General features: G+C 38.7%; 1 pseudogene; it reads left to right on the plus strand.

Annotated features, from left to right (window-relative positions):
• Positions 1–19,509: 19,509 nt before the first annotated feature.
• Positions 19,510–58,451, plus strand: LOC149184135 (putative apyrase 7; annotated as a pseudogene).
• The last annotated feature ends 13,638 nt before the right edge of the window (positions 58,452–72,089 follow it).

Genomic DNA, 72,089 nt, shown 5'->3' on the forward strand with positions numbered 1-72,089 from the left:
ACTCCCTTTAGCTAATAAAAGAAATCAAGGGTAACTGTTCTTGATCGTTACCTTGTTTAGCTACCTGTAATCAATGCACAATCTGAGAGCACCATCTTTCTTCTTTATTAACAACAATGGTGCACCCCAAGGTGATACACTAGGTCTGATGTATCCTTTGTCCAACATCTGCTTTAACTACAACTTCAACCCTACCAACTCAGGTGTGCTCATCCTATAAGGTGCTTTTGATTCTGGCACTGCACCTGACGTTAACTCAATAGAAAATTCTATCTCCCTATGAGGCGACAACTTTGTAATTTCCTTAGGAAATACATCCTGAAACTACTGCAATACTGGGTACCTTCTAAACACATCGACATCCTCAACCTCCTTTCCCTTGTCACTAGAAATTTGTATTGCAAACATCACACAACCTTTTCTGCAACTACTCTTAGCTTGCATGTAGTAACCATCCTCACTTATGTAGGCTTCTTCTTTCCTTGCAAAGTCCTCTTTTCCCACTATCATCCACACACTCAATATCCTTGTTGAAGCAATCCACTTTGGTTTTGTGAATGTATAGCCAATCCATACCCAAAAGCATACTATACAATCCCAATGGAAATACATTCAAATGTGTTGTTCTATGCATACCATTTAACTAAAATGCACAAACTCTTACCCAATGGTGAACTCGTTTCTTTGTACCTGTAGCCAATTATACCAACCAAGATACATCATGCACTTATTTTCTCAAAATACACTTATCCACGAGGTCAAGATTAATATAACTATAGTTAGATCCATGATCAATCAAAATAGAAACAACTTGACCACAAAGCTTAGCGTCCATCTCAATGATCGATGCCTGATGACTCGCCTGCCTGTTGTCCACAACTACATATATCTTAGGAATGTTATGACCAACATCACCAATTGTATGCGCTTCCTGAGCACTGTAGAAGTGGGGTCTATCATCACTCTGATATTGCAGAAAATCCCTGTTACGATGATCCTTACCATATATCCAAAACTGCCATGGTTATCTACCATCGCCTCTAGCCTGCTGCTCTCCATGTCCTTTCTCAACTATACTGAATCTCTTGTAAGGAACTGCATTTTCTTTCTCACTTGCTGGTGGGCTCTAGTATTGTAGCAATAATGCTGCAACTCCTGGGACTCCCTTCTTTACTTTTATCAACCCGGTAGTTCGTAACAAACTTGGAAGTGACAGTGCTGTATGCACAAGTACTAGCTCTTGCCCGCATCTAATTTTGTATGCCCAAAGTCTGGTTCTACAATGGGGAACACTCGGTGATAAAAGGAGTCTTCGCCTCCTTGCTGTGAAAGAGTTGACAAGCATCCCACCCAGCACGTAGATGATAATAATAACAACAATAACCATACATGGTGATGCCCAAATGTCACTCTGCTTCTTCTGCTATTGTCTCATCTGTCTACAATCCAAACTCAATTTCAAACCCACAAATGCACTCGGGTCTATCTGAGATCTGGCCTGCTAACTAGCTCCAGAGTAACGTTATCCACACAAATTCTCTTTATTCTTCCTCACAAGCATAAAATATTTTAAAATGCGTAAAGAACATGGTCTTCCTTTCCCAACAACGATACTTGCAAAATCTTGAAGGTGATTTTCTACATCTTCAAGGATAATAAGAAAGCGATGTGATCATAAGTGTAAGTAATCGATCCTTTGTTAGATGGGTACGCCATCCAGATAGTGGAATTCGAAACTTTCATCAAAATTTGTTGTGATATGTCTCACATGTGTCATATATAAAATAATACAACTGTTTATATGTCTTGAGTTTCACAGCTCATATCGACATATTGACCAATATGTGAGCCCTTGTGGGCTTCTTCCTTAGTGCCTTGCATGAGCGCTAGCCATATGGACTTTGATTATCTTCGGTGAAGAACTCGTGCTTGGCTTGTAATATGGAAATATCAACTTGGGGATTGGGATAAGAGCCCAATAGTTTAGAACTTGTGTTTGGCATGTAATTTGAAAATATCAATTTGGGGAATTTGGGGATTGGGATAAGCGCCCAATAGTTTTATAATTAATATATATATATATAACTCTATGCTCATTATTCTTATGTGTATATAACTCTATGCTCATTATTCTTATGTGTATATAACTCTATGCTCATTCTTCTTATGTGTATATATATATATATAATGAGTAAAGAATCGTCTACAAAAAGTTAAAACACAAAATTTTCTCCAAATTCAATTTTTTTAAAACAAACTTAAGTTTATTATAAGACCTATTGAAGTTGTTGTCTTTCCTAAAAAAATCAGCTATAACAGAAGGCATCACTTAGTGACTGGAATTATGCAATGCATAGTTGGAGAGAGAGTGGCCTTAGTGGGTGTGCATGCCAGGTTCACAAAATTTGCTCCAAATTCAATTTTTTTAAAACAAACTTCTATGAGCTCTTAGAAGAAGCTTTTTAACTGATGGATGAAAGCTAACTCAAAGGAAGCTAATCTACTTGCAGAAAGAAACTGAAAGCCAAAAAGAAACACAAACCCTAATTCTACCAGCTAGTCCTACTGACGCAAAGGAGAGCATGCAAACTACTGAAAGAGATACCATTACTTCTATGAAGGTAAAATACATGTGTCTAGACTACCTCTATCTGAGGAAAACATCTTTTTTTATTTTTGAATAAGTTGTTATAACTATCATGCATGTGCTTTTAACTATTTTTTATTGTGCAGAGGTGGATTGGCGAGAGGAAATGATTGGAGGAGGTCGGGAAGGTTCAGAGAGGTCCTAAGGGGTCCCTAACACCCTTCCAGAGAGTTTCACCACGTTTGGCTATCAATAAACCTCATTCGTGAGCTTCTACAGGAATTCTGCAGGGATTCTACAGGATGTTTCAGGAATTTCTACAGGATGTTCAGAAATTTCTACAGGATGTTTAAAAATTGGATTTTGTAGGATGAGTGAGTGAGGGAAGATGCATGAATGGATATGGAGGTAGGATAGGGGTATGAAGTGGCCCAGGGACTGGTGGATGGAGTGGTGAGAAGGTGTAGATAGCTAATTTGGCTCAAAGAAGGCTTAAACAATGATGTACCAAAACTAGGGTTATGTGAGCAAATGTGGCAGCCGTGAGGTAAGGATTCTAAGTAGAGGGTGGAGTGGATGGTGCTGAAGGAGAATAAGCAGATGAAGGGGTGGTACAGGTGCTCTACAAGTCGTTTTTCCAATCTGATCCAACAAAGACTTGTAAATTCAAAGACCTAGTTACGTTGACCTAATTTTCTAGCTGTCAGTAAAGAGAATGAACAGAAGTGTGACCTGCAATGAAACCATGTATTGTAACTCATGTAACTAAGCAAATGAAAGTCTGAACTTGTAACCAACTTCTACACATGAAGATCAAACACTAGAGATTGCATGGCAAAGCAAAATCAGTGTTTTTGTGGGCAGCAAAATCATCCTAGTCACAGCTCCTGATCCCACTGAGGGAGAGGTGAAACCACAGATTTTTGTTGGCCCTTTTCTTGAAGCTTTCTCTGTTAACAACCTATCAACTAAATCTGAGCATGAAAAGTTATTTTACTCATCAAAAACAACCTAAATAACAAAACAATATTTAAATCGAAATAGCAGATTTTATTCTAAGAATGCAGCAAAGACACATGAAAGTAAACAAAGGAGGTATTGGGCGCTTGAGATGGGCCCAACCCCAAGAGCTACAACCTCCTAAGAGAGATTTAGAGCTGGTGCAAAGCTGGATCCATCTTTATTGATCAAAATAAATGTTACATTCCAAAAACTGTCCATAAGGAGAACTTGAAAATGTGCTGAAAGCAAAGCTAATCTACTGCCTAAAAATCGAACTACAAAATGACTACAAAATGAATACAAAATGACTAACTACTGGCTACAAAAATGACTAACTGAAATGAGGCCCTAAGCCCTCTTATTTATACAAATTGAGGACCCCAACAGTCCTCCTAAACTTTAGGGACTCGGCTGCCCAAAACTTGCAGTTAACAACAGTCCTACTTGACTTGCTTGGCTGCCCTTGTGTTAATTGATTTGGTCGCCCTTGAAATCCGAGCTGATGGTGGCGAATTCAAGGTAAGGGCCCATAAATGAAGGGGACACCTTCTTACAAACCCTCTCCCTTGTTCTCCCACGAATTTGGCTGCCAAGTGCTCATTTAAACCTTTGATTTTGTCTCCAAATTGACAAAAAAGGCTACACAAAGCACACATTAGACTTGTTGGCATAATGACTAACCCAATTCACTCTATTATCATAAATATAATAAAAAACATGCAATAAACTAATGAGAATGGTGGATTAAGTCGAATTAGGAGGTTGAATGAACCCAAATAATTATCCATTTTTGGGGCTCATCATCACCCCCCTACTGAAAGGGTTGCTCATCCTCTGAGCAACCAATCTATCTCCTCGTCTTTGATGGCCCTGGTGGCCTCCCTGTCATGCCAAGATTTTGAAGTTATGTCCTCTTCTTATTCATGAAACCATGCTTTTCTCTCTGCTCCTTCCCACTGCCTGTGCTTCTTTTCCTAGAGAATTCTCAACTTCCTGTAGAACTGTCTCAACATCCTGTAGAACTGTCTTTGAGTCCATTATCTGAATTCTCTCTCTCCAAGTGAAGGTTTTTGGCTTCCTCATTCATAGGTGATGGACATACTTGAAGGAGGTTCCTCCTTTTGCTTATCTTTTGTGTCCTTAATGACAATTTTCTCCTTTGTCTGTGGTTTGGGTCTGCCCACTTTGATCTATGTGCTCCTTCTCGCCTTAAAATACATGGAAGGCTCCCTCTTTCAATTCTCCTTATACTTGGGGGATGTGCTTAGGGTGGCCAGCACAACTGATGCCTCCCTATCTAAAATCTCGGCAAATTTCTCCTTCTGCTGCCCTTTCCCCAGACTTCCTGTAGAAAGTCCTGTAGAAGCAGTTTTCTGTCTTCCTGTAGAAACAGTTTTCCCTGATTTGGCTTGCATGGCTGGGGGTGCCTTCTCTTTGACTTGTGTTGTGGTTGCCTTGGGTGTGACAACTCCCATTTGGGCTTTCTTGGCCTTGTTTCCAGCCTTTTTTCCTTTTTCGCCCTCTCTGTTTTTGTTGTTGTCTCCTTTTCTGTCTCATGCTTAGCGGTCATGTCAAATTCCTCTTTTTCCTTCTGTTCTTCCTTTGTTTTTCCCTCTGTTTGCATGTCTTGTGCTCCCTCATCAATGTTCTTCTCAATTTCTTCAGTTGGCATGGTGTTGAGTTTGTGTTTTAACCAAAAAAAGAGAAAATGCTCAAGTGGAAAAAACACAGTCAATCACTGAAATAGAGGACAACTGAATTCGGTCTTTTTTTTTAACCCAAGAAGGAATTTTTCACGTGCTCTTTACAACATCAAATGGCAGTAATTCCCTTGTGTTAAAACTGCTGTCACCTCGAATTGGTCTGTCTGTTTATGAAAGAAAGTTTTCACAGATCAGAGCATAAGGACACTGGTTTTCTCACACATTGATAGATATGTAAATTCGGGTTTTTCCACACACAGGTTGGTCTGCTGCATGTCTTCCTTGCAAGGGAATTTTTTTATTTTCTTCTTTTTCTTTTTAAAACTGATGAGGAGATTTCGGAAGCAGAAGAAAAGAATGGGTAAACTCACTGAATCATGCAGGCAGGCTTCCACTGTTCTCAATGCACAGGCAGACTTTTTACTCTCATTTTTCAATTTAATGTCGTGTTCAATTCACCATTTTGCACCAACAAATCATGCACAAAGAAGTTTCCCCGATCCTACCTTGTGTGGAGCTTGAAATTCGCCGAAAATCCCAGGTTTTCTTTCTGCATGGTTGTTTTCTGTGTTTCCTGTAGAAGACTTCCTGTAGAAACGCCTGTAGAGTGCCCCTGCGCCTCTGAGCGAGCCTGATACGCAGCAGAATCTTGAAGACAGGTAGAGAAACTGGTGGAGGATGACTAGTTAATCGTTTTGTGCATACTTCAGTTGAGGATGTGGCAAGTGCAGATGAACAACAGTTTGTGAGTTTCAGCCGAGCCTTCTTTAATTGCTGCGTGATTTGTGGTGAAGGAGTGAGGTGGCCAGGTGTACGTGGCCACATGCAGACGACAGTGCTGTGATGAGCTGCATGTCCTCTTCTTGTTAATCAGTTGCACTGGAGTTAAAGCCTCTACCACTGTCTGTTTTTTTTTAATTTTTTTTAAATTTTCACGTGAGTTGTCTAACACGTACGCTGCATGATTCCTGGCTGATTGCTAGAGAATTGGACAAGGAACTATCGGCTTAATCCCACCACTCCATTCGTTCATGCAGTTCTTCAATTAGATTCATGCAATAGAGGAACAAGTTTTAGTCACGTACCTGAAGTCAAATGGTTGCTGTGAGGTGCTTTTTGCTGCTGCATGCATCTATTTCGGTGGTTGCATGATGGATCCTTTGTGCTATAAGCTCTTTGTTGTCTGATGTGTGGTTATTTTGCTTGTGCAGGTATCCTCTAGCCGAATCTAAGCTGCAGGAGTTCGTTTCCACGTTCAAATCTGCACCCTCAAGCTGCTGCTACTGAATTTTCACAGGACCGAAACTTGTTTTCGCCATTGCTCCCGAACGATAGATCGGATCGATCTGAAACTTGCTGAGCATGTTCCTATCATCATGATGCACATCCCATAGCAAAATTGCAATCAATGGATGCACATATTTTGAGAAAAATGGAAAATGGATGAAGATTTTAGAGATCAATTTCTCGGAAACTGTGCATCAGAATTGGCTAAAACTGCTTGGGTAGGTTACTATCACCCACATGCATCTCCCCATGAAACAGGTTTTGAAACGGATCCACGGATATGGAGAAAATGTAAAAATGGCTGAAGGTGATGGAGGCTGATTTCTTGGAAACTGTGCACCGAAATTAGCTGAAACTGCTCAGGCATGTTTCCATCACCCTTGTACAATTCCCCATAAAACGGTTTTGCAAATGGATGCGCGGTTTTCATGTTATGGAAAAAACAAATTCTGTTATATGTATTTTTTCTTCAAAGCATTATGCAAGTTTTTGCCTGGTGAAAAAGAATGAGCTTGGGCTGTGATGCAGGCATGGAGATGATGGAGGAGGAGTTTGAAAATTGTAATAGGACTTCTGAACCCTTGAGGAAGCTACCATGTTAGCCAAACTACTTTTTTTCAATCCATTTTTAACTTCTTGTAATTTCTACAGGAACTTCCTGTAGAAAACATAGTTTTCATAAAAAAAGCATAATGAGGTGGAAAAAATGATGGAAAAGGGTGAGGGATGGAAACATGGATGTGTGCAGGCCTCATGGACATATTCCCAGCCTTCAGGTCCTCTTCAAAGATCAATTTGGCTTTTTTGTAAGCTTCCTGTAGAAGACATTGAACTTCCTGTAGAAAACACAGTTTTCATAAAAGAAGCACAATGAGGTGGAAAAAATGATGGAAAAGGGTGAGGAATGGAAACATGGATGCTTGTAGGCATAACCAATAGATTCCAAGCTTTAGATTCCCTTCCAAACCCTAGCAAACCCTAATTCTACTAGCTAGTCCTACTGACGCAAAGGAGAGAATGCAAACTACTGAAAGAGATGCCATTACTTCTATGAAGGTAAAATACATGTGTCTAGACTACCTCTATCTGAAGAAAACATCTTTTTGTATTTTTGAATAAGTTGTTAGAATTATCATGCATGTGCTTTTAACTATTTTTGACTGTGCAGAGGTGGATTGGCGAGAGGAAATGCTTGGAGGAGGTCGGGAAGGTTCCGAGAGGGCCTAAGGGGTCCCTAACACCCTTCCAGAGAGTTTCACCGAGTTTTCTATCAAGAAACCTCATTCATGAGCTTCTACAGGAAGTCTGCAGGGGTTCTATAGGATGTTTCAGGAATTTCTACATGATGTTCAGAAATTTCTACAGGATGTTTAAAAATTGGATTTTGGAGGATGGGTGAGTGAGGAAAGATGCATGAATGGATATGGAGGTAGGATAGGGGTCTGAAGTGGCCCAGGGACTAGTGGATGGAGTGGTGAGAAGGTGTAGATAGCTAAGTTGGCTCAAAGACGGCTTAAACAATGATGTACCAAAACTAGGGTTATGTGAGCAAATGTGGCAACCGTGAAGTAAGGATTCTAAGTAGAGGGTGGATTGGATGGTGCTGAAGGAGAATAAGCAGATGAAGGGGTGGTACAGGTGCTCTGCAAGTCGTTTTTCCAATCTGATCCAACAAAGACTTGTAAATTCAATGACCTAGTTACGTTGATCTAATTTGCTAGCTGTCAGTAAAGAGAATGAACAGAAGTGTGACCTGCAATGAAACCATGTATTTTAACTCATGCAACTAAGCAAACGAAAGTCTGAACTTGTAACCAACTTCTACACATGAAGATCAAACACTAGTGATTGCATGGCAAAGCAAAATCATTGTTTTTGTGGGCAGCAAAATCATCCTAGTCACAGCTCCTGATCCCACTGAGGGAGAGGTGAAACCACAGATTTTTGTTGGCCCTTTTCTTGAAGCTCTCTCTGTTAACAACCTATCAACTAAATCTGAGCATGAAAAGCTATTTTACTCATAAAAAACAACCTAAATAACAAAACAAGATTTAAATCGAAATAGCAGATTTTATTCTAAGAATGCAGCAAAGACACATGAAAGTAAACAAAGGAGGTATTGGGCGCTTGAGATGGGCCCAACCCCAAGAGCTACAGCCTCCTAAGAGAGATTTAGAGCTGGTACAAAGTTGGATCCATCTTTATTGATCAAAAGAAATGTTACATTCCAAAAATTGTCCATAAGGAGAACTTGAAAATGTGCTGAAAGCAAAGCTAATCTACTGCCTAAAAATCGAACTACAAAATGACTAACTACTGGCTACAAAAATGACTAACTGAAATGAGGCCCTAAGCCCTCTTATTTATAGAAATTGAGGACCCCAATAGTCCTCCTAAACTTTAGGGACTCGGCTGCCCAAAACTTGTAGTTAACAACAGTCCTACTTGACTTGCTTGGCTGCCCTTGTGTTAATTGATTTCGTGGCCCTTGAACTCCGAGCTGATGGTGGAGAATTCGAGGTAAGGGCCCATAAATGAAGGAGACACCTTCCTACAAACCCTCTCCCTTGTTCTCCCACGAATTTGGCTGCCAAGTGCTCATTTGAACCTTTGATTTTGTCTCCAAATTGACTAAAAAGGCTACCCAAAGCACACATTAGACTTGTTGGCATAATGACTAACCCAATTCACTCTATTAGCATAAATATAATAAAAAACATGCAATAAACTAATGAGAATGGTGGATTAAGTCGAATTAGGAGGTTGAATGAGCCCAAATAATTATCCATTTTTGGGGCTCATCACTTGCATCTTGAGGTCTTCCTTGCTTTGGTGGACATTTATTTTAGCTTTCTCATTTTATTTCAAGTCAAACTTTGGCTCAAATTTGTGCTTTGACAGCTCATAATAATGCTTCAACTTTCAAATGGCATCCTCCAATGATATAGGCTCATCGAACTCAATCATATCTCTATATGATACTAGAAATCCACTAATTAATCTCTGAACCTTGGCCTTCTCCTCTCTGAGGTAAGGCACATATCTCAATAGCTCTAGAAATCTGATAGTATACTCCTCATCTCTCATAGAACCCATCCCTAACTCATAAAAATCCTTAGCTCTGTCACCATAGTACCTCTCTAAAAAGTACTTCTTCTTGAAGAGTCTTTCAAACGCATGCCAAGTCAAATCATCTTCATCAATACCTTTAACATTCTTCACATCTTCCCACCAAATATCTACTTTACCTTTGAGACTAAAAAGGGCTATCCTTGCTTTCATGTTTTCTTAATAATCATGAAATCTAAAGAATTTCCTCATACCAAGAAACCATACCTCTGCATCCTATTATTTCTTCATCTCTCCATCAAAGGTAGGTGGCTTTGCCTTCTTGAACTCATCTAGAAAGTATCCCTTATCACTCCTCCAGTAAGGATGAGAATGATGATGATCATGATGTCTATCCGATCCATGACTAGAGTAATACCTGTGTCCAACACCTCTCTTATCCAGAGTGTCCAGCAATCTGCCATCCTTGATCATGTCAGATCTATCCGACTTGTGACCACCATAAGACCTTTGTCTACTAGGAGATCTACTACCATATGCCCCATTAGTTCTGTCCTCTTGTCCATGGCTAATCCGAAGTGGTCCCTGTCATTGCAAATCTAACGAACTCCAAAGTAATATCACATTCATCTTTGCTTGTTTCTCTTGCGCTTGAATGATTTTGTCATTGTCTTCTTTTCAACTCCTTATTTCTTCCCTCAATCTTCTCAATGTGTCTTCCAAATCAGAATAATTCCCCACACCATGCTGCTCATCTGATGCATAGGTAGATTCTATGTAGTCTACCACCTTGCTAGCCATTTGATCTCTTTCCTGCAAGGCAAACTATGTCAGCTAAACCAAATCACCATAACTGAATGTACCTTACCATAACTTGGGGAGGATATCTTGTCTCTAATATCATCAAATCAGTGTGATGAATGTATAACATAACCATAATAACATATAGAAATACATCAAATAAGTGCATCAATGCATAAACACCATTCTAGCTAGGGTCCAGTCATCAATGTAAGGACATATCAACAATGCATGCATGACCTCCTGCGTGACAACAACCATTACTCCATTGTACACATTGCCTCATGCAACTATCAACCTACATAAGCGATGCCTGATCAACTACACATATGCATAACCGCATGTAGTCAAGTATACACGATCAATTCTTGTAATCAACCTACAAGGCTAATTCATATAATCAAATAACCAAGAATACAACCCAAAATACAAGGATGTAATCAAGTTGCATATAATCATATAACTAGTCATATACTCCTAATGGTGCATTCCATAAACCGACATCAAGTTCCTCATGATAACCTTACTAAAATCATGATCGATATGATGCAGTGCAACAAGCACATGGAATGCAAGTGTAAGAGACACACACAAAACTAACATGCCTGCATGACCAACACATTCATCCATATCTGTAGCATCATATATGATCCAAATAGAGCACAAACCTCTCCGATACCACCATGTAAAACCCCCTCCCAGGTCTACCCAAAGTAACCATGCCAACTAGGGTAAACATGAGATGAGAAGCTACTATGATCATATTCGACCTCCTATGTGACCTTAAGGAAGTGGAATCAATGGAATAACACACACAGTCATCCAACATCATCAACATAACCCTCAAGAGACAAGTCAGCCACTGAGACAACCTATCCATGGGTCCCACTATTATTATGAATCCCTTAAGCCATAATCTCTCTCATGTTATGGGTAATGGAGCGACCAACAACCTAAAGTCACTCTCACAGGCCTTCCTTCCAGCGACTGTGGACCAAAATTACCCGTTTTGTGCCAGCGACCCCAGGATTTAAGCCACTTTTCTAGCCCAAAATCCTAGCCTCTGCCCAGAACTTGCTACAACCTTTAGAATTCATTAAAGACATGATAACAATGCTAATAAATTAAAATCAACCTTAGGACTAGGCCTAAGCATCCCCAATCGAGACTGGAATTCTGTTAAATACTTGGCATCAATGAAACTTACATGTCTAGGATACAAGACAAAGCATAAATGACTGAAACAACTTATGAAACATAACCAGAAAGATCACTTCCTTCTCCATTGAAGTAATACATCATCAATTAGATCTTTCATCCATCCATTTAACAGTTACAAGTAAATACATGAAATAACCATGACATGAACAATCATTTAAACATGCTTATAACCAACATAAAACCATATAAATATAAAATATATGAAATCCATTAAATCCACGTATAAATCAATGAAAAAGTAATATAACTTAGCTTTTATTATTCATAGGAAAATCTGACCAGGTTCTAGACTTCCACGTACCACCTGACCATAGACATGGTTGAACCAAATCTCTCTTTCAGCTAATCACCCCCATGCCATATTCCAAGCATGAATGTGGGATCTCATAGAACAACCAATCCAAGAACAACCAAGGGAATCCAGAGGTTAAACCACCTCCACCCATCAAACCATGATCAAACCAAAACTGGTACTCCGATGACAATCGAACCGAACTTGGAATGTCATCTAGAATCCATCACTATCCTTGAGGAATTTTTTGTCTCCTCATCTCTCAAGCTTTACCACAATCCAAAATCATATCACTAGGCCCAAAACCAAGACTTCTCCCTCAGGCGTTACCATGTATCCCGACAAAATCGGTCAAGGGAGTCCTACGCCTTTGGGAATGGAAATTGAGACCACCTTTGCCCCAGATTCTGAAATCCATTCGGAAAACCAAAGCTCAAAAACTAAAATAAACATCCCAACACTATGACATATATAAAAAGGCAAGGCTAGCCTGAAAACCACTGTCATAACCCAGAAAAACCATGTAACCGACATCAAGAGAACCATACACCAACATACAAATCCATGCATGTCCAAACCAACTAGGAAATCAAACATGCAAAAGGTTACCTGGAAGTATTCCTGCTGAAGCTACTGATCCTACTTTCCTTTCCTTGATCCTTGCTTGCTTTTCCATCGCTTGCTCCAAACTAGAGTGCTCCAAGAAAAATCTAAGTTTCCAAAAGTATGAGAGAGAGAGAGAATAATAAGAGAGCTCCCAAATTGAACTGACAAAAGGTTAGCAAAAAGCTTGCCAACTAATCCTCAGAAGCCTTTTTATGAATGAGGCCTCTATTTTCTTCATTTTCCATTATTTTCATTCAATTTCCTCCTCATATGCAACTTGTGACCTTTTACCTTATGTTTCTCCTAATTTCCTTTATTTTCATAAATAAATGTGTCAAAAATGCCTTTTTTTCCTTTTGATGCCTTTTCCTTAGCCTTTGCCAATTTTCTTTGGTCAAAACGCACATCCAGTGATGCCCACTAGGATATCTTTGCCCAACATTCAACTTGGAATATGTGTCCCTTAACTGTGGTCTTATTTTTCCTTTATTAATTTTTATTACATAAACTTTTCACCAGGGTTGTTACGAAGTTCAAGGATAGTGTACTATCAGTTGTATAATTTTCCAAGTTGTACAGATTGTGCATGCAATCAGTTGAGGACCTATGTTTGGATTGCATAGTTATGGAGAGTGGATTTCCCAATTAAATATGGGTTAATTCCTCTAAGGATTATGTTGTAGAGGCTACAAACACCCTCCAAAATTTTGCCTTAACCTTGTTTTGGAGCCTCCCTACCAACCTTTCACAGCACCTTGTCTTGCTTCATCAAGTACAAAAGCTTCAGTGTTTTTCTTGCAGAAAGAAAGCATGTCAATCAAATCTTGATGCATTCCCCTCACAGGCTGTTTCCCCAGACTTGGTCTAGCTATAGGATGAGAAGCTCCCTCAAGAAATTGTACAATTCTGGAGAGCAACCAACCTTCCCTCCAGAAATTGTGCAATTCTATCTGGCAGCCAGTCAAGCCTCACAGTAAAAATTGTGCAATTTTCCCGAGCAGGGTTTCTCAGCCTAGAATTTGCACAATCTTGGACAGTAGTCAGTTGCTATGCCCAGAAATTGTGCAAATCCTCTGGGCAACCAGCCCAGCTCCCATCCAGAAATGCGCATTTTCTCCCAATAGTTGAGCAGCCTCTTGTATCTGCAGTTGGGTTGACCAATTCCGCCCGGGACGACCAATTCCGCCCGGGACCAAGGAAAATTGACTTGCATGCATGAATTTCTTTTTCCCAGAATAGCAAAAGGCAATATGCAAAAGGAATCCCATGATTTAGGGAGCTATTTTTAGTAGCTGGAGGTTACATGCAAAATCGTTTTAGAATCTTTCCCCCAAGTGTCACTTTTTCCTAGATTTGTGGCATGTGCATCATGAGCTTCAAATTTATTTATTCAAAACTTCAGATCTCATTCATTCACGTCGATATTGGAGCTCTGACATCCCATAATACATCTAGGATTCTTTGACACATCCGGTTCAGCTAATCATGGGTAAGTGGTCTCAACTTCTCTTTTTAAGGATTTCTGTCGCTTTTCGTGTTTTCACTTGTGTGAGTGTTGTTTGCTTGATTTGTTTGAATGCTTGCTGTCGTTTACATGCATACTAGCTTATACTATCATTGTTTCAGTTTTCATTGCTATCTCACTATTGCCGTATACATGAAATTGTTTTGCACGAACGATCGTTGATTCAGTGACTCGCTTCACCCACATGCATGCTGTTCTGTTTTCTAGATATTTCATCCAATGTTTCCCTGCATGATCAATCACTTATGATTTCACTCATTATCTCCATGCATTCACTTTTATATTTTCTTTCAGTTGCCCATGGTGGGTCTGGGCAGCCTTGGCCTGAACTTTGCCTCACCGAGATAACATTGTGCAATCTAGAGGAGGAAGGCTCTGTCTTCCTCTCCAGAAATGTGCATTTCTTCCCAGGAATGTCCTCTAGGACCGCTTTTCGCATTTCTAAGGGACAATGATTGTTGGCCCAGAGAATTGCGCAATGCAGTCACTGAGCCTACAGTCATTACTAGTTGGAATTGCGCATTGCGCAATCCCATCAGCTAGCAGTCAGCTTGGATTGCGCATTGTGCAAATCCAGCAGCCAGTATTTCCTCCCAGAAAACCGAGACTGGGTTTTGCACAGTTCTAGCAGCCAATCACCCAACCTCCCAGAAGAAATTGCACAATTGTTTCCTATCATTCCCCAGGTATTTGTTATGTCATTCCCTGAATTTTCTTTAGTTTTCGCTGACAAATATCTTGCCATGCATGTCGCTTTGTCTCCAGATCTTTCAGGTGTTCATCTACCTCTTAATAGTACAGGATCAATGGCCTCCAAGAGGAGGATCGAAGGATAGTGACCGAAGTGCAACTGGGGAAACAACTAAACAGGTGTCCACATGTCTACCGATCTATGAAGATACCAAGCTATTTCTAGACAAGGACATCAAGCTGAAATAGCAAGAGTTCAATGAAGCATTGGTAGGAACTTTTAGGGAAGACCTTGAACACCGCCAAGTGCATGTGAACATTCACAAGTCCGACTTGTACTAGAATTCATGAAGATACCTCGTGTTCCATGCGCAGACATGATACACTGGATTGCCTCACACATTGATCCCAAGACGATGACTTTGAGCAGTGTCAGTGGGATGAAGATTACAACCTTTTGGGCACAGGAATAATTATGATGAGATGTATCAGATGTCGAAGCCCGTGACTATCATGGAGACTCCCTTCACCATACCCAGCAGCAATGCCAACTCCAAAAAAATATTAAAGAACTGGGTAAAGGAGCCAGCTAGATTCACGTTGACACCCAACCAAATTTACAAGACGAAGATACTGTGGAAGGCGTATCAATAATTGGTCATATTTGCATGTTGACTATGTGGCCAAGAAAGCACAGAAACCTTCCCACAAAGTTGGGTGATCGTGCTGGACCAACTGGCCAGAGAAGGAAAACCATGTAACTGGTCCAGCATGTTGGCTCATCAGCTGAAATAACAGGTAACGAGGGCTCGACAGTCACCCGAAGGTATGCAAGCTTATATCTACATGTTTTCCTATATCTCATATGCAATCTGTGCCCGACAGGAATTCCGGGCTTGGAGTGGGCATGGTCACCGGCAAAGACTTCTGTGAACATGTATTATAAGTTGTTGTCCAAATGCAGGTTCAAAGGAGTTATCACATGGTTTTCCGATCATTTTGTCACCCCTATTTACAAGATGATATTCTAACAAAATCCACCCTGCATGTCGAAGGCAACAATGGAGGCACTAATAGGCATTGTTGATTGGTATGCCTCACCGTCTGACACCTATATATGAATGTTCAGCAGAGAATCCTCCACATGTTCTACCGAAGTTTTCCTTGGACATACTCATCATGCAGGAAGTAGCATATCACATCTCGGCAGGATTGACAGCTAGACTGCACCAGAAGAAGAAGGCACCTTGGCTCGCTCTTCTGTTGTGGATTGGGTTATAGAAGATCCAGAGTTTGAAGCAAGCAGATGTTGAAGCAGAACAAATGAATAAGTATCCATTCAACCTCAAAAGTTACAATATGTATGACGCACATTGTCTTGTGAAATATTAGTGCGCGAGAGTACAATTCAACTGGATCGACGAGGAATTTCATTGGGCGGAGGAGGACCCATGGAGATATTGCTACAGTTTCTCCATACCCAATGAACATGTTAGCTTCCTTGTGGAGTGGTTAGCGAAGCAACATGAAGCAACATCCCAGAGAGAACCAGCAGCAGTAGCAGAAGTAAGCATACCAATGTGCGACAAGGGCAAGAGGAAGATTGTTGATCGCATGGAGGAAGAGAAAAGTTGCAAGTTCCGAGCAGATCCACTTGTGGAGAAAGAAACTTTGGCTATAGAGGTGAAGAGGAAATAGCGTGACAAGCGAATCACGCAAAGGTAGAGGTAGGAACAGAGAATGTAGGATACAAGAAGGAGTTGCATCAGTTGAAGGAGCAACTCCGGAAGGAATAAGAGTTGTGCAAATAGGAGAGGGAAGCACATTAGCAACAGGTACAACAAGGGGCATAACATGTGCAAATGGATGAATCAATGCCTATACAGGTAGTGGATTCATCAGAACAGCTAGCATCAGGTAGATAGGATGAACCATCGCAGGAGTATGAGTTTGCTCATGAGATAGAACAAGCACTTCAACAGTTGGATACGGATATGGAGCAATGGGAATTGGAACAAGAAATCGACCTCATGCCTCACCACCAAGAGGATGAATTAACTGCTTCACCGCATCTAGATGATGAGCAAGTCTCAAGTGACAAAGGAGGCACCGAGATCCTTGGAGATCAGCCAGAAGGAGAGATGCACAAAATCTCATTTGACGAGTCTCAACATATAGTTGTGTAGTCTTGTAGAGTGACAACTCCGGATGATCATACATCTCCTACACAAGTTGAGGAACTAGTGATCGTGTCTAATTTGCGCAAACATCCAACAGCCTTGGCCGATGCTACAAGAGTGTATGCCAAAGCCGCTAGCTCAAGTGTTCACTTTATGATAACTAAAAATGAGCGAATGGCTAAGGAACTACAGACGGCCAAGCAAGGAGGAGAGTTGGTGATAGTGTCCACCCGAGCTAAACTGAAGAAGGCAATACTAGATGAACTATTGTACCTTGACACAGTTATGTGAGAATTGTACTCCAAGTTTGGTATCGTGCATAAGGCAATGGTCCATATCAACAGATGGCAGTGGCGATGTGCTAGAAGAGCACGTATCTTAGCAAACTTGCATGCTATTGTTGATCACATGCAAACATGGATGATGAGATACAAAGGAGCCCCGCTTCACTTGCCTAAGATGATGAAGGTCAGTGTGGTCGAGCTGAAGGCACATATCCAAAGTCAGATCTGGAACTATGAAGAGCTCCCGCATCTCATCACTAGTATACAGGCTTCCCATGCACGTGTATTCAAGAGTATGGATGTTGTGTTGCGCACATATGCGATCCCATCTATTGGGACTCTCACCCAGGTGAAGACAAAGGCACACGATTGACTAGAACTTGACTCGTACTTTGACGAGTTGATGCGCATTGCCACTAGCCCAGACTTGCCCATCAGTGCAGAAATCATGCACAATTATGTTGTTGGTCCAACTGCATTGAAGACAATGATGCACATGCTTTCATATGAGTTGGAAAGAGGATCCTGAGCAATGTACTCGGATGCTATGGAGGTAAGAGTCAGCCCACCCCTTGCTATAAATAGTCCCTCATAACTCATCGTAAAGGCTTATAGTCAGCCAAGTTTCCAATAAGATTATCTTGGAGAGAGCTTGGATAGTATTGTAACAAGCCTTGGCTTCTCCACTGCGCAGAGCTAGTACATATTTTTGGAGGAGCAGGCAGCTGTGGTTGTAACGTTCTGCTATCGAAAATAGTGGTTGGACATGGATGTATTGTATGACTGGAACTTACACTTCTTAATATAACAAGAGACAACACGTTTCATGCATATGTTGTATTGTATTCTATGTTATCTAGTTTATTCTACATGATATATGTATCGGTTTACTTATGCATGCATGTATAGCTATCTGTGTATGTATGTATGAATCTTTTTGAAATGTGTTGTTGGATTAACCATCACTTTGGATTGCTAGCTAGCTTTCCTTCCATGTTGTGATGCATCTTTTCTCGTGTGTTCCCTTCTTAGCTGCATGCTATCACAGGTTTGCAAGGGGCGCACTCATCTCAACCCCTGTGTGTTAGAGCCTCTCATGCACCTTCCTTGGCTCACTAGAGCTGTCACACCCTTGCTACCAATAGAGTTATCTTATTTGCCTTTGTGCGAAATCATGGTCAAGGAATTACCATACAACCCACTGCTGGGACTCCTAAACCAAACTGTCTAAGGTCTAATTGGGACTTCTTACCGGGGAGATCCATTGACATGCTGGCGGGTCCAACACTGTCAACATATTGTGAAAGGAAGTGAGGGCTTGGAAGGTTAGTAAATTGGCTAAGTGTTGGCCGGTGTTAGCTTAGGAAGGAGAGAGTTAGATTGTACTAGTGCAGGAATTGTTCGGGACAAACAAGAATTGAATTTTCTTCTCAGATCTTTTGGTTAATGCAATATAGATAGTCGAGGTTTTGATCAGTTTCTTTCCCCAGAAAAATATTGTCTTATGTGATTGATATTCTTCCTTTTCTGCTTTTTTTTTTATTGATTAATTTTGGTTTCTGCTGAAGAGTAGAGTAGATTCTTGTCTTGTGTTTTAGCATATCACATAAATTTTTGAATCTACAAGTAAAAATCTACATGGTATTGGAGATGAAGACAATATAGAAGAGGATATTTCGAGTTTGTTGTGCAGCTGGCAATCAAATTTGCAAGTTCATACTTCAGAGAAGAAATATGTCATTCTACGGTTTGCCACATGAGTATGCCTTAGATGGAAACTCAAATTACATAGATTGGAAGGACAAGATAGAGGTAGTTCTCGAAGATAATGGTCTCAAGGAATTCATAGATCATGAAATTCCTAAGCCTCCAGCATCAGATGCTAAAGATCTGGCTGAATGAAGAAAGTGTTTGGCGAAAGCGAGAAGAATTATCTTGGAAGGAGTTCCAGACTGCATTGTCTCAAGTCTCCATAGTAAGGATACGCTATGCTCAATGTGGAAGGCATTAATATACTTGTTTAAAAATAACAACAACAATAGGAAGTTGTCACTAAAGGAAAAACTCAGAAAGATCAAGATGGAGAAGGCTAGTCAATTTCGAAGTACTTGATCAAGTTCACCCATTTTCAGATGAGATTGGAAGTTTCAGGATTATTATTTCCAAGGATAATATGGTGAGCCTAGATCTTCTAGGACTTCCCAAGAGTTGGCACAATTATCAGGACTCTGTCAATGGGAGGGAAAAGCTACTAGATTGGGAATGGCTGTGGTCGGATTTGGTATAGGAAGGGATTCAGAGGAACACCAAAGAGGATCCCCATTAAAGATTGACAATGAGGAGAATTGTGCCTTAGCAGGTAAGGAAAAGACCATCCAAATCTCATAACCTCTAACCATCCAAATCTCTCCCCCTTCGACATCAATTGTAAAGGGCCATATTAACACTAAAGAGAAATGTCAATAATGTGTTGGAAGAGAGGAAGACTCCCCCTTTCATACACAACACCATACTGATGCAAATTAAGAAATATCATTTTGAAGATAAGCATGTAAAAACAATGAAATCCATTGCCAAACCACTAGCCAATGAAATGCCATTAGAAAAGACTGAAACATGCTCCCCCTAAGCATGTAATGGAGCTGCAATCAACACTCTGCCTGCTGAAGCAACACATATGTCGACTGCAATAAGCCTACTTTCCAAGTGCAAGAGACTACTCCTCATGGACCACGAACCTAACTAAATTTGGACATGATATACAATACATTACAACATAATGCTTCATGGAGAATATACATAGTTGTGACAAGTACACGGCACTAACACATGACTCCTCTATTCCTATCACCAACCATGATTCTATGGACCCAAGTTTACATCATGCACCCAATATGTGAGGCTACATAAAAGATATACAACATGAAACAAGACTTGGACTCCACTTGACCCATACATAGCTAATGAAAAATCATACTATACACAATGGGTCTCTCCATGAGAAATAAGACCAAGATGATACAATAATAGTACATGGCTTTTACATCTACACACAATTTTCTATCATAAATACATGCCCAAAACATGAAATATCATGAATACATGGCAACAATGAGCAATGAATATGTTCTTCATATAGAAAAAGTAATAAAATGCAATTCAAGGCAAGTGCATCAAATCATACGACCTCCATGAGCTATGACATAAGATCTCCAAATGTAGCAGAAAAAATAATAAGTACTAACAACATAATATGCTAGTACATGGCCTCTCAACACCTTGGCCATCACCATACCAACAATAAATATCTTGCAACAAGATCACCATGCTCCACATAGATACAACAATAACAATATGTCATAGTAGTAGCGGAAAATATGTCCTCACATCACATTCTCTCTCCCCATGAGAGAAAAACCAAGTAGCAACATCCATCATACAAAAAGCATCATAAGCAGTAGCAAATAATTATCCTCATCATAGGTTAGAAACATATCATCAATGAGGCATAAGCAATAAGTCAGAGAGAAGAAAAAACATATATGCTCCTGTTGACAGTGTTGGACCTGCCAACATGTAAGGGGATCTCCCCGGCAAGGAGTCCCAATTATACCTCAGACTGTTTGGCGTAGGAATCCTAACAGTGGATCGTATAGCAATGCCTTGACCGCAATGTCACAAAGAGGAAAGTAAGATAACTCTGTTGGTAGCAAGGGTGTGACTACTACAGCGAGTCAAGGAAGGTGCATGAGAGGTTCCTAACACAGGTGGGTTGAGATGAGTGTGGCCCTTGGCAACCTGTAAGTGTACTCAGCTGGGAAGGGAACACACGAGAAAAGATGCATCACAAGTTGGAAAGCAGGTCAGTCCGACAATCCAAATTGATGGTTAAACCAACAACACATTTGCAACAAGATTCATATAATTTCATACAAAAGTGTTCATACACAACTACGTAAGTTAAACAACATACATTGCTAAGAAATCGCAACAGTCCAACTACAATAACAACATATGCATGAAAACATGTTGGCTCTTATTATATAAATAAGTGTAAGTTCCAATCATACAATACATCCATGTAAACCTACTAGCCCCAACAGTGGAATGTTACAACCACATCCTCCTGCTCCTCCAAATGTAGGTTTTAACCCCATACAAAAATTACCTGCATATAAATTCTAAGACACAGAAAATAAACAATGCGAGAGCATAACACATAAAACACATATACACAGAGATTTTCCATTGGATCCCAAAACCAGGACTACCAGCTTGATTTTTCTTTATGTTCCTTTCAACGTTACAATACATATTTATACATGCCGAAGCATTCAATACCATGGACCGAAAACCATCGCATGCAAAACCATGGACCGAAAACCATCGCATCCAAAACCATGTGCGAAAATCATGCACAAAACCATAGGTAGGTCTGCCCAACCTAACATAGGGTCCAAAAACAAAATTCCCCCCCCCCCCCCCGCCGCCCCCCGGCCCCCCCATAGAGGGGGGTTACTTGCACCCACAAACCCCCTGTGACTGCCCCCTCGCTACGCAATTGATGCAACGAAGAGGGGGATCCGCCCCCCCTCTAACCCCTCGGTTAATTACGTGGGCTAGTTGTGGAAAGAATATAATACAACCCAACACCAAAGTGTTTGCATTACAGTACAGGTGTTCTCCTTGATGGCAACTCACTTAGCTAACAGTTCACAATGTAGCAGGTTAACAGCAAAGGATTACATATCAGACTCCAAAGAATGAAGAAAGAGAGGTATACATTGGTTCACCTTGTCCAAGAAGCATATACACGCAGGTTTAGTGAACAAAATTGGCGTATATGTACACACGCATTTTCACAAAAGGAAAAGCGCGTATATCTTCGAAAACTAAGTTTTTGGTCCAAAGTATTTGTTCCAAGGTATTTTGATCCATGGTATTGGTCCAAGGTATTTGGTCCGAGGTATTGACCCTAGGTATTTGGTCCAAGGTATTGGTCCTACGTGGTTTTGATCCATGGTATTGAGAAAGGCCTAAAATTATATAAGGAGGAGAAGATCATTAGGCCATGGTGTGCAAGTATCGAATATCTGATGAAGTGTGAGATCTAGTATGCAGGTTATTAGCTTGATCTGAACCAAGGATGAACCTTAGCGGTTGATGAGGGAGAAGATCTAATGATGGATCAAGAATGTAAGGCTTGAAATGAATTATCATTATATGGTTTGATCATGTTTAGTCTAGATCTGAATACTGACGTATGTTTTATCCTTTATATATGATGCTCTGGGTATGTCTGAAGTGAAAAATTGCAACGAAGGTATAAGTAATTATTTTCAGATCTGTAAGCTAGTTCCCTTTGTTAAAAGCGTGTATACGCGTTGGTTTGACACATCCAAGTAGCATATGCCTTATGAAGTGTGATGTTTAAAGCTTCAGTTGTTTTTGGTTTCTGTTGCAGAGTTCTAGGTCTTGTTCTAAGTTCTGGTGGCTGTATTCTAGTAATTGAATGATCAGATTGATTGTGATTAGATTCAATGATGGATTGACAGTGATTGTTTGATTAAGTTGCAATTGGTTTAGAGATTGATGATTGAGTTTCAGTTATATCAGAGATTGATGATTAAGTTTCAGATGCAGATGCATTTGATGGTTGTGTGGTAATATGATTGATTCTGAACTTCACTGTTGTTGATGGGTCCAATATGAAAATTGGATGAAACGTGGCCTTCAGATTGTGGTGTTGTGTTCCAGGAGTATCCAGTCTGAAAATTTATGAAACATGGTCCCTGGTGGAAGAGTGAAGTTTTTTTGTAGGGTGGCACCTACGTACTAGTAAACATATTGGCTAGTACAAGAGCTAGAGGGTTGTAGCTCCCTTCTAGTAGTAACTGGAGAATGAGAGAAGGTTGTAGCCTTCTGCGGGTGGGTGCCTGCGTACTGGTATGAGTCTGCACCAGTACAAGATTGTAAATAGATTTTATTATTATTAAAAGAAGATAGAGATGATAGTAGCAGGTGGTTTTTACCCACATTGGGTTTCCACCTTATATCTTGGTGTTCATGGGTGTTGCTTATGTGTGATGTTTTATTCTGCTTTTACTGCATTGTCTAATGAATCTATGATATACCGGTTAAAGTTCAATACATGATAAGTTGTTAAATCAAAAGTTCTCTGCATATACACTGGTTTCTTTAAGTACAATCGTGTGTACATGCTAGTTCACTGAGCTGAAGTAGCGTATATAAATCTGTTTGGGAAATTAAATTATTAATCTGATAATATTGATTCACCCCCCCTCTCAGTATTATTTCCAACAATTGGAATCAGAGCAGATCCTTCAGAAGAAGCTTGATCACTTGAAGGGAGATCTATCAGCATGAATAATCCCACCAATCTTCGATGGGAGCAACTTTGTTTATTGGAAAATAAGAACCACAGCCTGTCTACAGTCACTTGGAGTGGATATCTGGGAAATCGTGGAAGGAGGATATACATTTCCAACCGTAATTCCTACAGATGTGGCAGGTAAAAAGAAATATGAAACCAATTCCAAAGTTGTTAATACCTTATTGGGAAGTCTATCACCATCAGAGTTTTTCAAAGTCATGCAACTCAAATTAGCAAAATAAATATGGGACAAAATCATTTTGAGCTGCGAAGGAGACTCTTAGGTAAAATGTGATAAACTTCGAACTCTCAGAATTCAGTATGAAACTCTTAAAATGCATAGTGATGAAAGTATAGCTAGTTACTTCTTACGTATAGATGAGGTTGTTAATTGTATAAAGAATCTGGGTGAAGATATAAAGGAAGTTACCTTAGTTGAGAAAGTTTTGAGATCCTTGTCTGCTAAATTTGAATCAAAAGTGTCGACCATAGAAGAGAAACAGGATTTACAGACTATCACTATGACACAACTTCATGGAATCTTAACTGCCTTTGAGATGAGAAAAGGAGGGCCATTAGATGTGAGAGAGGCCGTATTTAAAGCTTCAACAAAAGGAAAGGAAGAACACAATGAATCAAGACATATTTCAAAAGAAGAAGATGAGGTAAACTTTGTCATGAAGCTTCAATGGGGTTCCGGAAGATTTAGAGGTAAGCTACCCTTCAAATGCTTTGCTTGTGGCAGAGTCGGTCATTATGCTACAAAATATCCTCATAAAGATAAAAATCAGAAAGGGAAGGAATATGCAAAATGGAATAGAAAACAAGCTGTAAATAAAAGAAGTTACTATACTCATGAAGATAGTGATGGCTTATCAAATAGTGATGAAGATGAAAATAGTAATGACTATAGAATTCTAATGGCTTATGGCGATGATAATTTTTGGGATGCTTTAGAAGAAGTCTATCTTCATGAAGAAATTTCTAAACTCAAAATTTGTTTAGAAGAAAAGAATATGATTATAGATACCTTGACATACCAACTTGCTGAAAAAGAGAAACACAATGAAAAACTAGAATGTGAAATTGTGGGTATAAGAAAGGACCTTGAGAAAACGAAATCTCTCAATCTTAGATTTGCTAAAATATCAGAAACCTTAGATGAAATTATCAAAGTGCAGTGTTCTCCTCTGATAAAGACAGGTCTTGGACATACTGAAGAAGCATCTCAATCACAGAAGTCGTCAACCTCCACTAAAAGTTATCTTGATGTAGCAAAGACTAGTGAACAGTATGACAATCGTCAGCAAAGGCATAAAGCAGATCACCAGGTAAATCAGACTCAATTTATTCCAAGGATGAATAGAAGCCACAACCAATCTCAAGTAAATCATACTCAATTTGCTCCAAAAATGAATATCAATAGAAACTACAATCACTAGGTCAATAGATTCGATAGTCGCAGGAACTTCTTTAATGGACAATGTTTTTCATGTCATATTGTGGACACAAAGTTGTTCAATGTGTTGCTTACAAAACCATCATGACTAGAGAAGCACGAAATCAAAAGAATGTAACAAGGGTCAAGAAAAGTTCCTATAATAACATTTCTCTTCTTGAAAATGAAATAGAATGCTCAATCTGTAACAACTTTGGTCATGAAGAATTTGAATGCAAGAGAAAATTTCGGTAATCATCTCAAAAGGAGCAAACTCCATTAAATCCAAAGATATGGAGAAGGAACTAATCTCAAAAAGAAAGATGTGGTATAGTCTTATATGGAGAGGGACAAGAAAATCAGTGGTACATCGACAATGGATGCTCAAAACACATGACAAGTGACAAAGAAAAACTTCACTCTTATAATGCCTTAGAAAAAGAAAAGAATGTTTCATTTCAAAATGACACTCCTGTTGTCATAAAAGGTAAAGGCCCTGTTTTCTTGAAAGAAAAGGTTAAAGCTAGAAATGTTATGTATGTAGACGGTTTAAAGCATAACCTGTTGAGTGTCAGTCAAATGTGTGATCAAGGAAATGAAGTGGTGTTTGGATCAAACGGATGTGTTGTTCGTGAGCTTGATATAGGAGAGACCGTGATCAAAGGTACAAGAACTCCAAACAACTTATACATACTCAAGGGAGGACAAAAACAGTGCTATCTAAGCAAAAATGATGAAAACTGGTTGTGGCATATAAGGTTGGGACATCTAAGCTTTTCTCAAATAAGGAAGGAATGCATATTCAAGGTTGTTTGTGATCTTCGAAATATCAGCATCCCAAAAAATAAAATATGCAAACCATGTCAAATCAGTAAGCAAACTAGAGTTCAATTCATTGAAAAGGAAGGTCAGCTAGTAAGCCTCTTGAACTTGTCCATACTGATCTATGTGGACCATCAAGGAAAAAGTCACCTTGTGGAGAAGAATATTTTATTTTGTTCATTGATGATTTTTCCAAGATGTGTTGGATAGGTCTTTTAAAGCATAAAGATGAAGCATTTGAAAAATTTAAAGCCTTCAAAGCTTTGGTTGAAAATGAATCAGACCGAAAAATCAAATGCCTCAGATCTGATCGAGGAGGGGAATTTACATCAAATGAATTCTTTGAATTTTATGAACAACATGGAATAAAAAGACAATTCTCCACCGCAAGGACTCCTTAGCAAAATGGTGTGGTAGAAAGAAAGAACAGAACAGTTCAACAAATGGCTCGAGCTATGCTAGATGAATCTAGAACTCCTACAACCTTTTGGGGTGAAGCAGCATTCACAGCCGTAACTATTCTCAATCAAGCAAATGTTTGAGTAAATAGCACTCAAACTCCACATGAACTTTGGTATGGTAAGACTCCTACTGTGAAATACTTAAAATATTTTGGAAGAAAATGTTATATCAAAAGGACTGATGAAAAACTTGGTAAGTTTGAACCCAGAGCAGATGAAGGTATTCTTCTTGGTTACTCTTCCAGAAGTAAAGGATATAAATGTTATAATAAAAGACTTGGGAAAATTGTTGAAAGCATTGATTTTGTAGTTGATGAAGCATGCAAAACTTCAAATCAGACAAAAACAGAAGTTTATGAATAAGGTGAGGATTATTTTCCGACATCAAATCATGATGATATTGGAGAAGAAACCAATGAAGCACCAGAAGAAGAGATAATGGTAGAAGAAAAGACTCCGTCCAGGTATGCTCAGAAAAATCATCCAGAAACTCAAATTTTAGGAGAAAAGGAGGCAGGTGTACAGACGAAAAAACTATTGCAGAAAACTCAAGCTATCTAGCATTAATATCCTCCACCGAACCTCAAAATGTAAATGAAGCATGCAAAGATGAATGTTGGGTCAAGGCCATGAATGAAGAACTTGACCAAATTGAAAAGAATAATACTTGGGAAGTAGTTACTAGACCTCATGATAAAAATATTATAGGAACTAAATGGATATTCAAAAACAAGCTGAACGAAAATGGAGAAGTCATTAGAAACAAGGCTAGACTTGTTTGTAAACGGTATGTTCAACAAGAAGGTAAATATTTTGAGGAAACTTTTGCACCTGTTTCTAGACTTGAAGCCATAAGGATGTTTCTTTCTCTTTCTAGCTATTTAGAATTTCAAAGTATACCAAAGGGATGTAAAATCTTCTTTCCTTAATGGAGATTTAGAATAAGAAGTTTATATTGAACAACTAGAAGGATTCATTCTTGGAAATGATGCAAAACTTGTATGCAGACTCAAAAAAGCTCTCTATGGTCTGAAATGGGCTCCAAAGGCATGGTATTACCATCTTGACAAATATCTACATCAACAAGGTTTTTCAAAAGGTTCAACAGATAGCAATCTATATACAAAGATTGACACTGATAAATTGCTAATTATTGTTGTTTATGTTGATGATATCATTTTTGGTAGCAATGAAGAATCCATGAGTTAGAAGTTTGCTTCAGTAATGCAAAAGGAATTTGAAATTTCCTTGCTTGGTGAACTTACCTATTTTCTTAGCCTACAAGTTCAATATAATAAAGATGGTATTTTTCTTTCACAAACCAAATATCTCAAACAAATCTTGAAAAGGTACGGAATGGAAGAATGGAAGATTCTAAACCTATATGTACCCCAATGGTAACAAGATGCAGTCTCAACTTAAATAATGAATCAGCAGCAATACATCAACCAACTTACAGATCCATGATTGGTAGTCTGTTTTATCTAACAGGTACCTGACTAGACATCATGCATGCAGTAGGAATAGCCAAGAAAATCCACAGGAATCACACCTTCAGGCAGTCAAAAGAATTTTCAAATATCTTCAAGGAACACAGAACTTTGGTTTATGGTATCCTAGAGATACAGATCTCACTCTTCATGCATATACAAATGCAGATTGGGCAGGAAGTGTTGATGACAGCAAAAGCACTAGTGGTGGTGCATTCTATATGGGTTCCAGGTTAGTGTCTTGGTTTAGCAAGAAACAAAGTTCAACTATGCTATCTACAACTGAAGCAGAATATGTGGTTGTTGCATCTTGCTGCACACAACTAATTTGGATGATGCAAACCTTGCAAGACATTCAAATTACATGCACTCCACCCATCTCCATTCTATGTGATAATACAAGTGCCATCAGTATTTCAAAGAATCCAGTCATGCACTCCAAGACCAATCACATACCCATAAAATACCATTTTCTACGTGAAAAAGTGCTTGAACAAAAGGTAAAATTGGAGTATGTTCCCTCCAAAGAACAGGTTGTTGATATATTCACTAAACCAATGCCCAAAGAGACATTTGAATATCTCAGACAAAAGCTAGGAGTAGTTGCTGCATCATCCCGTTGTTAAATCCTTTTTCTTGGGAAAAGGCTATTATACGCGTGTTTCATGAAGTGAAGTCGCGTACACACGCGGGTTCCTATGGGTAAAGTTGCGTACATGTATTTATGTCAAGGAACACAATGGGACAGACTCAGGAAAAGGGGTCTGATATGGTCAGTCAAATTGATGATGGTTACAATCTGCTAATAATCTGTGGAAATATGATTGGCATCCATAAGACGTTAAAAAGTTTGATGTATATCTATTTGATGATGATGCCTTGATGATTCTCACTAATAATTGAAATGATTAGATCTAAAAATGAACAGTTGGCATAGGTTCAAGGGGAGCATATGCTTAGAATAATGTATTATTGGCATTATGTTAGAAGATCTTGGTACTTCAAGATTCTTATATTGTTTGATCCTCATAGTTGTTTTGGTTCAGGTGATTCTTTTGATGATGGAAATGTATAGGCTATTGATCCTTATGATGTTGATGGTGCATATCATATATATGGTTGTTGATGTCTATCATGGTCTTGTTTAGATCACTTGTCCTTGTTATAAATGTCATGTTATCACTTGATGTAAAGGTCATGGAAAGACCTATTTTGTAACCTCACTATGCATGAGTAGGATGATGTAATATTTTCTATGTCAGTCATGTATAAACATTTGGTATATCCCCACTTGGTTGGGTGGATGAGTCAAAATTGGTGTATCCCCACTTAGTTGGGAGATTGATGTATGTATGAGTCATTGGTGATAGGAAGGCCATACCCACTTAGTTGGGTTATAGAGTCATGTTATTATTTAGGAAAATATTTTTTCAGACTCTGCATGTGGTCAAGGGGAGCATGGACGGTTTAGTACATTTCAGCATGTACAAAGGGGGAGCTCAATTAGAGAATTGAGCATGTACTCAGAAGGAGCATGGTCAACATAATGTATATCAAAAGGGGAGAATATCTTGGTCCACCCTTTGCTCTTGATGTCAAAGGGGGAGAGTGACTTGGTGTTATGGTTTCCATCAAGTCCAAAGGGGGAGATTATTGGCATTATGGTACAGGTGTTTTCCTTTATGGCAACTCACTTAGCTAATAGTTCACAGTGTAGCAAGTTAACAACAAAGGATTACAGATCAGACTCCAAAGAATGAAGAAATAGAGGTATACGCTGGTTCACCTTGTCCAAGAAGTGTATACACGTAGGTTTACTGAACAAAAGTGGTGTATACATACACACACATTTTCACAAAAGTAAAAGCATGTATATGTTGGAAAACTAAGTTTTTGGTCCAAAGTATTTGTTCCAAGGTATTTTGATCCATGGTATTGGTCCAAGGTATTTGGTCTGAGGTATTTACCCTAGGCATTTGGTCCAAGGTATTGATCCTAAGTGATTTTGATCCATGGTGTTGAGAAATGCCTAAAACTATATAAGGAGGAGAATATCATTAGGCCAATGTGTGCAAGTATCGAATATTTGATGAAGTGTGAGATCTAGTATGTAGGTTATTAGCTTGATCTGAACCAAGGATGAACCTTAGCGATTGATGAGGGAGAAGATCTAATGATGGATCGGAAACTTAAGGCTTGAAATGAATTATCATTATATGGTTTGATCATGTTTAGTCTAGATCTGAATACTGATGCATGTTTTATCCTTTATATATGATAATCTGGGTATGTCTGAAGTGAAAAATTGCAGCAAGGTATAAGTAATTATTTTCAGATCTGTATGTTGGTTCCCTTTGGTAAAATCACGTATACACACTGGTTTGACACATCCAAGTAGCGTATACCTTATGAAGTGTGATGTTCAAATTTTCAATTGTTTCTGGTTGTTGTTACAGAGTTCTGGGTTCTATTCTAAGTTCTGGTGACTGTATTCTAGTAACTGAATGATCAGATTGATTGTGATTAGATTCAATGATGGATTGATAGTGATTGTTTGATTCAATTTTGGTTGGTTTAGATATTGATGATTATGTTTCAGTTATATCAGAGATTGATGATTAAGTTTCAGATGCAGATGTATTTGATGGTTGTATGGTAATATGATTGATTCCGAACTTCAATGTTGTTGATGCGTCCAGTATAAAAATTGGATGACACGTGGCCTTCAGATTGTGGTGTTGTGTTATAGGAGTATCCAGTTTGAAAATTTATGAAACGTGGTCCCTGGTGGAAGAGTGAAGTTTTTATGTAGGGTGGAACCTACGTACTAGTAAACATATTGGCTAGTACAAGAGCTAGGGGGTTGTAGCTCCCTTCCAGTACTAACTGGAGAATGAGAGAGGGTTGTAGCCTTCTGCAAGTGGGTGCATGCATACTGGTATGAGTCTGCACCAGTACAAGATTATGAACATATTTTCTTATTATTAAAAGAAGACAGAGATGATAGTAGTAGTTGGTTTTTACCCACATTGGGTTTCCACCTTATATCTTGGTGTTCATGGGTGTTGCTTATGTGTGATGTTTTATTCTGATTTTACTGCATTGTCTAATGAATCTCTGATATAATGGTTAAAGTTAAATACATGATAAGCTATTAAATCAAAATTTCTCTGCATATATGTTCGTTTCTTTAAGTATAGTCGCGTGTACACGCTAGTTCACTGAGCTGAAGTAGCGTATATAAATCTGTTTGGGAAATTAAATTATTAATCTGATAATATTGATTCACCCCCTCTCTCAGTATTATTTCCAACATAAAGAGATGAACTATCTCCATGCAGTGGAGAAGCCAAGGCGCATTACAATGTTGTCCAAGCTCTTTCCAAGATAGTCTTATCAGAAGCTTGGCTGACCAAAAGTCTGTACAATGAGTTATGAGGGACTATCTATAGCAAAGGGTGAAGTGACCCTTGACATTCTCCTTTGTGACCATTCAACTACCCTCATGAATCTTCACCTACTCTATGACTGTTACATCCACTATTGCCACTTGACTTACACTTGACATGATGTTACATTACAATGCACATGTGCTCATGTGAGACAACATGGCTTGAGCAAGACATCAATGACATTCAATCCATTGTGATTATACCAACTCTTTGGCATGCTTGTGATGGTGAAGGTGGTGAGATGTTGCCAAGCTTGGTCGTCCATGATGGTGTGCATGCACCTCATGATGACATCTTTCTGAATCGAACTCTTGCCTCCGTTGCAATCAGTGCATTGGTTTGGCTCCTTCATCCAACTCGTCTGCTAACATGTGCATGGTCTTCTTGGGTGCGGCTGAACCGACAACACACTGATGCATAATGTCCATGTTGATCTTCAAGTGTGTGGTGGTGATCATGCGCATCAACTTGCCAAAGTACATGTTTAGCTCCAGTTTGACTTGCTTCTTGTCTTTGCCTTGGTGAGTGCGTTGAATGGGTTGGATTGCATGTGTGCACAAAATGACATGCATGTTGTTGAATCCCTTGCATGCGATCAACAACACTGCTCGCCATGTCTTCTCCGTGTCAGCTGCTGGGATGATCTTTAACTTGTATGGGCGCAGTTTCATTCGTAAGTGCATGTTGCGCCCACTTCTATTCATGTTCATACTACAACTCATTCATCTGCCTGTGCAACTTCATGTTCTTCCTTGATTTGTTGCTTCAGCACATGCAACTCCTTCTTTGTCCCATTCTCTGTCTTCGCGTGATCTTCATGTCACGTCGTCACCTCATAGCCTGAGTTTCCAAATTTGATTTCATCATCAGTGGATCTGCTTGATCTTGCAACTTTGTTACACTTCTGTGTTGTCAACAACCTTCCTCTTGCATTCATTGTATTCGTTGCATTCACTGAATTCGTTGTGTTCGCTGTGTTTGCTGCATTCACTGTGTTCATTGCATTCGTTGCATTCAGTATGCTGCCTTCAGTTGTTGTTCATGATGCTGCTCGATGTGATGTTGTTGGTGTCATACCTTGATTTCCTTGTCTATGAACAACTTGATATCTTCGTGAGTAGGCAAGCTCATAGACATTTGATCGACTGCATCTATAGGTGTGCTTTGAATGGTGTCTTCGAATATGTTCTCTTGGACACCATTGTACCTGCACTGCTGGGAGGCAGATAAACACTTGCAATACCTGGAGACATGGAAACAGTCATGGCAAGAAATATGTCAGTCAAAAACCAAAATGAACTTGAGAATTGACTTGCAACATACCGGTGTGACTGATCATGAAGGTTGCATAATTTTGGTCAAGAGATTGGGAGACTGGCTGCCAAGACTGTGCAAGGCATAGTCTAGGCTACTGGGAGATTGACTGACTACTGGAACTGCACAATGTAGAGTCCAGTCTAGCTGCTAACTGCTGGAATTGCGCAATGCACAATCTCAATTGGCAATGGCTGCAGGCCCAGTGTCTGCAATGCGCAATTTTCTAGGCCAACAGTCACTGTACTTCAGAAATGTGCAAAACAGTCCTGGAGGACAGTCACTGGGAAGAAATTCGCATTTCCTGAGAGGAAGACAGAGCCTTCCCTCTCAAGATTGCGTAATGTTGTCTTGGTGAGGCTCTTGGTGAGGCAGAGTCCAGGCCAAGGCTGCCCAGACTCGTCAACGGGCAACTAAAAGTGAATGCAAGTGAAAATGCATGTTGATACTGAGTGTAAGCATAAGTGAATGATCATGAATGAAAAAGGTGAATGACAGATTCAGAAAATGGAACAACATGCATGTGGGCGAGGCGAGTCGTCGAATCGACAACCGTTCGTGAAAAACAATTTTGTGCATGCGACAATAGTGAGATAGCAACGAAAACTGAAATAGTGCTAGGAAAAGCTAGTATACATGTAAACAACAGCACGAAATCAAAGAAATCAAGCAAATAGTACTCACACAAGTGAAAACACAAAAAACGATAGAAATGCAGCACAAGGCATAGGAAACGGGCTTACCCCAAAACAGTTGAGCTGAATGTGCCGACTTCTCCTAGATGTGATGTGGGATCTCATAGCTACAAGGTTGATGTGAGGAATGAGCTCTGCAACATCCGGTTGATGAGTTTTGATAACATCGAGGTTGTGACGCGCATGCCACAAATCTAGGGAAAGCGATACTTGGTGGGAGGTTTCTGAATTGATCCTTGCATGTAACCTCCAACTGCTAAACATAGATCCCTGAAACAAGGGATGCCTTCACATTCTGTCTTGGGAGAAAAAATCCATGCATGTAAGTCAGTTTTGCTTGGTCCTGGAGGGAACTGGTTAACTCAGCTGCACATGAAAAAGGTTGTTAGACTACTGGGAGAAAATGGGCATTTCTAGTTGGGAGTTGGGTTGGCTACCCAGGAGATTTGCGCAATTTCTAGGCAAAGTAGTTGACTACTACCCAAATTTGCGCAAATTCTGGGATGAGCATCCCTGGTGGGGAAAATTGTGCAATTCCTGCTGGGAGTGTTGACCGGCAGAATTGCACAATTCTGGAGCCCAACATGCTGCCAAACAGGATTGAGCAATTTCTGGAGGGAAGGTTGGTTGCCCTCCAGAAATGCGCAATTTTCTTGAGGAAGCTGCTCAGCCTGCAGCTAGACCAAATCCAGGTGATCAGCCTGTGAGGGGAATGCATTGAACAGTGATCGATAGGCTGCCTTTGTGCAAGCAAAACACTAAATCTTGTGAACTTGACGAAGAAAGGAAAACTGATGTGAAAATTTGGTAGGGAGACTCCAAAACGAAGCTAAGGCAAAATTTTGGAGGGTGGTTGCAGCCGCTACAACACTTGGCAACACACTGGTAGAACTCTAGCTCTTTGAATGAACCTTGTTCATGAAAATCAAGGCTAACATCTCCGGAAGTATTGTTTAGTTCTTAGCTCCTCTTGGTTTCCACACTAGATTGATTGTAAGATGTAGCATCTCCCAAGCTCTTGGTTGATTTGACACACATTTCAAGCCAAGGAAACACAATTGTTTCGATTGGGGTTAAGGGGTATATTGGTGCACAAGCAGTATAGTCACCAGAGTATTAGTTTCATCTCTGGTGTTGCTCCGCTGCTAGCAGGCCTGGACAGTATCCCGACGGAGTCACATAGGAACACAAGCATGGATCCGCTTCCAGCAAGCCTGGTCAATACCCCAGCAGAGTTACTTGCATCACCTTTCTGCGTAGGAATCCTTTCTCTTATTTCGCCTTATTCATTTTCATTTTTTCAAACTTTTCTTTTTACTTTTTTCATTTTTGTAACTATGCATAGAACTTATTCATTTCAAAGATGGAAGAGGGATCCTGACTTATTGAGAGCAGAAGAGATTGTTCTAGCAGAGAAGTAGTTTATAATACCTCTAATGTGCCTGTTAAGGTTTTTTCTCCCTCACCTTACTCTACTTGACTAAGCTGACAAGGGTTAACTCAAAAACAACCGACTAGAGTAGGTGACACTAGTTAGTGTGAAAGTTTTTTGTCTGCACGAAGGTTCACTTTGAAAAGTATGTATTTTCCTTCAACGTATCATGGACTAAAAGTAACAAGTTCTTCATATAGAGGTAAGATGACAGATAACCAAGTAGTGATAGCTGCACAAGCCCCCTTGTACTTACTGAGCTTGTTTCAAGAGTCATACATGGTTTCATGCGAAACTAACCTACAAACAGAAAAAGTGAACTAACAATCAACAAAGCAAAGCAAAAGCAGAAGCAAAAGTGAAAGCAAAGCGAGTAATCAAAATCGAGTAATTAAACAAGCAAGTATACAAACAAACAAACAAATCAATCAAGTAAGTAAACAAGCATGCAAGAAAACTGACTGAAAGCAAACACTACTCCTACTCCTAAGTTAATGGTGCATGGGTCGTCTCACGTGAAGTGATACTTCCAATGCAACCACCGATGCATTGGTTAACCCATGTTTGTGAAGGCATGGTTTCCAAATAAGACAGTTGTGTGAACTAGCAAACAAGAAAGATGTAACAGTGAAGACAAACACACTCTGAGCTTACAAGCGACCACAGAACAAAGATGAGTGAAAGTGCATGACATGCATTCTGTGGAGATGCCATGATGTTGTGTTGCACTACATGCAGATGTTGAGTGTATTCATTCTCTTGACTGTGACATGCAAGCAAATGTGAGAAAGGTAGACCACTTGTGTTGTGCATGTGTGCTTGTTGTGTAAGATTCCTCCAATGCATGAGCGATGGGATCGTGTAGTTTGAGCGAAGGAAGCGAAATCTGGGTGTTTAGTTGATCTTCAATGCAAAGTAGAGAGTGATGAGGAGCCTTGAGTGTTTCAAGAATTTCCTAACTAGAAGTGAAACCAACCTCAGGACAACGAGGGCCTGACATAACCATCAGCTCGGGCTGAAGTGCCTCGACAATCTAGGGGGTTTCGACCTCATTGACATATAGATCATCATGGACTAGTGCCTTGGATATATTAACAACGGTTGAATCAACATTGTGATCAGATGAGGAAGTGAATAGATCATGATAACCAAGATCAGAAAAGTTAGGATGTTTGTCGACATCCTCATGATTTGATGAATTGGGTAGAGGAGTAGATGGGAAGCAAAGATGTTCACCCTCTGTGTTTTCAAGAGTGATAAATGACAGATTTAACGGGTTTCCGGAGGAAGATGTGTCCTCTTAGCACTGTAATGACAGACTGACATCTGAGGTGTCCTGTGAATGATCGGAAGTAGAAGCATCCGAAAATGATTTTTCACAAGAGAAATCAACAATGGCAGAATCACAAGGGATGACAAGATGAAGCGGATGAGGCGCGGCTAGGAGGGGGTTATCCTTCATCGTGGGCTCTTATTTATATTCCTGCACACACTCATCATGAATGATGGCATAGGTTGGCTGCATAACACCAACTCCGTCGACAACTTGATCCTCATTCACAACAAGTGAGGAGTCCGGAATGGGAGAACACAAGACAGTACAATCCGGAGGATCAACAGAACATGAGGACGGAGGTCGAGGGAATGAGTACACATGACAAACAACAGGCTTGCAAGCCAAATCTGTGCAAATCTCAAGATCAGGTGGGGATGAAGGATGCGACAGTTCATCAGAGGTGTGTGCATGATCTCCCACATCACTCCACGGTGGTGGAGTTGTTTGATGAGGTGAAGATGGACAGTCACTTGTGACAACAATTGTGCCTGCCTGTGATTGAGGAACTCCATCACCGAATTGTGCTGAGCAGGGTTCGGATACATGAAGAAGATACTCAAATATTCCATCAAGAAATTTCCAATCACTATCATCTTCTTGGAATTGGTATGCAAGATTACAAAAGCGTGTGTAAAACTGTTCAATGGATTCATCAGGTGATTTTCGTAATTTTAGAATTTATTTGTTGAGTCCTTGATGGTCGAAACGATTGAAAGCACGGGCTATCTTTGTGACCAGATGAGAAAGAGAATGAATATATTTTTCGAGCAGCGTGGCACACTAGTGCATTGGGTGCCCTCAAAGTGTGTAGATGAACAACACGCAACTCATGTATTCTTCAAAGAATCCATGCCTTTCACATGAGCCTACAACGCTGACCGCGTGCCTTACCAAGGCTACGTAGTCTCCACCATCAAATGTCTTATGAGACAATTTATCCGAGAGATTTTTTGGGATGATGAAATCATTTCCATAAGACATACATTCAGAAGAGCAGCTCAGTAGTGAGTCATGATATATGCGTAGAGATTCAAAATAGATGTGAGGACTCAGCGTGTTATCTAGCCGTCCTTCTAGTGCTATATTTTTAATGGTACTGGACCCGCCAACATGTAAGGAGATCTCCCCAGTAAGAAGTCCCAATTAGACCTCAGACCATTTGGTGTAGGAGTCCCAGCATTGGGTCATATAGCAATGCTTGACCGCCACGTCGCACATAGGGAAGTAAGATAACTATGTTGGTAGCAAGGGTGTGACTACTGCAGTGAGTCAAGGAAGGTGCATGAGAGGTTCCTAACACATGTGGGTTGAGATGAGTGCACCCCTTGGCGACCTGTAAGAGTACTCAACTGGGAAGGGAACACACGAGCGAAGATGCATCACAAGATAGAAAGCAAGTCAGTCTGGCAATCCAAAGTAATGGTTAAACCAACAAAACATCTGCAACAAGATTCATATAATTGCATACAAAAGTGTTCATACACAACTACGTAAGTTAAACAACATACATTGCTAAGCACCCGGAACAATCCAACTACAATAACAACATATGCATGAAAATGTGTTGGCTCTTATTATATAAAGAAGTGTAAGTTCCAATCATATAATACATCCATGTAAACCTACTAGCCCCAACAGTGGAATGTTATAGCCACATCTGCCTACTCCTCCAAAGAGATGAACTAGGTCTATGCAGTGAAGAAGCCAAGGCGCATTACAATGTTGTCCAAGCTCTTTCCAAGAGTCTTATTAGAAGCTTGGCTTACCAAAATCCTATACAGTGAGTTATCAGGGACTATTTATAGCAAAGGGTTGAGTGACCCTTGACATTCCCCTTTGTGACAATTCAACTACCCTCATGATTCTTCACCTACTCTATGACTATTACATCCACTATTGACACTTGACTTACACTTGACATGACGTTACATTACAATGCACATGTACTCATGTGAGACAACATGGGTTGAGCAAGCCATGCAAGATATCAATAACACTCGATCCGTTGTGGTGCTACCAACTCTTTAGCATGCTTGTGATGGTGAAGGTGGTGAGCTGATGCCAAGCTTGGTCATCCATGATGGTGTGCATGTACCTCACGGTGACATATTGTTGAAGCGAACTCTTGCCTCTGTTGCAATGGGTGCATTGGTTTGGCTCCTTCATCCAACTCGTTTGCTAACATGCACATGGTCTTCTTGGGTGCTGCTGAACAGGAAACACACTGATGCATAGTGTCCGTGCTGATCTTCAACTGTGTGTTGGTGGTCATGCGCTTCAACTTGCCAAAGTACATGTTCAGCTCCAGTTGGACTTGCTTCTTGTCTTCGCTTTAGTGAGTGTGTTGAATGGGTCAGATTGCATGTGTGTGCACGATGACATGCATGTTGTTGAATCCCTTGCATACGATCAACAACACCTCACCATGTCTGCTCCATGCCAGCTACTTCGATGGATCTTTAACTTGTATGGGCACAGTTTCATCCGTGAGTGCATGTTGCGCCCACTGCTATTCATATTCCTGCTGCAACGCGTTCGTCTGTCTATGCAACTTCATGTTCTTCCTTGAGCTGCTACTTCAGTACATGCAACTAATTCTTTGTCCCATTCTCTGTCTTCACGTGATCTTCATGTCACGCCGTCACCTCATAGCCTGAGTCTCCAAAGTTGATTTCATCATCAATGGATCTGCTTGATCTTGCAACTTTGTTCTGCCTCTATGTTGTCATTCATTATATTCGTTGTGTTTGCTGCATTCGCAACATTAGTTGTGTTTGCTACATTCACTGCGTTTTCTACATTCGTTGTGTTCGTTGCATTCATTGCATTCAATATGTTGCCTTCAGCTGTTGTTCATGATGCTGCTGACTGTGATGTTGTTGTTGGTATATCTTGATGTCCTTGTCTACGAACAACTTGATATCTCTGTGAGTAGGCAAGCTCATAGACATTTGATTGACTGCATCTCCAGGTGTGCTCTGAACAGTGTCTTAGATTATGTTCTCTTATAAACCATTATACCTACATTGCTAAGAGGCAAATGAACACCTACAATACCTGGAGACATGGCAACACTCATGGCAAGCAATCTGTCAGTCAAAAACCAAAATGAACTTGAGAACTGACTTGCAACATACATGTGTGATTGATCATGAAGGTTGTGTAATTTCGGTGGGAGTTCGGGAGACTGACTGCCAAGATTGCGCAACATACAATATGGGCTACTAGGAGACTGATTGACTGCTCGAACTGCACAATGAATAGTCCAGTCTGTCTAATGACTCTTGGAATTGCACAATGCGCAATCTTAGCTGGCAATGGCTACAGGCTCAGTGACTGCATTCTGCAATTTTTTGGGCCAACAGTCACTGCCCTTCAGAAATGCATAAAACAATCCTAGAGGATAGTCGCTAGGTAGAAATGTGCATTTCCTAAGAGGAAGACAAAGCCTTCCCTCTCATGATTGCGCAATGTTGTCTTGGTGAGGCAGGGTTCGGGCCAAGGCTGCCCAGACTCGCTGACGGGCAACTGAAAGTGAATGTGAGTGCGAATGCATGGTGATACTGAGTGTAATCATAAGTGAATGATCATGCATGCAAACAAAAAATGATGGATTCAAAAAAACGAAACAACATGCATGTGGGTAAGGCGAGTCGCCGAATCAGCAACTGTTCGTGAAAAACAGTTTCATGCATGCGACAACAATGAGATAGCAATGAAAACTGAAACAGTGCTAGGAAAAGCTAGTATACATGTAAACAATAGCACACATTCAAATAAATCAAGCAAATAGTACTCACACAAATGAAAACACAAAAAGCGACAGAAATGCAACACAAGGCATGGGAAGCGGGCTTACCCAAAACAACTGAGCTAAATGTGCTGATTGCTCCTAGATGTGATGTGCGATGTCAAATCTGCAAGGTTGATGTGAGGAATGAGCTTTGTAGGTCTGGTTGATGATTTTTGATAACATCGAGGTTGTGACGCGCATGCCACAAATCTAGGGGAAGTGACACTTGGTGGGAGGTTTATGAATTGATCCTTGCATGTAACCTCCAACTGCTAAACATAGATCCCTGGAAAAAGGAATGCCTTTGCATGCTGCCTTGGGAGAGGCAGCCCATGCATGCAAGTCAATCTTGCTCGGTCCCAGAGGGAACCGGACAACTCAGCTGCACATGAATAAGGTTGTTCGGCTGCTGGGAGAAAATACACATTTCTGGATGGGAGCTAGGTTGGTTTCCCAGGAGATTTGTGCAATTTATGGGTAGAGCAACTGACTGCTGCCCAGATTTGTGCAAATTTTGGGCTGAGCAACCCTACTGGAAAAAATCACGCAATTCCCACTGGGAGTGTTGACTGGAAGAATTGCGCAATTCTGGAGCCTAGCAGGCTGCTAGACAGGATTTGAAATTTCTGGAGGGAAGGTTGGTTGCCCTCCAGAAATGCATAATTTTCTTGGGGAAGATGCTCAGCCTGCAGCTGGACCAAGTCTGGGTGATCAGCCTATGAGGGGAATGCATCGAGTTGCGATCGACAGGCTACCTTTGTGCAAGAAAAATACTGAAGCTTGTGAACTTGATGAAGCAAGGCAAGATGATGGGAAAAGTTGGTAGGGAGGATGCAAAATGAAGCTAAGGAAAAATTTTGGAGGGTGGTTGTAGCCACTACAACATCTCCACATATGAGAAACAATTATCATATCTTATCCATCCAACAATACATGAGCAACAATATGCTTTCGCCATATATGAGCAACAATATAGATCATCATCTCTCAACCATGTAAATGCATACTATAGGAAAAAACATATTCTCTTCATCCAACTACAACACATGACTCATCCATCTAATACATATCAACAACATGCATGATTCATCTAGAAATGAAAACATAAGCAATAGTATGCATAATCTAGACAAAATATCTCCAACATATCATTTTATCTCCATGGCAGCAACATATGCATGACAACATATGACATAAACATCAACTTTATTGTGCCAAACATATGATATTTTCTACTATATGGCAGTAACATCAAAATATCTTCCCTACATCAAATCAATGTCAAATATTTATGCACTACATAGGAACGCAATGGCAACACTTGTTGATCTATTAGGAAGCACAAATGTTCCCCTCGGATGTGTGATCCCCCATCACACCTAGAAAATGCACATAAGAATGGATTCCATAACACCATTAACATCAATAAAATCAGAACATATAACTACTCCAAAACTATCAACGAATGTACATGGCTGCTCCAATTAAAACAAACTGAAATAGAAAAAGAGTTAAAACTGGAAATAACAATTTAAACCATAAGGACTTCCCCTGAACACATGCATCTCTAGAAATGCATATTTGTCTTCTCATACTCTTTCGCATATGGCTACATATTTAAGAATTTTCATACAACTCATAATGAAACCATATGCTCTCCTTGAGACCATGCATGCCTCAATTTTTTGGTGGGAGACCCTTGCTGCTCTTTTCTCCTCCCAACTTTCATTTGTTGATCCATATTCTTCTTATGCGGTTGGCTTTGCACATTCTCCTCTCTCTGATGGATCTCCTGAAACACATGGGAAATTTGCAATCCTTAGCCTTATGGCCAACATTGTCACACACAAAACATCTAATGTGACCAAGGAATTGAGAAATAATTGGATATCTTCTACTTATTTTATTTTTATTCCTTGCATGTGCCCTATAGTCAATGGCCCTATGGAAAAAAATCATTGCATAAAAAACAATAACCATAAAAGGGACTACTATACCTTAAAGATGGATATTTTCTTTGCATGCATGCTTGATGTGGCTTCTCCTTTGGTTAAACCTTTTGATGAGATAGATTGATCTCTCCATTGCTGCAACTTGCTATTATGTGTCCACGACTTCCACAACTATAACACGTCCCAATTATATTCTTCTTCTTTGATCTTCGTCTCTTGTTTTGCTACTTCTTGCATGGCTTATGAATCTCATTATTTTTGTTGTAAATAGGTGCTCCAAGAATTTCAGATTTTCTTGTAGATGCTTAAACACTAGTTTTGAACCTCTCTAATTCTTCTATGGCAGAAATTTCTTCAACATTCAATTTCTGACCTTTATCCTTCAACTCCTTATCTTCAACCATGAGCCTTTGAATCTCAATTTCTGGTACTTTCACCTTGGATTTTTAATCATTTTTGCAACCGATGCTTGATCTATCACTACAATCACTAGTGCTTTCATATTCTTCTTGTGAGGAGGATTGATTTGTTACTACGATAAAAGTTGAATCCTTTTCATTTTTCTCCATTTTTGAAAAAATCAATTTTCCTCCAAGATGCAAGTTCTACAACTTATCCAACATATCTTTGGCAGTCTCATAAGGCTTCACACGCATGCTATCATATTTTGAAATACTATTCAAAATAATATTTTTATCTAAATAATTAGATTTATATTTAACACCATATTCAAGTGATAGCAAAATATCTTCATCAATGGATAAAAAATATGAATCCAAATTACTCATCAAGTTGCAAATTTACCTTCATGAAGTACTGGAATACCTTGTTGGTCCATTTTGGTAAATTTGCAAAATTTCTACCAAAATCTCCAAGATCCACTCTCCAACGATCAAGTTGCAATCAAGAGCCCCCTCTCTGATACCAATTGTTGGAAACTAGATTACTACTGAGAGGGAGGGGGTGGTGAATCAATAATGTGGCACTTTTGAACTTTTTCATCAATTATTAATCTTTTCACCATGCATGTATGAAACAAAAAACCATAGATCAAATAATCAAAATAAACATGCAACCATAAAAATAATCAACACAAAGGACACATGTGTTTCTAGTGGAGAACCCTTCTAGGGAGAAACCCACCCTACTATTGTTGCATTGTTCAGTTCTTTTATTAAGCACTGAAAATATTATACATGGATAAGCTCACTCCTATGAGCCGGAAGACTCGACATATTTCAAGTATGTTGACACTATCAGACATGAAATTCGTTCTCTCTCAAATCTTTGGACTACCATCCACTGAAGACTCCCACGATTAGTCGATCCTTGCCTGGTTACTCCTGAACTAACAACATGACTTTATAAACTTTGATCTGCTGGTCACCACCATGACAAATGAGCCTCACCTAATTTCTATCAAACTATCCAACCACCATTGGATGGATAAATATCTTCCATCTATTGAATCCGCCAATCAATGTATACGTAAAGCCTCCATGCCTTCACTTCATCCATGCGAGCCTCGTTTCATATATTTTCAGTCTGGACTCTGAAAACTTGCTCAACATGAGAACTATAGCAACAACATCAAAGTTCAATCAAATATCAAATTTTCAGCTCTAGCTTCCATAAAAAACTTCACACAAAAACTCCACACTAGTTGGAAAACAATCTCCTCAAACTCTACTCAAATCCTCATTGCATCTTCTCACTCAATCCACAAAATCATGGCTCAACCATACTTCATATCATTACTACTACAACTACAAACTGCTTAATAAATTTTGCACTAGACAATAAATGCATCTTGCAGGCTCTTCTCTAAGCTCTCACTCACTCCACACAACAACTAGACAATCAACCATACTAACAATGAGTTATCTCCAATATGTAGATGAACCCAAGTGCTCAACTCAATAATTACTTAGAACTATTCGGCTTCACAACTCTGTTCATAAGTTAGATTAGATTCAGATTCAACTCATTGACTCAATCAACCACTAACTCCACTAGCCTTTTTGATCTTTTTAACTTCAATTAACTTTTGAAGGTCCCACGAAATTTTCTGATGATAAACCAAAAAAATTTGATCAAGGATGTTGCCAAAACGCCAAAATTAGCTCAACAATATGAGGAATGCGGAGCAATTCTAGTGAAAATCCCTGGTCTCTCCCTTATCATTATCCTCTAAGCGACAGGAGCTATAACTGCTCCCTTGAGCCTGTCCTACAAGCAACTGGAGCCTAAAACCACTCCCATAGGCCTCTACGCATGCGACTAGGCTAAAGATCAATAAAATCATCAACCTATTAGCTCTGAACTTCCACCACTTGTTCCATCATCTTCTCCAACACCTTAACACTCGTCCAGCCTCTGCAACAGGTCTACAACTGATGAAATAGGCTAAGAACAAGTCAGGGATATGCTAGACCTATTCTTCCAACTTTAGCACCAAGACCAACACCGCCAACTCCTCAAGCAGCAACCACAACATCTCTAGCACCTCCAATGCTTGTAGCAACATCTCCATCACCTATAACAACATCCCCAACTCCTACAACAACAACATCAAGGAATACAACTGCCTCCATCACTGGTAGAAGGACCTCCAATTCAAAAAACCACATCTCACACATGTAGCAGCATATGCAATGTCTCCAAGGCATTTAGAGACATATGAAACATCTAGAGAAGCACTCCAACCACTTGCAACAATAGCATCTCCAAGCTACAACACAAAATCAATACCCATAGCAACAGTCCAATCCTCCTGCAATAGCAACATCTCCAACCAACTCAACATGTCTAGAATCCATCTCCTCAACAACCACAACATCATCTCCACTAGGTCTAGTCATAGGTATGTTGACATCAATGCCAACTAACAAGACCATTGCCAAAACATCCAACGCTAAGCACTCAACACACATGCATATGACCAGTAGCACCAAGAGTTTGTTGACATCAATGCCAACACTATATTCTCCACAGTGAGAAGCAAAAAACATATATTCTCCACATATGAGAAACAAGCATCGTAACTCATCCATCCAGCAATACATGAGAAGCAATATGCTTTCGCCATATATGAGCAACAATATAAATCATCATCTCTCAACCATTTAAAATAATACTATAGGCAAAAATATATTCTCTTCATGCAACTACAACACATGAATCATCCATCTAATACATATTAGCAACATGTATGATTCATCTAGAAATGAAAATATAAGAAATAATATGCATAATCTAGATGAACTATCTCCAACATATCATTTTATCTCCATGGTAGCGACTTATGCATGACAACATATGACATAAACATCAACTATATTGTGCCAAATATATGATATTTTCTACTATATGGCAGCAACATCAAAATATCTTCCCTACACCAAATCAATGTCAAATATATATGCACTACATGAGAACACAATGGAAACACTCTGCTAATCTATTAGGAAGCAAAAATGTTCCCCCTGGATGTGTGATCCCCCATCACACCTAAACAATGCACATAATAATGCCTTCCATAACACCATTAGCATCAATAAAATCAGAACAGATAACTACTCCAAAACTATCAACGAATGTGCATGACAGCTCCAACTAAAACAAACTGGAATATAAAGAGAGCTAAAACTGGAAATAACACTTCAAACCACAAGGACTTCCACTGAAGACATGCATCTCTAGAAATGCATATTTGTCTTCTCATACTCTTTCCCATATGGCTGCATAATTAAGAATTTGCATACGACTCATAATGCAACCATATGCTCTCCCTGAGACCATGCATGCCTCAATTTTTGGTGGGAGACCCTTGCTGATCTTTTCTCCTCCCAACTTTCATTTTTTGATCCATCTTCTTCTTATGCGGTTGGCTTTGCACATTCTCCTCTCTCTGAATGGATCTCCTAAAACACATGGGCAATTTGCAATCCTTGGCCTTATGGCCAACATTGTCACACACAAAACATCTAATGTGACCAAGGAATTGAGGAATAACTGGATATCTTCTAATTATTTGATTTTTATTTCTTGCATGTGCCCTATAGTCAATAGCCCTATGGCCAAAAATTGTTTCATGAGAAACAATAACCATAAAAAGGACTATTATACCTGAAAGATGGATATTTCCTTTGCATGCACGCTTGATGTGGCTTCTCCTTTGGTTGCTCCTTTTGATGAGAGAGATTGATCTCTCCATTGCTACAACTTGCTACTATGTGTCCACGAATTCCACAACTATAACGCTTCCCAACTGTATTCTTCTTCTTTGATCTTCGTCTCTTGTTTTGAGGCTTCTTGCATGACTTATGAATCTCATTATTTTTGTTGTAAATAGGTGCTCCAAGAATTTCATATTTTCTTGTAGATGCTTTAACACTAGTTTTGAGCCTCTCCAATTCTTCTCTCGCAGAAATTTCTTCACCCTTCAATTTCTGACATTTATCCTTCAACTCCTTGTCTTCAGCCATGAGCCTTTGAATCTCAACTTCTGGTGCTTTCACCTTGAATTTCTCATCATTTTTGCAACTAATGCTTGATCTATCACTACAATCACTAGTTCTTTCATATTCTTCTTGTGAGGAGGATTGATTTGTTATTGCGATAAAAGTTGAATCCTTTTCATTTTTCTCCATTTTTAAAAAAGGCAATTTTCCTCCAAGATACAAGTTCTACAACTTATCCAACATATCTTTGGCAATCTCATAATGCTTCACACGCATGCTATCAGATTTTGAAATACTATTCAAAATGATATTTTTATCTCAATCATTAGATTTATATTTAACACCATATTCAAGTGATAGCAAAATATCTTCATTAATAGATAAAAAATATGAATCCAAATTTACTCGTCAAGTTGCAAATTTACCTTCATGAAGTACTGGAATACCTTATTGGTCCATTTAGGTAAATTTGCAAAATTTCTACCAAAATCTCTAAGATCCACTCTCCAGCGATCAAGCTACAATTGAGAGCCCTCGCTCTGATACCAATTGTTGGAAACTAGATTACTACTAAGAGGGGGTGGGGGTGAATCAGTAGTGTGGCACATTTGAACTTTTTCACCAATTATTAATCTTTTCACCATGCATGTACTGAAACAAAAAACCATAGATCAGAGAATCAAAATAAACATGCAACCATAAACATAATCAACACAAAGGGAACATGTGTTTTTGGTGGAAAACCCTTCTAGGGAGAAAACCACCCTACTATTGTTGCGTTGTTCAATTCTTTTATTAAGCGCTGAATGAATTATGCATGGATAAGCTTAGTTCTATGAGCCGAAAGACTCAACATATTTCATGTTGACACTATCAAACATGAAATTCTTTCTCTCTCGAATCTTTGGACTACCATCCACTGAAGACTCCCATGATCAGTCAATCCTTGCTCGGTTACTCATGAACTAACAACATGACTCTATAAACTCTAAACTACTGGTCACCACCATGACCAATGAGCCTCACCCAATTTCTATCAAACTATCCAACCACCATTGGATGGATAAATCTCTTCCATCTATTGAATCCGCCAATCATTGTATACTCAAAGCCTCCATGCCTTCACTTCCTCCATGCGAGCCTCATTTCATATATTTTCAGACTGGACTCTGAAAACTTGCTCAACATGAGCACTATGGTAGCTTAGCATCAAAGTTCAATAAAATATCAAATTTGCAGCTCTAGCTTCCATCAAAAACTTCACACAAAAACTCCACACCAGTTGGAAAACAATCTCCTCAAACTCTACTCAAATCCTCATTGCATCTTCTCACCCAATCCACAAAATCATGGCTCAAACATACTTCATCTCATTACTACTACAACTGCAAACTGCTTAATAAATTTTGCACTAGACAATAGATGCATCTTGCAGGCTCTTCTCTAAGCTCTCACTCACTCCACACAACAACAAGATAATCAACCATACTAACAATGAGTTATCTCCAATATGTAGATGAACCCAAGTGCTCAACTCAATAATTACTTAGAACTATTAGGCTTCACAACTCTGTTCATAAGTTAGATTAGATTTAGATTCAACTCATTGACTCAATCAACCAATAACTCCACTAGCCTTTTTTATCTTTTTAACTTTAATAAACTTTTGAAGGTCCCACAAAATTTTCTGATGATAAACCAAAAATTTTTGATCAAGAATGTCGCCAAAACGCCAAAATTAGCTCAACAATGCGAGGAATGTGGAGCAATTCTCATTAAAAAATCCCTAGTCACTCCCTTATCATTATCCTCTAATCGACAGGAGCTATAACTTCTCCCTTGAACCTATCCTACAAGCGACTGGAGCCTAAAACCACTCCCATAGGCCTCTACGCATGCGACTAGGGCTAAAGATTAATAAAATCATCAACCTCTTAGCTCTGACTTCCGCCACTTGTTCCATCATCTTCTCCAACACCTTAACACTCGTCCAAGCCTTTGCAACAGGTCTACAACTGATGAAATAGGCTAAGAACAAGTTAGTGACATGCTAGACCTATTCTGCCAACTTTAGCACCAAGACCAACACCTCCAGCTCCTCAAGCAACAACCACAACATCTCTAGCACCTCCAATGCTTGTAGAAACATCTCCATCACCTATAACAACATCCCCAACTCGTGCAACAACAACATCAAGGAATACAACTACCTCCATCACTGGTAGAAGCACCTCCAATACAAGCAACCACATCTCACACATGTAGCAGCATATGTAATGTCTCCAAGACATTTAGAGACATATGCAACATCTAGAGAAGCACTCCAACCACTTGCAACAATAGCATCTCCAAGCTACAACACAGCATCAACACCCATAACAACATTCCAATCTTCCTGCTATAGCAACATCTCCAACCAACTCAACATGTCTAGAATCCATCTCCTCAACAACCACAACATCATCTCCACTAGGTCTAGTCATAGGTATGTTGACATCAATGCCAACTAACAAGACCATCGCCAAAACATCCAACACTAAGCACTCAGCACACATGCATATGACCAGTAGCACCAAGATTTTGTTGACATCAATGCCAACACTACAATGCCAACATGGAAACCCTCAAGGGGAAGAAAACCACCCTGTTGTTGTTGCACTATTCTCTTTCTTTTATTATCAATTAATTTCTTTTATAAATGCTAACCCCAACTAGCTAGGAGCCACTACTCCTCTGCAATAGTTTGTTGGCCACCACCATCTAGGAAGCCCCAACCCACTGCCAACTATTTGCTGGCCACTACCAGCAAGGAGTCACTACTCCTATCTTGGCAAGCCACCACTTGCTGGAGGTCCCAACCTCCTCAAATTATCAAGGCCGTGATTTCATTCATTTTCATACTGGACCCCAAAGCAAACAAACAAACTTTGCAACATATAAATAAACCAACTCACTCTACAACATATAAATAAACCAACTCTCTTTGTAACACAATCTCAACCTCTCTAACTGGTGCTCACTGCTACATATATTCAAACAACTTCATTATGCATTGTAGCTCAACTAAACTCCAACACTAACATATCATATTTATGCTAATTTCTCCCTCATCAAGTAAGTCTAAATCAAATCTCTAATTACACACCATTTCTCTTGATGACCACATTAAATAAACGCTCACACCAAATGCCATGGAAAAAACCCTTAGTAATTGCCTCACAAAAGTCTTCACCTAGATTTATACATATCCTCAATACAACATCATCACACTATAATACACAATTCTATCCATTTCCAACAATAACAACACACTTGCAATCGTGATATACCCCAAAACACATATGAAACCAAACAATGCTATTGTCAACAAAAATTATAATAACATTACTTTATTTATTTGTTAAATATTTTAATCATTTTTAAATAAATAAATAAAAACATTTTAATATTAAAAATAAAATTAAAAACCATATAAAAAATAAAATTATTAAAGTTTATATGCTTTTCACTTAGAACTTTTCAAAATTAGTGAAATTCTTTATACAATAATAAATAATATAACTTACATTCCAACTTTGCTAGTTGCAAATAAATTAAAGTAATTCCGTTGTGATCTTTCATATGTTATATAAATCATAACTCTTGCAAATATATAAAATAAATAAGATCTTTTATAGATTATATAAATATAAACCATAATTAGTGTATATAAAATGAATGAGTTTTTTATTCAAATAATAAATAATATAACTTACATTCCAACTTTGCTGGTTGCAAATTAATTAAAATAATTCCACCTGTGATCTTTCGTATGTTATATAAACCATAACTCTTGCAATATATAAAATAAATGAGATCTTTCATATATTATATAAACCATAACTCGTGCAAATATATAAAATGAATGAGTTGCAATTAAAATATCTCCTTCCTTTGTGATCTTTCATATGTCATATAAACCATGATTCTGACAAATATATAAAATAAATGAAAAATTTTGTTAAACAAATATAAGTATATTAGCATTTTTGGGATTCAACTGCGTTAAGTAAGTCATTCAAACGTATGACCATTTCCATGAGAGGTAGTCGTAACTGACTAATTTCTCATGATTTTTGAATAGTTCACTTAGCACTCATTGCATCGGGTGATGCTCACAGGGGTGAAGAAGTGGGATTGAAACTAGTGAAATGTGGAGAACGAATCACATAGCATCAATCATCACTTCCGGGGCTTGCACCCGGTAACCAGGACTTCCCAGGAGGTCACCCATCCCAGAACTCCTCTGGCTCAAGCGCGCTTAACTGTGGAGTTTTCCCCACAATCAAGCCCACTTAGCTTGCTACCCCATTTGCAAAACCTTAGCAAGTATTGTGCCTCATGAATAACTTTACATGTTTATGTTATGAACTTGGTTAATGCTTATTTATTATGTTCATTGATATATTATTATTAATATTATTTAATGAAAAGTTAATATATTTTGATTCATGTAATTATCAATTATATATATATATATATATATTAATAAAAATAATAATGAAGTTGTGAATATATTTATTATTGTAATTTTTTTTTCTAATTTATATCAGTTTACATATTGTAATATTTATGGTTTTTTTAAAGCTTTCTAGAGATATTTATATTATTGAAAGATCTCATGTTCCAGTAGTGCGAAATTTTTTTATCATTTTTATCAGTGACTAGGAATGTTTAAAAACCAGTGTTTGCATATGGCATAGTGATGTTCCAGTCGTGGGAAGAAGATCCATTTCTCACTCTACCACTCCAACTTCCTTCAGATTTGTTGTGTATTTATTTATAATCACAGGGCCAGTCGTCCTATAAAGACCCATGTGTGTGAACAGCAAGCAAGTGATTTGAGTTGGAAAAGTGTAATGCGATTTGAGTTGGAAAAGTGTAATGCAATGAGGAAATTCAGAGAGAAGACAAATTTTTTGACTGTCAGAGAGAAGACAAACTTTTTGACTTGACGCAAAGAGAAATGGGCCCTGGGAAACAAAAGATAGTGGATACAGCAGCACTATGAACAATAGATAGTGGATACAGCAGCATTATGAACAATAATGGAGAAAATAAAATCATTGACTTAAGTGTGGGCGAGCAACATCGCGGAAAATCTTTCCAAAAATTAAGTGAAATTTTGTGCCATTAGTGTATAAAAAATTAAATTTAAGTGGAATAAAAAACTTCAGAAAGAAGACAAACTTTTTGACTTGACGCTTGACGTGGGAAAGGAGAGAGAGAAATGGGCCCTGGGAAACAAAAGATAGTGGTACTATGAACAACAATGAAGAAAATAAAATCATTTAAATTCGAACAGGGAAAGCGTCGCGGAAAATCTTTCCAAAAATGAAGTGAAAATCTTGGTGATTCATTGTTGTTCATAGTGGCACTATCTTTTTGACTTGACGCTTGATGTGGGAAAAGAGAGAGAAATGGGCCCTGCGAAACAAAAGATAGTGCCACTATGAACAACAATGAAGAAAAAAAAAAAAGAGAGTAGGGAAAATGGGCCGTGGGAAACAAAAGATAGTGGATAGAGCAGCACTTGTCATATAGAGTTCCGCGTATGAAAAAACAATGAAGAAAATAAAATCATTTAAATTGGAACACGGAAAGCAAAAATTACTGTGTATTGACTTGTTGATTCAGTGTGGGCGAGCAACATCGCGGAAAATCTTTTCAAAGACTAAGTGGAATTTTGTGTCATTCATGTATAAAAAATTCAGTTTAAGTGGAATTGTGTGCCCTTCCTGAAAGAAAGACCAGGAAAAAGAGGGTTTTCATTTTCATTTAAAGTTCGGCGTATGAACAAAAGTGAAAAATATAAAAATCATTTAAATTGGAAAATTGTAATGAAATCAGACATTTAGGGAAAGCAAAAATTGCGGGCTATTGACTTGATTCAGTGTGGGCCACTGTGCGAGGACAACGCCGAAATTTTTCCTAGAAGTTAATTAAATTTTTTATAAAAAAGAAGAATATAAAGAAAAGTGAAGAATTTTAGGAAAAGTGAGAATGGCAGGGTCTTGAGAGCAAACGCGTAAAGAAAGTGGCCAAAAATCTTTCCAAAAGTTTATTGGAATTTTGTGGCATTTACAGATTTGGAGAAAGGGAGGAGGAGGGACCTCACGACTTGACCCGAGAAATGAAGAAAATAAAATCATTTTAAATTGGAAAGCAAAATTTCAATCCCGCATTCTTACGGCAAAAACAGTAAAGGCAGTAAAATCTGGAGATATTTTCAATAAATCTGCCATTCGATTTCGATTGTACTATTTTCTTATTTTCTTTGTTACCCGATCAAATGTTTTCGAATTTTGGGGTTTGATATTTTTCAAAATTTTGGTGTGTATTTTTGTTTAATAAATAAATATTAAATTTTTGCTTAATAAATAAAGATTATTATTTGTATGGTATATGGTTTGTAATAAATATATGTGGTATTATATAGTTAATTTATTTAAAAAATTAAATGTTTATTTTTTTTAAATAAAAATATATGAATTTTTTGAAAAAAATATAATTGAGTAATAAAAAAGAGATTTTGTATGTGAATATTTCATAAAATTGTTTTACCAACATACAATTTTTACAATACTTTATTTTATTAATTACGCCGTAATGCGTTCTCTCTGAGAAGAACTCCCCTCCCTGCGGCGGTGTCGTTATGGGCCCTTAGATCGATTGTTAGACGATGGAATAAACTCCAACCATTAGATCATCGGCCTTTTTAGAAACGAAGCGTCACCGAAGAGAGGCCCAGCGATGGATGAGAGAGGACAACAATCTGAGGCGCCTCGATCCCCTTCGATCTGAACATCAGGGAGCTCTATGAAGCGGATCATGTCCCTTGACGAAGATGGCAGGGTGTGGTGAGGAGAATACCGGCTCAGGGCGAGTCATTTCTCTGCATCTTCATCAGCTTCTGGCTCTTCTGTTTCATCTTCTGCATTGCCGCCCTTAGCTTCACCCTTCAGGTCTGCATGGGCAGGTTATGGAAAGACAGGTGGCCTGCGGCTTTCATCGTCTCTCCAAGACTTCTCAACATACCGCAAGGTTGGTTCTGAAGAAGGGGATTTAGCCTTGAGCGGTGCTGGTATTCTTCGAACAAAACCTTCATCGATAAGGGAGGGCACAGGAGGAGGCACTAGCTTTTCAAAGGAGAAGGGCCTACCTTCAACACCATTGAGAAAACAATGCTGGTTAAAGGTCGCTGTTGGGTTTTTACTTCTCTTAATGCTTTTAATTCTGATCATTGCGGGATTTGGTTGGTTAAAATCTTATCGGAGTACATAGGCATCACATTTTTCTATAGTTTTGGACTGTGGGAGCACTGGTACCCGAGTTTATGTGTATGAGTGGGTGCGGAATGATGGCAAGCATCAAGGGAGTCTTCCAATGGTGCTGCGCCCATTTCCTGAAGGTACTGATGGCAAGTCAAGGCAACAGAATGGTCGAGCTTATCATCGCATGGAAACTGAACCTGGTTTTGATAAACTTTTACACAATGAATCAGGGTTGAGGTCAGCCATGGAACCACTGCTCCAGTGGGCTGAAAAGCAAATACCGGCTCATGCTCATAAAAATAGCCCTCTTTTCCTTTTGGCCACAGCAGGGCTTCGCAGGATGCCAAGTTCAGATTCAGAATGGATCCTGGACAAGGCATGGTCAATTCTAGAAGAATCTCCATTTATGTGTCGAAGAAACTGGGTTAGGATAATTACTGGGGTAGAAGAGGCTTACTATGGATGGGTAGCTCTTAATTATATGATGGGTAGATTGCAGAATATGCCGATTCTGGAGACGTTTGGTGCACTTGACTTAGGGGGTTCCTCATTACAGGTGACATTTGAATCTAAATATGGCTTGAATCTGACCATTGGAACAATGAAACACCATCTAAATGCATATTCTCTTACAGGTTATGGCCTAAATGATGCCTTTGAAAAGTCCGTTGTACTTCTACTCAGAAAAAATTTAAAAACTGACAGTGGGAAATTCTCTGGTGGTCAGTTGCATCTCAATCATCCTTGCATACATGCTGGTTATAGACAGCAATACTCATGTTCTCAGTGTTCTTTCTTACTCCAGAATGGAAGTCCTCTGGTTGGTGGAAGAGACATAAGTAAAGAAGAATCTCGAGTAGGGCTTGAGTTGATTGGTGAGCCCAACTGGGAAGAATGTGAAGCTCTAGCGAAATCAACCATAAATGCCTCTGAATGGTCACATTCGGGGGCAGGGACAGACTGCAAACAACATCCTTGTGCTATCAGTGATCAGCAGCAACAATCTCAAGGGCAATTCTATGCTATGTCAGGTTTCTTTGTTGTGTTCAAGTTTTTTAATCTATCTGCTGCTGCTTCATTTAATGATGTTCTAGAGAAGGGTCGGGAGTTCTGCACTAAAACTTGGCAAGACGCTGAGCGGAGTGTTGTTCCACAGCCTTTTATAGAACAATATTGTTTTCGTGCTCCATATATAGTATCACTCCTGAGAGATGGTTTGCAATTGAAGGAGCAACAAGTAGTTGTGGGGTCTGGTAGCATTACTTGGACTTTAGGTGCTGCATTGTTCCATCGGTAATGGAATTTCTCCAAGTCGTTCTGGTAAGCTCTGTAACTGAAACTTTAAATTATTCATCTTCAACAGTTTTTTGGCCATTTTGATTAAATTCTTCCAGATCCATCACAGTGAGTTTTTTGAGTTGACATTTTGATCCACCTAGAGTGGCTCACCATCAGGACTCAAAAAACACTTGCTGGCTCGAAGCCTCCAAATATCAACTCAAAAAATTCAGTGTGATGGATCCAAAAAAAATAATCAAAGTTATTCACATCACAGAAGCCTTAACTCAGAAAAAACTTATTTTACCAATTGAATAATCTTGATTGATCATTTTTCTTTTCCTTCACTCACTTGACAATCTGCCTCTATATGTTTGTGTTTATGTTGCCTTTTAATTCTCTTTTCTTTCAGAGGCTATGCATTTATTACTCTTCGCTGCATCTTATGCTTATGTCAAGTTTTTAACCTCCGTGGTTACAGAAATGTTGATTCCCCTGCTTTTTCCACAAGTCCGCTGCATATGTTTGCATAAAAATTTCACTTAAGTTTCTTATTGAATTTACAAGTGTTTGTTGCTTGAGTGCCATGCTTGGTTGTCTTTGGTTTGCCAAAGGTTTTGAGAAGATTAATACGATTAGTTTGGACTAGTGCTTAGCTGAGTATTAGCAATAGTTTATAATTTCTGTAACTATACTCATGATGATGATTTGTTCCATGAAAAAATAACACACAACAAAGGATCTGTACATGTGAACCTGTAGTATGTGGAATAAAGTCAGCTCACTCCCGTTGAGGATGTCAATTAATTTTCTCATGTTCCACTAATCTCAACAAGGGTAAAACCACAGAAGAGGCATCCTCAGGTCATGAGCTGTTCAAGACTAAAAGCTCATGGGCTCTTGATATGTTTGGCTATTGCTGTTCCACATTTTTCATTTTTGTGATTACTACACAATTAAATGCAGAACAAGTTTAAAGTCTATGAAGTGTTTCAGATGATTGGGAACACCTATGGCAGTATTGTGTGGAAAATGGGTATATTATAATGTGGCATTGTGGCTGCATCTAATGTTTCCTCATAATCAGGTTTCTGGGATTCCAAGTGAGCTGAGGTGCCTCCCTTCCTGGATGCTTTGTTCACAAGGATGAAACCAAGTGCCTTTGATGCACCATTTGCGTGAGTCAAGAACTGTGGATATGAAGAATGGGATACTCGATGACATTCTACATGATATCGTTGACGTTGTTGGATTATGTCAAACAGTCAAAGTGGACAATGAAACATTTGGAGATTCCATGAATTTCAAAAAGCATGCCTTCCTTAAAGCAAATATAAAAGATTTAACACTATACACAGGATACTTCCCAAAGCTTGTTTAATTATAAAACACATATATTTCTCAAATGTAGAAGTCATACCATGTGTGTGTTCCTTAATAAACCTTATAATAGAGTTTATAGAGCTGATCTTTTCTACGGACGAGATAGTCATTTAGGAAAAGAGGCTAACTTGAATTTGAAATGTTGTGTGGTCATTAGTATGTGTCGTAACTATGTTAAAGAAGCGACCAAATTGAAGAAACAGCAAGTGTATTTCCCTGGAGGTACCTTGTAGTACTGAGAAATTATTAATGATATGTTTTTCACCCCTTGTATTTAATATGCAAACAGGAATCTAGCAATTAGTTATTTCGTTTTTTCTATTCAAGACCAGATCCATAGTGCCTAAATTTGCTACTGGGCTAACCTGCATAGCCATGACTCTTTTCAGCATCTGGTCACAAAGGAGTGTCCTCTCTAGTTCTGTTTTCACACCAACACGTTTCTTGGCAAGTGCCTTAGGGCATCTTAGTTGACCCTTGTTTCTGGTCATATGCTCAGGATTCTTTCCTTGTTCCCTGCTTGTGAAATGTGTCAAAAAGATCTGAGCTATAACATCAATTGTAACATTGCAGATCATGCTTGTCACTATTTTTTTTATGCTCCTCTTCATTGGCCACTGATCCATGGCAATGCATTCCTTTTCTGATGAGTGACATTCAGAAGAAGTTTTTAACATTAGAATAGTTTGATTCCAATTTTGGTTATAATTTAATACAATGCATACTTCTTCGATCCTGGAAATTGAGGGAAAATTTTACATGCAAGAGATATCGAAGACAGTGGACCTTCGTAGGTAGTTAATCCAGGGGATAACCATCAACATGGTGACAAACTCAAGTTGAATGTGTTTCCCGTGTGATCTAGGCTTAACTTTCCCCAACCTCTTACATGCTCATTATTTGCTTATCATTTCCTTTTTTCTCCAAAGGCATTGCTCTAAGTTACTCTTGACAAACGGAGTTATACGGGGAAGTTGTTCATATCATGGACAGAATTAGCAAGGATCGAATAGAAGTTCACCACTTTTGCATCTCTCCAAAAGCTTTAGCTTTGTTTACACATACTGTAAACATGGATACGTTTTGGATCTGATTGGATTTCTTTTTTTATGGGCTTGGTTCTGATGCAACTGACATTTATTTACAATGAGGAATTTCATCTCTTCTTTTCCATTTTCCTAAAGTTGTTTGAACTCATTTCTAGAATTGCTAACTGGTGTGGTTGAAGCTACTATAGAAAACTAAAAAAGGATCAAATAAGGCAATTCTAGGGGATGGGCTGACATCCATTGTAGGAGGTAGGCTGCATGTTCTACTCTTCTCATGTATTATCATTGAACTGAAATTTAAGTCCAGGACTACAGTTTGTAGATCTGTTTCTATTGTCTTTGGTGCTTTGATCCTTCAACTAGTTTCCCCCATTTTATTCTGTCTCATGTGTTGTGAAACTGCCTTCCCTATAAGTGGTTCGGGGGAGAAGCTTTGCTTCTTTTAATAACATGCTCAGTCTACTAATCCTGATTGGATGGGATAGAAATTCATGTGGTCGCCATTAAGATTTCTATTGTTTAGTTTTACTTTACAAGAAGGATTTTGTATCTACTTTATTGATCTCATCACAGGAAACCTTCCAAATTCATTTGTCATGTAATTCTAATAATGTTGTTTATTCTTCCTTGAAATGAAATTAAAACAGTTATGAATCATGATGTTGCAAATTGTATATGATTTCTGTTTGTGTTTTCCCAAGCATCATATTCTGTAATGTAACTGGAATTATTTTTCTTCATTATTTTCAGGGGATGGAAGAGCAAAGATACCACTTAGCCCTTCAAATTCAGGGTGTCAGCAACCATTTGGACTTGCGCAAAGCCTTGCGGGTGGAAGTGTGCAACATGCTGATTCTCTCAAGCACCAGTCAACTGTGTCAGTTGGATTGTGTTTTCCAAGCAATTTGGGGCAAATACAAACTGATACTGGACCCTTGTGGACGCCTCACAGAGGTCAAATGCGGTTGCAGAGTCGACGATCACAATCAAGAGAAGATCTCAGTTTATCAGTTTTAGAGAGCCATGTCGTCAAGTTGTGATGGCTAGAAGCTGTATATAGATTTTAGAGAAAGGCTGTGCTTTTCTCAAAAGTGTACATTACAGGAGAATCTGGAATATCAACTTGTTAAGTGAGTGTAGCTTTATGCAGCATCTCTCGGCTGGTTCTTTATGTATTGAGGGGAGATCCCTACAGCACAACTGAAATATATACTAAAATATTGCGAATTGTATTTTTGGTCTCTCCACATTTTGGCGGATGGTTGGATCTTGTTAATTTTATCTGTAATGTTAGCATATTCATCTCGCTTAGCGTCTTTGATGGATATTTGTAACATAAATGCATTTTAAATTTTTTCAACTTCAGGTCGCTGACAGCCAAATGTCATATTATAGAGTTATCATTTTATTCTTTTTGGAAATTTCGAAATCTCTTGGGACCCGTGTTGTTTCCTGGCAGTGTAAAGTTTCTTTACTTTTCAGAGGTTAAAAGGAAGCTTCTGAACACAGTTCATTGGCAGTTCATTCATGTGTTATCTTTAATAGTCAAACTCCAAGTTCATAGGATTCAATTAGTCTCCAAACCTTTTAGACTATTTAAATTTATACCAATTGCAAATAATTATTACAACAATGTACTTGATTTATATCATTCAATTTTTTAATCAGGAAAGAAAATTGATCTTAAATTTAGGAAATGTCATTTTTCGGAGCCAAAATGGCAGAAAATAGTGGTTGGAATACCGTAATTACGCCGTAAGGCGTTCCCTCTGAGAGGAACTCCCCTCCGTGCCGCGGTGTCTCGTTATGGGCCCTTAGATCGATTGTTAGACGATGGAATAAACTCCAACCATTAGATCATCGGCCTTTTTAGAAACCAAGCGTCAGCGAAGAGAGGCCAAGCGTCTGTGGATGGATGAGAGAGGACAGCAATCTGAGGCGCCTCGATCCCCTTCGATCTGAACATCAGGGAGCTCTATGAAGCGGATCATGTCCCTTGACGAAGATGGCAGGGTGTGGTGAGGAGAGCCGTCCATCCATTCGGCGGTGAAGAAGGTGACAGAAAACCCATGGTACACAGTCAGCCGAATATTCACACCAGTTCACACCAGTTCTTCACTTGATCGCTCTACTTTGTGGTCACTCATTTCATGGCTCCTCGGCATTCTCGTTCTCTGTTGGCGAAAGCTTTCTTATTCTTTATTCTTATTCTTTCCCCGTTGCAATTTCCACAGGGCTTTGCATTGCAATCAGCCATGCAATTCAAAGAAAAACCAAATATTCTTGCAGCAGATGTCTTCCCTGTACCTCTGGGCCCATGAAAAAGATAAAAGGGTGCAATCTTATCTTTGTTAATTGCACTGGAAAGAGCTTGAGCAATAATGCTCTGCCCAACCAGTTCCTCGAAAGACTTGGGACTGTACTTTTGACTCAAGCTTCTATTCACTAACATGTTTTCGTTAGTCCTCATCTGTAAGGATTCCTCCTCTGTCTCATATTCACTAATCCCTGACTTTCTGGTCCTGTGATGAGTTTTGATGAGAGGATGGAGATCTAGCTCACTGAAACGTCTGTTGTTTACATGGGGAGAATCACCATAATCGTCCAGAGGCGAGTCCAAGGTTAAAACATTCGTGTGGGGGGATCTTACCAATGGGGTTTCATCCTTTGAATAGGAGCAATCCGAGGAAGAAAAATCTGTAACATATTCAAATTGAATAGGTTCTTGATAGTGCAGAGTACTAGCAGAATCAGAGAGTGATTTCCTCCTATTGGCAACCAGCACACCACATGAAAAATTCTTCCCTCTGATGCCCTTCAATTTTTTACCTCTACCATTTTGCCTTCCAGACCAGGACCAAGGAAGTCTGCATCCATTTCTTGAAATTGTTTGACAACCCCCAAACTCTTCAACATTTCTTTGTATATCGATGTTGTTTTGCAGATTTTCCTCCCTTAAAGTTTTATGATCATAAGGCCCAATGTAAGGGTCTATAGTATAAGCCCCATTGTCATCTAAAACAAGTTCGAAGCTTTCTTCTTTGCAAGTATTAGCGGGAGAACTAATCAATGAAAAATCATCTTCATCTACAGGCAGTGTAAACTCATGGAAGGAATTCAGAGCTGCAGGATGGTTTTCATCGGTAAATCCCTGGTATATTTTGAATGATCTTGAAGATGTAGATTTGCTCTTTCCAGCAACAAGTTTTCTTTTCTGAAAGTACTTGGGATTTTTTCGGTTGCTTTTCCTTCTATGATATTTGAGTGCACCTTCAGCATCGAGATCCTCTACCAGAGTACTTCCACCAACAAATTCTCTTTTTGAACTCTTAATATTTTGTATGATTTTCTGTACTGTATCATGTATGCTGTTTTTATCAGAAGTTGTCAAGTTGGTATCAGACACTTTTCCTTCTTGTAAGGCCATGGAACTCATTTATATTGAAGCAGTTAAAGATAATTTTGCATAAGTTATTCACATTAAGGACTGTAGCCTTTCAATTGTTCATCACAGACCAACATTATCAGAATTCAGTCACAAGTCTGGTGTCGAGATAAATTTGCCACGTCACCTGATTTTTCAAATACAAAAACAGATATCTTAGAATACCCAAAATAGGAAAGCTTATTTCCATTCCAAAATCTACTGTGCTTTTTGGCTTCTCTAAGCTCAGGTTTCTACTTTATGCCTGCAAGTTTCCTCATTCACTCAGTTTTATCTACGTTAAGATACCCATGAGTTCATGGACTCTCATTATGATGTTTTGATCTATTAATTCGTCGCAGAAATCCATCTTGTTTTATCTTACTTAGTGGTACAATTCCATCTTTACTTCGTAAAATTCCTGGATATACCAATTTCAATGATTTTGAATAATTAAGACTGACACATCAAGGAGTTCTGGTTCAAAATCTCTCAAGTTAGACTCAGTTTCAGAATTCCAAGTCATATAATACGCACACCTAAACAGTTTAAAAGCATTAAAGTTTTATCGGAAATTTAAGGTTGAAAAGGCTTTCTGATGAGATTCTAGCTTTAGGAAAATCTGTGCGAAGATAGAATTTCAGTGCCATGGATGGAGAAAGTCAAAGTTATCCTCTACCGCCAGCTTAGACGCCATCAAATATTCCAAAAATTGAGGACTTCCTGTGAAAGTTCACGCTTTCCCTTCATCATTAATACAGCAAGCAGCAAGAGCTTATCATTTCCCATGCACATGTACATATTATTCATAATGATCCCTATCCATGATTAATACATAGCAGTTACGATGACTCTACCACTCAATATAACTTCCAATTGCAGGGAACAACACTAAGAAAAGAAAAGAAAAAAACCCTGCAACATAGAAATTGGACGAAAAATTCTATTATCTATAATAAACTCTTTGTGAGTTCATAACACAGATTATCCTTGAAATGAGAAAAAACCAATAACTTCCCTTTTTGATTCGGAAAGAGTAGGTAGGTTGCTTACTTGAATTTTGAATTTGAATGATGATATTCTCAAAATCAATGCCCAAGCCAGCACCATTGAATTATAATTGCTAATGTGACTAACTATATATATATATATATATTTATATATATTTATAGCACGATTTCCATCTCTACGACTTAATATAAGATTTGGAAATGGTGGCCATCAACTACTCCATCACCATTAGCAGGCCTGCATTTAATAATATTCAAATTAAATTTTGTGCAGGCCTAATGGAATGGAGTCATGCAGTTTAAATAAACAAGAGAGAACTCTTGTTAAATTAATTAATAGAAAATGCTGGTTGGTGGCAGAATGCAAGGTCATTTTAAGATCAGGAAGGTGACTTTCGTTGTATTGTGGATTTGTGTTGGTTTATTAATCACTTATTCTGATTCATATATGTTGATCTCATTATCTATATGATCCGAATATAAAAAGCAGAGGATTCCTGAGAATAGAGAATATATTTATTAGTTTATAATTTATGTTCTAGCATTATTTGGCTAGCTGACCAAGTCATTTGGACATGGCTTTGCCCTGGTTGCAGGTATTCTTCAAAGTGATCCACTAGTGCAAGTGTTTATCATAGATCTCCACAAAAACAGTGAAGTGTTTATCATAGATCTTTATCATAACAATGAAGTGTTTATCATAGATCTTCACAAAAACTATTAACAGTTAATCCATATGGATATAATTTCGAAAACAGTTTGGGATACAAAATTCAATTCATTACGCCGTAAGGCGTTTCCCTTTGAAATGAATTGCCCCAGCCGATGCCGTGTCTTATTGTTGACCGTAGATTTGTGGTGTTAGACGATTGAAGGAAGTTTGGTCGTTGATCCTCACACTGTCCTTTTGTCTCCCAACCCAATGGCCTCTGTGTCTTCTGAGTTATTGTTCGGGCGGTGGCAGATTAAGCATTTCTTGCTGTCGAGCCTCGCACGGACACTGGAGGCCTTTCCTACGATGGTCATGATTTTCGCCGACTATGAACCCCATTGGCATTGCAATGGAGGGAAAACTCCAGAGGATTTCCTTTCCGTGAAGCCAAGGTTCGAATCCTTCAGCTCGACGGGATCTATATGCTCCATGGACCCGGCCTCATGGGACTGGGACGGAGGCCCCGGGGTTTCGACGGTCTGCGGATGGGATCTCGTCTGCGGCCAGAAATACAAAGTTGGGTTTTTGCAGTCTGCGTTCTTTGTCGGGTGTTTGCTCGGTAATTGATATTTTCAGCCCCTGTGCGCTTTTATATCTGACGGCTGATCGCCATTAATATTTTCTTTCAGTTTCTGATTTATTTTTTGATACAGGTGCAGGGATATCTGGGCATCTATCGGATTCTTCGCTGGGGCGTGAGGGTGTCCTGAAGTTGGTCTGCATCTGCAATGCCATTTTTTGGTTTCTTGACGGCAATGTCGCCGAATTTCTGGGTTTATATAATTCTCCGTCTATTGACGGGAATTAGCAATGGTGGCCTGGGGTTGTCATCGTTCGTCTTGGCGACGGAAGCCGTCGGACCGTCCAAGAGAGCACCGGTTGGCATGTCGACTTTCTACTTCTTTTCTCTCGGCATAGCAGTGCTGCCGGCTCTGTCCTACTTTTCCAGCAACTGGAGATATATGTACGTCGCGGGTTCGATTCCCTCGGCCGTGTATTGCATCTTCGTTCTGCCATTCGTTTGGGAGTCCCCGCGGTGGTACCTGGTGAAGGGTAGGTTGAAAGAAGCCATGGGCATCATGAGATAATAATCATCATCCCTCCATGATTCACATTATAGAAATAATAATTGACATTATCCACATACACAACTCTTGTGATGCATCTTTCTCATATGCTCAGGTCATTTTTTGAAATAAGTGTACTCATCCAATGATGGAGACTCAACACGCATGAGGTACATTAGTCATTTATTCATAAGAATATTTTTCATTTAGTATATTGGGATGTAAAGATTGTGGGTTGAAGTTGGAAATGAATCATGATGCTTGGAAGATATACTTGTTGCATTATTTCATTTTTGTGGTTATATCCTCCTTCTAGTGAAGTGTAACCATATAGGGACTTGTCCAACCTCATTAAGAATAATAAGCCTAAATAAATTAAAATAGAGTGGCTATATCATTTCATACTCAACACCTTCCATGCATCCCTTTTTTCCATTCTCCTGTCTTTTAACTTACTTAGTGTCATTAGTTTACAAGTTTCTTACTTGTCTCATTAAACCGATCGAGTATGATGTGTAAGGGTGTCCCTCCATCATCAAAGTTGAAATTTTGCTCATATCCACCAAAATAAAATAAAAAATAAAACTTTACAAAAAAAAAAAAAAAAAAAAAAAACCACACAAAACATTAAAATAATATTTGTTAAATAAATTAAATCCCTCTAAACTCATGTTAGATTTATATTTGAAATAAATCTAAATTAATTCTATTGGAAAAAATGGTGTCCATTTTCCCTGCAGTTCAACCTCACACTTTATTTCATTTCATAAAAAATGAACACCACTCCATTCAAGTACAACCTTTGACATGTTACAAAAATTGAAAGATCCATATAACCAGCATCCATATGCTCTTAATCCGTGCTGCTATGAAGCCTTCACATGGGTCCCCTCGACCTAAAATTATTTAATGAGAAAGTTCAAAGGGGAGGTGCATTTCGAACGGGCTCGCCTTTTAACAACCTGCAGATCCTCACTTGATTGTCCGTGCTGCACTAATTTGTTTATCCTGTCGCACAAAAATTCTGTTTTCAATGACAAATTTTACAAGTAATAATAATTTTTTAAGATACAGTGAGCGTTTACAATGATTCAGTGCATGGTTTAACGACGTTTTAGGAGCTAGCCATGGGAGATTTCAGAAGACTATGCTGCTACTGATGCCTAGAGAGGTTTGTCTATTTTGTTCATGTGTGAAGTCTCGAGGAGACTGCATTTGTAGTTGGGACACTGTTGCCTGCACCTTAAAGGCCTGCTTAGACCTTCATAAACAAAGTTACATTCAAATGAAGCATGCCAACCGAGCCAACATACTAAATAAGTAGCTTCCACTAGGTATTTAGTCATATATTCTCTGTTTGATATGTGCTTATTTATTTTTTATTTTTCAACTTGAAAGGGTGTACCTAATGTCTGTGCATATCCTTCTTACTTCCAGAACACCTAGAATAGGTGACATCATTTGCATTATCAAAAGTAGAATCACAACACACGCAAACAAATACATACGCCCACCAAGCACAAGAAAATAGTGTGATGGCTATCAACTTTTTAAAATCAAACTTGTAATAATCTCAATAATAAACCTAATGTTCTTTAGAGAAGACCTGCTACTCTAGTTTTTGTTGGGTTTCGTACAGTTTATAGTGTATCATAAGGAAATACATTTCTTGAAGGGATTGCATCAGAGGGCTCAACGGACCTTTGAGCATTTTTGTAGGGGTTTATGTTATCCAATCATTAAAATTTTCGATAAAATTAGTCTGGACTATCCACATGCCTATTTTTTTCAATAAATTTGAAGAAGTGCATGTTTTTGCTTTAATAATATGTATACTCCTAAAATTTTCTGAACTGTAGTTTTGTGGGCCAATTGTTTTCTGTATTGTACGATATCCACATTTGAATTCAGATTCTATCTTGATAACTATCATTTCTTAGTATGTTTTTATGAATATATTTCATTGTAAGTGTTCTCTCTTCTTACATTGGACAAGAGAATACGGCTGTCTTTGACAATGTGAAGTTGTGGAAGATGCAAAACTTCCCTTGCTTTACATGAGCCAACTTGACCTTCAATAGAAATGTTGCTGAACACAATGAGAAGTTTCATGCTTCTTTAGAGAGCATCCCGAAAGGCTTGTGTAATTCCTGCTTTGTTTTGGTTGATGCCTTGCTGAGGAATCATTGAGACTCATCATGGTTTTGTGGTCCAATCAGAACCTATTCAATACTCACCTTCGTTGACTATATTAGTCGAACACAAACCCTGTCAAAACTCTCAAGCCAGTAGGGCTCGGGCACAATGTTAGTTCCTCAATATGGTGATCAAAGTCTGTCTTCAACATTACAATTGTCTTCACGCATCCTTTTTCTAAATGAATCTATATTACATGCGCTTGAAGAACTAGCTTTGAAGTCTCTATTTTCAGACAATGTTCAGGTCTAAGTTCATGTAGGCAATTCTATGTTGAAATTATACTTGCATACCAGAATCTTATATTGGCGGAAGACCGTTACTCAAATGTCTGCCAAAAAGAGAACCCATTTTGACACACCACCTATGCAGAGGAAGAAGCTTCACAAGTGTTTGGGCTCCTTTTCTCTATCATGGCTGGGGAAGTAGCCAAGAGTAAATATCTCTACAGGCATGAAGTCCAATAAAAATAATGTATAAGACATATTTGACAACCAAAAATTGCATCTAAAATGAAAAATATGTTCCCGGCCTTTCAGAAAATGTGGAGTCTAGCAGAATGTGAGGCCGTCATTATCATCGAAATCCCAACCAGATATGAATCTTTCAGTCTTATGGTATTATGGGACAATAACATCACTGATATATGAACTATATATCAAGCTTTTAATCCTAAAATATAAGTGATGGATGCTTCATTACAAAGCCTAGAAGTCTTCTTTCAAATGTAACAATTGGATGATGCACAGAAGTTGATGCTAATAGAAGTCCGTATGGAGTGACCAACCCATAACATGGTGGTGGGCTCTTGTACGAGAAGCCTTCTTTCAAATATAACAACTGAATGATGCACAAAAGTTGATGCTAAAAGAAGTCAGTATGGAGCGACCAACCCTTAACATGGCGGTGGGCTCTTGTACGAGACTTAGTCAACTCAAATTCACCTCCTACACAAACTTTGATATGCTTCAAGCAAGAAATGCAAGATAGGTTATACCTGAAGGGGAAAGTAGAGGAAATCATGAAGCAGTGGATTCATGTAAGGCAAGTACCTAGTCAAAGGCATCAAACAATATTTTTGATGGCTTCAAGTCCATGGTGACGAATTGGAAGTTCCTCGACTCACTTCTCAGAGGACTCTCAACCAAAATATCCAAAGAAAAATGGACCTGCTTAGTATAAATGCTTTGGAGAATGCTTTACAAGTAGCTTTCGAGTTTGAGGCCAAAGCTTCAGAAGAAAATGTACTAAGCCTCCACCAACTAAAGTAAGGTTCTCGAAGCCTTATCTTTTAGAACCGTCTCTATTAGTAACTCAGAGCAGCGTTTAAATAATGGAAATGATTACACAATAGATAAAATTGGCCAGCGCTTATCAAAAATTCCATCCAGCCAGATAGTCGATGCTCAATCCTACTTTATATTTTCTAAGTGCAACCAATAACTCCACGAGGATAACATGATCCCTATTTAGCAAATACACCCCCTGCCTGCTCAAATGGTTGGTACCTATAATCATAGCCCTGTATGGATAAAAATGATGACTACGAGTTACATTGGCTCTATACATTGATGGCAGTTTCTTTAACTTTGCCAACAATAATTGTACTCTAGTATAGACTAAATGGACACTGGAATTTCCATTATCCAGAAGATCGAATCTTACCCAAGGAATTCACAAAAGTTGTTGCCAACCCACAATTGGTTGAAAATAATCTCCATCATCATAACCAACTTTATGCCCATAATATGCACAAATGGTAACACATGATACATCTCCCAAACCAACGGAGTCCAACTAAAGTCTAATCCGAGATCCTCCATTCTCAACACTTTATACATAAAAAAACTTGTTTGTAATCGACCTCTCTTTGCACTTTTTGGGGCAATTGCTAGTTATATTAAGTTACTTGAAAAATCGGTCTCCTACAATGTATTTTAGGTATTAGAGGAGGGAAATGGTTATTTCCATTAATTGAGGAATCATTTAGGCAATTTCAGTCTTGTAGAAAAGATTTGTGTTGGTTCAACCTGGGCTCGAAACTTTTTTGTTGTCATCTAATTAATGAATGCATTAGGTTGACCATAACAAAATATCCATTTTCAGAATACACATTATCGTCCACCCTTGCTTTCAACAATGCCCATTCACATGTCGCTATTCTTCCCCACTCTATGCCTTACAGCGTTTCCTTTGCAACATAAGGTGCAAATGCTAGTTATTAATTGATTGTGAAAACTTTCATGGCCTCTTGATTGCATGCAATACCTTAAATGTATAGGGAAAAGAGTGTAAGAAAAATTATGGATATGCAATAATATAAATGTGGTAAAAGAACAAAATAGAGAAAGAGAAATGGGCGCTTGGAAACAAAAATGAAGAATATAAAAATCATTTAAATTTGAAAATTGTAATGGAATGAGAAAATTTAGGGAACGCGAAAATTGCGGTGTATTGACTTGATTTAGTGTGGGCCACTGCTTGAGGACAGCGGGTACTTTTTTTCCAAAAGTTAATTGAAATTTTGTGCCATTCACTTAAACAAAAAAAGAATATAAATAAAATTGTGACGGAATGAACAAATTTAGCAAAAGTGAGAATGACAGTGTATTGACTTGGGTCAGTGGGGGCAACCGCATAAGAAAGTGGCCGATCTGGTAAAAACAAGAGGAAAAAGCAACCTCTGGACTTGACCCGAGAAAAGAGGCAACGTTGAACTGGGAAATCTCTCGAATCTTCACTAAAATTTTGTTTGATTAAAAAACAAAAAGATGAACCCAGTGGAGACCGGAAAATGGGGATATTATTGAAATTTTGTTCAGTTGTCTTATTCGCCCAGAAATTTTGTTCAGTTGTCTTAATCACCCATAGAAATTCAATTTCTTAATTAAAAAAAAATAAATCTTGAAGACAGTAAATTTAGAGATATTTTTAAGTTAACAAATCTGTTATTCGATTGTATTATTATTATTATTATTTTTTAAATCATGGTAAATTAGTAATTTATTATATTAATTTGGTGAATTTTATGGTTGTCAATATAAAACCAAGAGTATATATCTAACAGTTCACAAGTCAGATATACCAGAAACTTATGATTTAGATAGAGCCTAGGCTCACTAGATAAAATATTCTCAAATTTTAGGGTTTTATTTTTTTGAAATTTTAGTATGTAATTTTTAAAGAATAAAATAAAAAAATATCTATATTGTATATGGTTTGCAACAAATACATCAAGCATTAGAAAGTTAATTCATCAAAATTTTCCAATTGTTTTTTCTTTTCCAATAAAAATTCATGATTTTCTTGAGGACAGCAACAAATAGAAGGGTTTTGTAGGTGACTACCTTAGAGAACTACTCCACCAAAACACAAATCTTACAATACTTTACCCTATTAATTGATTATAAAATCTTTCATGAAGCCTTGTTTGCATGAATGTGATTCATGGGGGTTGCCACAAAGTCACTCGGGCCCCCAAATTTCCCAATTTTATATTTTCTTGTATCTACCAATTTAACTAATGTTTTTTAATAAACTTCATCCACCATTACGAAATTATAGCATGTTTGATTTAGCCACTAGCCTTTAATTCACCTATCTACAATTTACACCCCTCCTTAGCATACTTGCTTGCTTCTTTGTTGAAGTCTCTTAGTTGAAGTCTCTTTAGGACATGGAACTGCTTCAAGTCCTTTAGGAGCAAGCCTTTCAACAAGATGATGCAAGATTAGGAGAGAATCTCCCATAACCATAAGTGTGTCCACCTATTTCTCTTTGGCTAACAAAAGTCCCTGGTAAAGACCATATATCTCTGATTGATTATTTGTCTATGACCAAGAACACATGAGTACTTGAACACTTTTTCCTCCTCGGGGTCATAGAGTACCTATCCCCCACCTGCAACCCCTGGGTTCCGTTTGGATGCCCCATAAAAATAGAGAATCCATCCTTGTTGCAAGCTCTTCCATGCTCTTAATTCTACCTCTACCAGTCTTAACTTCCATATTTTATCTATTTCAAGCTTGCTCCATCCTATGTTTTGGGAAAAGTTCTCCAAAACTATAAACTTTCTAAGCCAATCCCATTCCATTTGGTCTAAGGTTTGTTGAGAATATTTATAGCCTATCTTTTGAGCTCCAAACTCAACACAAAATGCAATTGTTTTCATCAATGTGCTACGGGGAGGAGTATTCATGTTATTAAAGATTGCATTATTCCTTGTTAACCATACTTTTCAACATATAAATTTTGAGAGAGCTACCCAATAAATTTTGAAGATATGTTTCTTCAAAAAGCTTCTAGAATAAGTTTTGGTCTATGAAAAGAATAATTCTTGAAAATTAGAGTGTCATTCCTTTGTACTAAAGGGTGGCGCAATTGCTTCCATCCAAATCTCTCTAGTCCTAAATCTTGAATAAAAGCAGGGCTTAGTTCTTTTGGAATCAACAAAGGAAGAGTTAATTTCAGGCCCTATGCAATTATTCTAAAAGTGTAAACCACCATTTTGAAAAAGAAAATTAAATCTTAGTACCTCCCAAAACTAATGTTTGAAGTGCGTAAAAAAACTCTCTGGTCTTGGAGCTTTGTCTGAGTTGAAAGGAGAATACTTGTTGATAGATTTCCTCTTCAGTGGGACCTTTTATCAAAGCAAGGTTATCCTCCAAAGACAAAGATTCCAAAATTTGTTCCAACATCGATAATTATGCTTCAAAGATACGTAGCGCTTTGGCGTTGTACAAATCACTAAAGTGATGGGCCTCCCTCTCCTTAAGTTGATCAAAGTTTAAGATTTTAGTTTCTGTTTTTGTTATCTCTTTGATGTTATTTTTCCAGACCTAGTTCTTTTCTTGTTTATGAAAATATTTTGTATTTATATATCCTTCCTTTAACTAAATACTCTGGGACTTACTGTTTTATGTTAATTAGCAAATTCTTCCCTTTCTTCCTTAGGCAGTTCTTTTGTCATAGGCCCATCGTCTTTATTGGATTGTATAATTTCCATTCTCTTTTCATGTGCCTGTATCTCTCATTGTCTCTCCATCTATTGTTCTTGAGCCTGCTTTTTTAATGTGATTTTTAATCACTTCATCTTTTGTTCCCAAGTCATCACTCGGTTTCCCATGATCCATTCACTCCAAAGTTTCTTTACCAGATCGCTGAAACCTATTTTACATTCCCATATTGGATGATAACATAAAGGAAGTGGCCTAAAATCAATATTTTCACTGATTTCAAGAAAAAATGGTGTGTGATCTGAAATATTTCAAGGAAGGATTAAAAAATAGACCAATATATTTTGAGACAAGAGTGAGTGTGCTATTGATAATCTATATAAATGAGTAGCAATATAACACAAGCAATACTTTTTTTTGCTCTAAGTAAATTTTTTGAGGAAGGTTTATTTCCTAAAAAATTAATCTTTGGATGAGATCTTCCAAATGTCTTGAAGCTAATCTCTAACTTGAGATCCCCTTTTATTTTCCCACTGATGTAAAGTTGTATTAAAATCTCCTCAAAAGATGTAATCAAAGAAAAAATAGAATCTCCAAGAGCCAACAAATCATCCCAACTTTCTTATTTATCTTGAAAATGTACTGACATATATAACAAAAAAGCATACCTTATTTGAGGGGATATGAAGAAATTTGGTAGCCAATCAGTGGGTGGACGATCGATGATCAAGCAACCTGACTGATGATTTAGCCCAAAGGGTGGACACACCACATATTTCTCCTCTTGAACTAACAAAATTAATCCCATTTCCATTCCAAATCTTATGTTGTGTTTGAAGGATATCTTGATCCCCCATTTTTGTATCCTAGAGCAGGAGAACTAAGGGTCATTCTTTCTTGATTAATGACTTCAACTTCTCCAATATATTTTCTAACCCTAATCCCCTACAAATCCATAAGAGAACCCTCATTAATCATTACTTGTATGAGTTTCCCCTTGCTGAGGGGTAGAGTTTCCTCCTATTTTGGTGTTCCTCTAACCTTTGAGTTTTGGATCTAGAATTGTTTGAGTGCCCATTTCCTTACATTTCTCCATTTTCTCCAATCTCACCTCTCTATTAGTCCATCGAACTACCTTTCATTGGAGCTTCTTGTTGGCTTATTGAGGCCTGACCCAAGTTCAGAAGTGTTTAGCCAAACAAATCCTGCACTACTGGCCCTTTCAGCAACAATCCGCGGAGCGCAGACTGAAGTCTCACTCGAGGTAGTATGGGAGGGTGTTGGAACCAGGTTTCTGCACCCTAGGGATGTCTTGATGAGGTCTGGAAGGGTCGTGAACTGATCTTTCACACTTATATGGCTTCGCGCAACTTATCCAACCTTGGCATAGCCCTAATACCGAGTGCGAAGAGG

Source organism: Pinus tabuliformis, chromosome 3_2, assembly GCF_031772625.1.
Source record: "Pinus tabuliformis cultivar Carrire ecotype Pingquan chromosome 3_2, CPIR1, whole genome shotgun sequence".
NCBI classification, from domain to species: Eukaryota; Viridiplantae; Streptophyta; class Pinopsida; order Pinales; family Pinaceae; genus Pinus; species Pinus tabuliformis.